Genomic DNA, 72,089 nt, shown 5'->3' on the forward strand with positions numbered 1-72,089 from the left:
CAATTGTCTCGCTTGTTTGATAGAACTCCCCTTGTACCAATCTACTACTACTGTCACTACTTGCACATTCCAGTTATGAAATTATCCTGGTTACAATTTATCTACAATTTAATTCAAAGCAAATAAATTTTATTTCTCTCTTGTCTCGATTTAGCCTTGCCATATTCGTCAAACTTGCCGCCAACGCTGCTATTACGTTCTCTGTGTTGATGGTAAAAAAATACCTATGAAATAATAGAAATCTGAAATTTTCAGTTCATTTAGACTTTCTTTCAAAGTTTTATTTTTCACTATCAACCCTTGTGGCCTTATTATTAATTTAAACTTGTTCGCTTAATCTACGAGTTTTGTGCGAAAAATGTCATTTGTTTCAACATAGTATGTGATCCCAATGCATTATTACGAATATTACAGCGAATGTTTCTGACCGTTATGACCAGTTCCCTAGAGTTAGAAAAACCTCTTTTATATTTCTCGAGCTGTGAAACCATTTTCCTGGTTATCTCTTAAGTAAACTTTGTTTCAACTAATACATGCGCCACCCTTTTAGCATTTCACAACACTGATGATGTAGCATCTGAATTAAATCAGGGACATGGTGGTGAAATATGCATTTAGTGATACTATACCCTGTCACTCCAAAAGACTTAATTAACGAAAAAAGAAGAAAAGTGAATAGCGCAGTTTTAATGCTTCAAGTGTTAAAACTTTCGCCACTTCAGTACAACGCACAGAACGTTCATACAAACGTATTAAGCTGCAAGCAAGGTCTTTTGGGATTTTGTTCAACTCTTGCGTCACATAGGAATGAATGTTGATTTAATGCATCGATGCACTGACATTACAGGTGGAGTTCTACACTTTGTCGTTTCTGCTAGGTTGATATCAGTAACACCATGCCTGATCGCCTGTGATCATTTTTTCCATAAACGGAATGTCCTCGCTTTTCTTTTCAATCAAGTCGCTGCTGGCGCCCACGTTTTGTTGTTTGTTTATTCGGAAACAAGGTATGAGGGACAAACTTTGTACACTATTTTCTCTCCATCAAAACATTCTGGAGAATGTTTCCAGAATGAAATTTCCACACTGCAATGGAGTTTGCGCCGATATGAAATTTTCTCGCAGATTAAAAACTTGTGTTGGACCGAGACTCGAACTCGGTATGTTTATCTAATAAGTTCATAGACCTTCTTTTGCGATTTTCCGGAATCCTGAATTTTTATCATTCAGTTACACTTTTCTCCTAAATGACTGAAGTTAAATTCTCCAAAATTGCCTCTTATAATTACAATGATATTCTCTGCCGCTCTTGCCTGCTATTTTCGGAGAATTTTAAAATATAATCACTATTTCTGTAGTGTATTATCTAAATTTTCAAATGTATTTCTTATAGCACGAACTGTATGACTTTATTGCCAATGTAAATGTATGGGATATTCGAGGATATTTGGAGTTAATGTTATTTGCTTTTATTCGATTTTCATGAAATACTCGTAATGTGTGCGCAACAGATGGCCTGAACGTCAATAAATAGATGTAGGCAGCTGTAGTATGGTAGTTCCCAGCAGCTTAGTTAACAAAGTTTTTTTTTTTACAATGTCTCTCGGCTGATACTGAGTACGTCGTCAGGCTCCCGGGATTTCCGACAGTCTCCCTCGGATTGCCAGCGACTGCAGAGTTGCACTAGAGGAATCTTATGACGTTGCTTCCAAAGATGAAAATGGAGCTGCAAGAACAGTAGGTAATATTAAGAAAGCGACTTCGAAGGGGGGGGGGGGGGCGGGGGGGGGGCAATAAATTTTAAGGAGAAGCCCATTTCCTGTGCTGTTGTAGCATGGTTGTTGTGCTTATATCGTAGAAATGAAAACACGGTACTTTGTAGGAGTATATTAATGTTCTTTACTTAAGTTGTGTGATTAGCTAACTTTCACTTTGCATAGGTTTTAACCACACGCTTTACGTCAACTTGTGTACATCACTTTAACGTGTTTGTAGTATCGGATTCATCTTATACATATGTGGCCACACGACATTATCCATAAATACTTGTGGACAGAATCCACATGACAATGGTACACCATCTCATGTCATATAATAATAACTGCAACAACTAGTACTGCAGCCTGAGAACTCGAATGGCGTCACGCACGTGCCTGAAAATGGCGCAACGTCGGAATTAGCTAATCGCACAAATTAAATAAAGAACATTAATGTACAGCCTACAAGGGGCTATGTTTTCGTTAGTAAAATATTTAGAGGCTGTGGACCTCCACAGAAACGAAATGTATGTTGTAGAGTTTGTAGGTTCCTTGGAATACTCTTTTGGTCTCAATACCTTCTACACCAATTTGCAAAAGGCGGCTATTAACTATAGTCTTGTTGATGCAAAGACTCAAGGTACCCTCCTGCTAGATTCTCTCGTTAGAAAGGTCCCACAGATTCCAGAACAAGAAAGTATGTATGACTATATAGTGAGTGTTGCACTGCCAGCATCAGTTTGTAAGATGACATTCCCTGCGGAAACCAGTTCCCGTAAGAACCTGTGTGTCTGCGTGGGAGTGGAGGAGGATTGCTGATCTCGAGATACAGTATGTGTGATGCGCCTTTTGATCTACATTAAAATATCAAACATTTTTTCTCACAAATACTTTTAAACAAGGACTCTTCCCTATTTAAATCCTTTCTCTGTGTTTATTTACATAACAATTTAACAAACTACTACCTACCTGTATTGAACTTCAGTACCTTAGGAAGAAAAGTTTCCGAGTTTTCTTTTACCCCGCTGTTACGCAAGAAAATAAATAAAACTTGTAGCAACATGTAAGGGCAAAGGAGAGGTGTTGCAGCATATACCACTGAAGATATTGGTTATGTCATTGTTAAATTAAGTGTTAGAAGCTGTTGTTATTTATATCGTCTTATTCACCAGATAGCACTTTTAAAAGCAGATGAACTGAAAAACGTAAAGGTAGGAAACTCAATACAATTTTATTTGATTTTTTCTTCGAAGCCTATGTACAACGACCATATGGGACATAATATATCGTTTTCTATTCTAATAGTGACACAACAATAAGTTCATTTTTCGTTGCAGGTACATTACACGATCCGTATTTCGCGAATTGTATAAAAATAACTTATTTTAATTTTTTCTTATATGATGTGGAGTTTATTGATCCCTTCTCAGTCTTCATGTGATCAGAGTTGTTGTTTATAACGTAATATAACAATCATCAGAAGAACTTCGCAGAAGTTGATATGTTTTAAGCTCTTTATGTGAAGACGATTTTCCTATTAAATGAGACTTTCAGCATATACACTCGTCCCAAAACATAATGAATTAATTTAAGTAGTTCATGTGATACCAAGTGAAACTTATACACGACAGTATCCTCAAATTCGAGTATCAAGAACGTGTGACAAAGCAATGAGACAAATAATTCTGCTTGATAACCGTACACTTTCAAATAAGCAAGGAACTGTTACTGTGGCTATAACACCAACAAAGAATGGTACGATTTCCACTGTGGCCAACTTTATAGATATTGTTTCACAGACCCAGATGAAGATACTGGGAATTGCGAAAGTTTACGCTGTTTCATTGACATTACAAATATCGATGAAAAAGAAAATACGCGAGTACAGGAATATGAAACATACGATAATATAGCAATGTCTTATATATAAAGAAGAATGTTACGTAGTGGTGAAGTGAGGAATATGTCCTGAACTGTTCGGTTACAATACTTGCTGCTGAATCCAGTGCGTTCTTTAGTCGGTGTGTGCTGATTGGTGTCCATACATCATGTGTTGATAATTCCTTTTGTTTTTCTTCCCCCTCTTTCTAGTTATTTTATAAGTTTCACTCCTCTGAGGGTTTGTGAATTTATATCTGATTTTCGCCGTCCCTATCGTTTCGTTAAATGACACGTAAGTTTTACCTCTTAACCAGTGGATGTACTGCTCGCATTTCAGTACTAGACGGTAATTGGTTCAAATGGCTCTGAGCACTATGGGACTCAACTGCTTAGGTCATTAGTCCCCCAGAACTTAGAACTAGTTAAACCTAACTAACCTAAGGACATCACACACATCCATGCCCGAGGCAGGATTCGAGCCTGCGACCGTAGCGGTCTCGCGGTTCCAGACTGCAGCGCCAGAACCGCGCGGCCACTTCGGCCGGCCGGTAATTGGTCACGTACTGCGACAAGGGGCAGTTGATCGGAGCTCCTAATTAGCTTTCGTTTTTTTCTAACGTCATAGGACGGTGTTGGTTGTCGTAGACGTTAAAGCTATTTATTGAGGCATGCGAAGAAGAGTCTATGTTATTTCTTTAGAGTTCAACACCTTGCTACCTAATATTTCCATATGTACCTGTAAATCTCCAAATCACTCCGCACTAACACAGTTTACAATCATTCACAATATACTTTTGCTGTTGTTCTCAGGAGAAGAAGATGGCAATGGTGAACTTTCTTTTCTAGCAGATTACCATGACACCAGTTGTTGGCTAAGTACGCTCCTGAGTACACTAATATTTTTGGTTTTATATCTTAATGCTCAACGTTTTTTGGTCTTCAAGTCGGTTTTGTCGATTTTCGCTACCAGCGTAGTCGTAGCATTGCGAGGTGAACGATTGATCCAGCGCCGTATTACGCATTAGTGAATGTGTGCCTGAGAGGGCAGTGAACAGAGTTCTCGACGAAATTTCTCTCGAGGTATAGGTGACATCCGCCGTCACATACAGAAGTACGGTCGCTCGGGCACGATTATGTGACGGCGAACTGTGATGCGCCGATGTTTTGTGGTGGTAGCGAGATCGGCAGAGGCGGTGGTGGCGCCAGCGGCGGCGGCGGCGGTGGGGGCTGCAGGGGTGGCGGTTGGAGTGGCGGTAGGGAGGTGACGGTGGTGGCAGGGACGACGGAGGGCGCCGTGCTGATGATAACGCTGGTGATGCGCGGCGGGCCGAGGGCGCCGGGCGGCGGCGACGACTCGTCCGACAGGGCGAGCTGGCCTTCGTCGGCGGCGACGGCGCCCACGTGGCAGGCGACGTGCGCGCGCAGGTGGTCCTTCTTGGAGAAACTGCAGCCGCAGTGCGCGCAGAGGTACGGCCGCAGGCCCGAGTGCGACCTCGCGTGCAGCGCCATGTTGCTGCGGTCCGAGAACCGCTTGCCGCACACCTGCGAAACACACAGCATTCAAGGGCAGGGCGCGTAGCGCGTGTATCGCGTCACGGCATGTCCGACACCGGACCAAACGGCACTGCTATCCCCTCCCCGCCCATACGTTCCGTGCAGGGGCCTTGGCCTCCAGAACCTCCCGTGACCGAGGCCTGCTGAAAGCATAGTGCTTCTGACTTTTTTCTGTAACGTATACCAATAAGGGGGACATACCTACAACCAGCCACACTTTTGTTGAATTATCATAACCAGCTTAAGGCCTAAGCCTTAAGACTGCAGCACACGTTTCTATTTCCAATAAGTGTTTCTGACGAAATACAAGCTTAAAAGCAAGCCAATCCTAACGGGTCAGCGACGTTGTTCAACTTTCGCAGTTTTGCAGAACATATTGAGATGTAGTGAAAGATGTTGTAATACGATGCACCTGTGAAATGGTTTCAAGAAATGGTGGTTCTATCTCATTAGCCCGTTAACGCAGTGGGCTACGGCGACAGTCTGGAAATTGATAAGCACTTCGTTTGAGTCACATGATCGGATCTTTTTTTCTCTATCTAATCTTCTGTCAAGCACTAGTATAGATACAACGATTCATGTTTCTTCGGAAATGAATAATAATATATTAATGGTGAGGAACAATGGAGACATGGAAAGGAATTGTGATGAAATGACCACTTCAGTTACTACTGATTTGTCTGTCTTAAGGCTCTTCAATTTTCTGCCATCTACGCAGCTTTTTTCCGATATCTTCAAAAGTCTATTTTCGATGTACATTTTCGTCTCGATTTCTTGGACTAGCAAAATGACCTTTTTCCAAAACGTCACCATTTTCTTGGAGCTTAATGTTTTTTAGGTATCCTATGTACGCTGATAGAAAATACGTTAAAATTACTTGTACTAAATTATTTTGTCAAGTGGGGAATAGGGGAACTTCATGAATCTCCGTAGATCACCAATGTTCCGGCAACTAGGGATCCATACACGTAGTGCAGTGGTGGCAGGGAGCGTCCGACGAGAACGAAAAAGTGGTGTAAACAATAAAAGTATATCAGATAAAACCGTATCATGAGGTTTAACATTACTTTCTACTTTACTAGAAAAAAATTAAGAAAATAATCTATTTTTCATGCTTTGAAAGAGGACTACGCCCTTAAACTTAATGCACTTTAAGGGTGTTTTCACCAGACTTTCATTAGAGTAATCCTAAGACATAAAAACTCCATTGTCTGTCGTTATGGCCTATTTACTGTTGTTGAGTCGGCCATAGTGCCGCTTGTCCATCAGACTTACAATAGGGACGGTACGAAAATGCGTGCAGTTGTCGTAACTTGCCACAATCAAGAATTAAAAAAGAAGATACTAATGCAATTTATGACGAGATACAACCATTTTATAACTCAAATAATTCTCGATCGTTGTTCGTGGGTGCAGATTAGCGACATGTTGATTTATAACATGAGTACACAAAAATCCTGCTTCAAGATCGCACATTTTCTTTGCTGATTGCCAGTTTCTGCTTTAAAGACCTCTCTTGCAGTCTAATGTTTTAGTTCTAACATTATAACATATTTGTGATTAGTGATTAACGTTATTTTATATAACCAACTACGATTTTTACTTTAGGTATGGTACTTCATATTACTCACCATATATATGTATTTTTGCATTTTAATTGTGACACGTTTAATATTTTGTAGTAAAACCCGTATCTGTGGTTATAACAATATGTAACTTTCAACTAGTCACTGCTTTTGTATGAGGCATAAATTCTAGAAGTAACTAACAGAGTATCGAATTTATGAAACACCTAGACCATAAGCTACATTTGTGTTATGTGCGTATTTTATGAATTTTAGATTTCTGTTTCCGAATGTGGTTAACCTCACCAAAATTTTACACAATAAACTGGAATACTACGCAACAGTCATTGGCTTATCGTCTTTTGACATATATTGTACATGTCAGAAATTCGTATTGTGTAACAAATAGCTAAGCATGAGATCACGTTGAAAAATTCTTGTCTTTCGAGATTATATTCTCTCTTCTGTAACACTTAATAGTTCCATTCTACTATTGTTGGTTAGCCACATATATACTAGTTGGCTGTCATAGCCATTGATCGAGCTTGTTGCATTTATCACCTACACCTCGGGTTACGATATTGTTTCGTCGTAATATTCAATATAAAGTATTTATGTATCCTGGTTAGTAATATTGTTTACTTTCTTGTATTTAAAAAAACTTTCTGTCTCCAGTAGTAATTTCCTCGCATTCAGTACTTCTTATTGTTTATTAATTAAAGCTCAGATAACACTTAGTGTTTATTCACTATAAATGTACTGATCTGAATATAATTTATCATGTTTGTATGACACAAATTTATTAAAAAAACTTAAATTGTATTTATATTCTTTATCTTATTAGAGCCACGGCTGTATTAAATTAATGGATGGTAGCGCTGCCTATCCAGCAAAGTTATCGTGTAGCCATGAGGCCATCACACCTCAGCCAGCTGGCTGACGGCTGTCTCACAGACAATCCACTGTTTCTGGTATGAGTTTTAGAAATGATATCTTGCTTTCATCCACACTTGGGCGATGCATCTCTCATTGCTGTCGATCGTTTGTATACATGAGTGGCAAAATGGGCCCTATAATATCATTTGATTAGTGATTAATGTTATTTTATATAACCAACTAAGATTTTTACTTTAGGTATGGTACTTCATATTACTCACCATATATTTTTGCTTTTTTATTGTGTCACGTTTTAATATTTTCCAGTTATGCCTACAAGATTTTAATTTTACCTTGGCGACATAGCTCTAACAAACACAAAGATGCGAAATGAATGTCACAAACTCAACAACATTTTAGATTGTTATGTACTGCATAATGGGAATTCAACTATTGGATCTATTTTTATTGTTCACTTTCTACATGCAGTATTCTGAATTTTTAGATCTAAAAAATGGCTCGGTAATGAGCCGAAACCGGTAATGAGTAAAGAAAATTTGCGATCTTGACCTAGGATTTTTCTCGAATCACTTTTAAAATTCTCAATCATTTGAGTGTGGCCCAATCAGCTCTGATATAAATTTTTATTCTTTGCCCCTATAGCTGTTATTTATTCAGATTTCACTGTGTCTGCTATCATTTATCGTTATGTGATAAGCTGTTGGTTCATGTTGGGTCATAGGTACATAGTGATAGTTTTGCTATTCTGTTCCTGTTTCCTATTACACTTATGCCAATGTTTCCTTTTAACTTTATACATGACGCTTGTGTTTTGGACACCATTGGCCTTCCCCTCTTGCCTGTATAGACTACAATTTGGTAGTCGCCTATCATTATTTGTGGAAATGATTGTGCGAACAGATCTCAAAAGATTTATCACAGATGCAACTTTGCAGGAATCCTTTGGTTAACAGCACGTCATTATTCCACTCTGCTCCCATAGGCGTCTAGAAGAACATGAAACATTGTAGGGAGAACCTATAGTTTTCTGGTGCTTGTAAATGTTGCTGGTGCTATATGTTACAGAGGGCGCAGTAGACGTTTACAGGAACTGCTACTTCTTATTCACTACCTCATTGGCCTTGTAACTGATAGATTTTATGGTACTGGATCCAGCTTAAAACGGGTTAGGGCTGTGGAGTCGCCGACGAGATTATCGTTGTGTGTCTTATGAGGGTTATATGTACCATAGTGCGATCTGCTGTGATACAGGATATCCAACAGCGAGCGACACTGGCGGGGAGAATATTTCCCCTCCGGTGCGAGGCCTTTGTTTGCGTAGAAATATTGTGCAAATCCTTGTTAGGCGACGCAATTCAGTGTGTGTGAAGTGAAATGGCGAGATACAATTATTCTAAAACTATACTGATTTTCTGATGTTCAAGTTAGTAAACAGAGTACGATTCATTGATCGATAGATAAATTTCGTGAAACGAGAAGTGTTCTTGAAAGGAAACTCTGGATAGGGTCGAGCATGCTCTGGGAAGGTCTCCTAGAAAATCAGTTCGACGACTTGGGCAGCAAATAGGAATTTTCTACAGGTTTGTTCAAACGACTAGAATGTTACTGAAATAAAAAAAAAAAAAAACTGCACTGTAGAATTGGGTGCGTTAAGGAGAAATTGACCCTCGTCTAAATTTCTTTTCGGACGAATTATGGTTCCACCTAAGTGGAGACGTTTATTAAGAAAATAACCTTCATTGCTGGTCTGAAAACCTTTACATAATACACGACGCACCTCAGTATGGTCAAAAAAGTAGGTGTATGATGAGCTATTAGCTGTGAGAGAATAATGAGCTCCATATTTTACCCGGGGACACTTGACAGTGGGCGATTTGTGTAAAGTATTTGGCGACCTCTTCTTTTTCTTCAACCATCTTTTTTTTACGAGTTACCTGAGACAGAATGTGCCTTCGCGACTAGGAATCTGCGAGAGCACAAACAGCTAAATTCTCATTACAGGAAATTAATAGTGTGTTCCAGGATAGAATTACTACTAACAAGATACGGCTTCCTCATTAACCCGATTTAATTCCCTGCAATATTTATCCTTTGGTGGGGGGAGGGGGGGGAGACTCAGAATAAACATTCATCAAGAAATTGCTGCCATTCCACAGAGACAACTGTGGCGGGTAATGAGCAATTTCCTAAATTCGTGCCAGACATACGTGAACAACGAAGGGAGACAGTTTTAGCAGCTCCTTGCTTAATATAGGTAATTTATTTTTACTTTTTAAGTGTCAGAAATATGCGACAAACCGTAATATATTTACTGCCGACTTCCTGTCACCCGCGGCGCGGGCACAGTAGCCGGCCTCGCCAGCCGGCCGCGCTAAGCCAAAGCGGTTGCGTTAACGATTCATCACTCTGCGTAAGCAGCGATCAAAAGACTCCGCTCCAAGACTGCTCAGTCCAGAATCGGTAAGCCAATCAGGCAAAATAGCCGTGAGCAAGCATTCCAACGAAAGACCACCTTGAAGACATCCGTTTGCTAAAATACCGCATCTTGGTGCGTGAAGAATCAACAACAATTTGGTGCACATCCTCGCCCGAGAGGAATCTTCGGCACTTCAAGACTTTTTTTTAAGGGTACGAAGGCGTGATAATCGCCTGGGGAGAGATCATGACTATAGGGCGGGGTATCGAGTGTCTCTCACATGAGTTGCCGTAACTTCTGCATTCCGACATTTGCGATATGGTGACGTGCACTATTAATAAAAAACATGGCCCGTCATTACCGTCTCTGGTGGTTTGTGACAAAAGTGCTGCCCAATACACATTCTTCGTTCTCCGATGCGTGTCTACTGCTGTTTGGCCGTCGGCAACCATGGAAACAATGACCGAACGATGGTCGTGTTTGTACGCGTTTGGTAATAACGTCGTTGTAGTTCACGTTTGCATTTACCACACGCACGTCGGAAAGGCGCGAATACAACACTAATCACATGCCTTCATGTCGGTGCTCATAAACCCGCATCGGAGTCGCACTATGTTCCGTATAAGCTGCAGCAACGTCTTGAACTGGAAACTTTTTGATCGTCCGTTATATTTCTGAGTGGAAACCAGGACGCAGTCTTGGACTTTACTGTTTCGAGCTCAGACCCGTCCGCCTCTCGTGCAGTGACAGTACTGCCAGCATAGTCTCTCGCTGATTCTTGCCGTGTTTCTGTGTGAATGTGTCAGGTGATATGCTGGTAAGCACATATAAAGCTGAAGTTCACCTGTAGAATTTTGTCAATATTACTCCTTCCTTTGCGTCATGATACCGTTGACTTGAATTAACTCACGCGGTTAGTAGGCCAATTCTACTTTCCCAAGGACTTGCATTGCTTCGTGCCTTATCCTAATGTTTTAGTCTATTTCTATTTCTGTCTACTGAACGCACTCTTAGTCACTTTGCACAGAGCGTCTCTCATAGAACTATTTTGTACACAGGACGGTAGATTTCATATCACTTTTGGATGGAATGACATTAACTTGATTTTCTTTTTCTATGCAGTCTCTTATCTTCTGGTTTACATAGTTTACATTTTATACACCTTAGACACGTGACAATATGCAATGTTTTGTATGTCTATGGCTATGTGTGTGTGTGTGTGTGTGTGTGTGTGTGTGTGTGTGTGTGTGTGTGTGAATGAGAGAGAGAGAGAGAGACACACACAGAAAGAAACAGATGGATAGAGAGATAGATAGATAGGCAGAGAGAGCGAAAGAGAGATGGATAGAAAGAGAGAGAGAGAGAGAGAGGAAGTCTACCTTACTGAATTAAAGGAAGGTGGCAGAGCAGGTACCTGACAGACGAAGGGCTTCTCTCCCGTGTGGGTGCGCACGTGCTGGCTGAGCAGCACCTTGCGGGAGAAGGCCTTATCGCAGACGTTGCAACGGTGCGGCCGCTCGCCAGAGTGTGTGCGCATGTGCATATTGTAGGCGACGCGCTGGTTGAATCGTCTTCCGCACTCGGTGCAGGCGTACTCGCGCTGGTCGCGGTGGATCTTCATGTGCGAGCTCAGGTAGCCCCGGTCGCTGAACACCTTGCCGCACTCCGGACACGATGCCTCGAATTCTCTCGAGCCAGAGTGCAGCGACAGGTGGTAGCGGTAATTTCGACGCTGGCTGAAACGCTTCCCGCACTGGGTACACAAATGCGGCTTTTCTCCCGTATGTGTACGTTCGTGTACCTGTTGGCAGACAAGAGTTCCAGTTCAGGGTACTAAAAAGTCACGCAGCAACAAGTAAAGAAATCATATACTTCATTTAAAGAAAGTGGTATTTTAAGATCGCCAAGAACTGCTGATGAAATTAGCCCTTATTCATTATCATCTTTAGGACGCACTTATCATCACCAGCCTGTATGGCATCGTTCGTACTGTGGAGTCAAAAATGAAATTCAGCACATTCACGTTCCATCTTCCTGTCTGGATTTCACTTTGCGTAATAACAATTAATTTCAAAGAAGGTTCTTAAATTACTTTCTTCACATACTTAAGGGCTGTAGGGCAGCACTGGCACAACACATATTCATATTGTTATAAATCTGCGTATCTTACGACAAGATACTGCACCTAAGAACTTGAAAGTTGATTGGATATCAACCGTGAAAATGAGAATACTGATATCAAAAAATGTTATTTATTGTTGAAGTGTGATGTTTACCTGAAGGAATCTTCGTCGGATGAATTTTGGAAATTGAAGGACTTCTCTAGTATCTTTATTCGCTATGCTGAATGAGAGGTCTCTTTAAATACGTAAATGGAATATTAAATCCATGACAAAGAAAATGAATCCCTCAGAATACGATTGCAAACCTAATGGTAAACATCTTCAGTCTCTCATACCGTTTAAATACTTAGGGGTAAAAGAACGGAAAATTGTAAAAGGTGGTTAACATCGAAAATCAGTAACGTGGACGCTGAATAGGAGGCAAGTATGGAAAAAATCTATGAAAATGTGTTATATCTGTAAAGGAGACAGCACAAAAAACGCTACAGTAACAAGTACCGTACCTAATTTGCCATAAAGTGTTTGCAGCCATCATCAGGCAGATGTTAGAGTAGACATCCAATGCGATCGAAACAGGTCAGTCAGTACATATCACACGAAAGTGTAACGGAAGCGTTCTGCTAAGCGCAAATCATCGAAAAAACGCAATGCTCCCGTTTATTAAACGCAGAGAACCGATGCTGTAGCAAGGCTGTCCAGGAATTCTGCTGCCTCCATCATATATCCAGCACACAAGTTAAACAGGTTAATGTACGATACGAGGGATGAATATTTATTAATTTCCTCTCTTCACAGGAAAAGAAAATATCACAGTTACTCTTTGCCACGCGTAGTTGTAGATTTTGAGTTCACCTTCAACACGACATTAATCGTAAGAATATTCTCTTATTACTGTTATCCCAACTACAAAGGAAAACACTGCAAATAATTTCATCCTGATTCCACTCAGATTGAATCAAGTGTGAGGAACTTAAATTCTTTGACAAGGATATGCGTTTAATGGTGTGCGTCTCATTTTTATCAGAAACAGTACATAAAGAAAATTTCGTTAGATATACAGACATTTTACTTTCTTTCTTGGTCAAAAATTTCTTCAATAGTTCGCAGATCATGTCCGTTCATTAGATATGTGCTATTCGGGGTGTATCATAATTAACACTGAAAACCTAAAAGCGTCAAACTATAAGATAATGGTGAGAAACTGTTCTTGCTAGCATGAGTTTCCAAACGATCAGTTTACGAGATAAGTGCGAATGTGTGATCAGGACGAAATAATGTCCGAGTTAGTACAAATGTACTCGAACGTGAACTTTTACAGTACGTCTCTGTTTGATTGGGTTCGAATCTGACGTAAACTTACAAGCTGCTCATGGGACTACATCAGCAACGTTTCTCTTTTAATGTGAACTTAGTACTCCTAGCTCATCGTCTCATTCGGTCACATACTGCTCCAATGAAACTTCATTGTCGAGTGTACGCTCAATTCTTGCGGTGAGATCTTCAATGATTATTTAAGGTTGTTCCACTAGTAAGATGGCATACGTGGTGCCATTACAGAGCAGAAGTATACGTCGAACATGGAACGTACATTGATCCCCAACGTCACTTGACCCCAATCCTCCAGAATTTTTTGTCTGGCGTCATCTGATCCTGAAGCGTACAGCACTCACTTTGATACGATTAACAAACTGGAGCAGCGAACTGTATGGCTCGGTCAAGCTTTACAATATGATCTGGGGGTATTTGTAATAATTGTGCCTTCACACCTCAGACGACTGCAGCAAAGCAACCCAACGGTAAGGCCACACGTAGAATACCCCATTTGACAGATATGATAATAGAGTACATCTCAAAAGATAAAGCGCTAGAGTACCAACGTATTTCTTATAAAGTAAGTATGCGTGAAGTTTGAGGCCAATGAGATGGACACTTCATGGAAAAGCTAATATTTGAAATATATGTGAAATAAATGGGACAATATTTGATGCTGAAGTCAGTGACGTCTCTTATCGAAGGAATCAGAAATATCTCGCAAAGAACTGGACTGAGGACCCACGCTTATTGGAATGATTTTCCTCCTCTTGTCTTGTACTTTTACCAAGGTCTGTTTCCACTGTTATTTGAGATACATTTTGTATATTTGTGTAATATGGTATAGATGAACATACCGGGTGTTTCTCATTAAAGTGCTCCTACTCACGGAGGACCATTGCGGACTGTAATTGGAGCATCGCAGCGAAACTTCGTGAATATGCTAAAGCGTTAATGCGGAACAGATTTAAACTTAAAAGTCTTCCAATTGTGGCCACCAGTTGCAAATCCGGTGCTGTAACGAGTGAACAGCATGGCTACTGACAAAAGGGACCATGCCTGTTAGTGAAACTCTTTTTACGTAAAAGGTAGAAATTACAGTACCGCAGAGAGAGATTATCGCCGACTGGAAGGTCTGTGTAGAGGGCCAACGTCATCAAATGGTTTAAAAAGATGATAAGTAAATTCTAAAACACGCGTGAGATTGGTGTGGTATCTGGAAGAGAAAAGCGTTCTGTCCCAGTGGACGACACTCACGAGGTTCCTGTGAGTGCTCTGGGTTGTGCTAGTGCTCGTGCAGTGTCACGATATTTGTTAATCACATGGTCAACAGTACTGAAGGTTTTTCGGTTTATTTTACACTGGTACCATTACAGACGGTGCAGCAACTGAGACCTCATTGTCTGCAGAAATCTTCTGAAGTTGCTCTTCTGTTTCTGGCATGGTTTAAAGTTGATGATATTTGGCCGAGCAGTGTTTTATGAAGTGACGAGGCACACTGTGCACTATAGAGTGCACTGAACACACGAAAGTGCCGAAATTCGGGTACTGTTAAACCTCGTGTTGTGCACTAAGAGGAAATGCAGTTGCCCTGTGTGGCTGTTCGGCGTGGATGCACAAGCACTTTTATATTCTCGATCCTTTCTTCTTTGAAGAGAATACTCCCAGAGGACGTGTCAGGTGTACCGTCACGTGTACGCGTTATAGAGACCTCCATGTACAGCATGTAAATCCTGCTTTGGGAGAGCGCAGCTGTGTGGAAACCACTGTTTTCGTGCAAGATGAGGCAACACCTTATGTCGGTCGCTCAGTGGAATATCTGCTTAATGCGACCTGCCATGAACCTATTATTAAAGAAGTTTTTCAGATACATGGCTGCAAGGTCAGCTGATCTGAATCAATGCGACTTTTGGGCCGGTGGGTATCTAAATGAACGTTCGGAGTCTACCTGATCTGGTGACCAGTATACAGGAATAAGTTGCTAACAGGAACTGCTGCGAGCAACTACTGACCAGATCGTTTAACGGATGTAGCATCTCATCCACGTCTCTAGTGCTCATACTGAACAATTTGTGCGATCTAAGCCATTATCACTTTTTTTACCTTTTCTGCGCAAATCCCGTTGCTAATCCATTACACGTGGAAACTTTTCTCTACGCCTTCGTTGCATTCATAGCGCCAGATTTGCACCTCGTGGCCAAAATTGGAACTAATTATTTTTCACCTCAAATCGATTCCGCATCAAAACGTTACATCTACCAGATTTTGCTTCAATACTACGATGATACAGCCCACTCTGGACCTCTGTATCTGCGCTTTAATTTTAACCACCCAGTATTAGATCTGTATTTTCCCTCATCCTATCCTGACTGAAAGAGATTGAAAATGGTTTTGTATTTGTAAGATAGAATTTGCGACCTACCTTGAGCGAATAACGTGTCGCGAACTTCTTGCAGCATGTCTCGCAAATATTTTCCTTTCCGTCCTTTGATTTCAATTTTGGGGGATCATCTGGAGCGTTTCCCTCAAAGAATTGTCGCTGCTGATCTTGGGGAAGCAGCGGCGACTGCGTCTGAAGTGGTGGTTCGTCGCTTGCCCCGTAGGCAGGCTTCGTGCTGCGCTCGTGTTTGAGTTCGGGACGCTGGCTGTCCTGCCGCTCGTCTGTGGAAGACACGGCGAACGAGGCGCCGTCGCTGGGCTGGGAGCCTGTCTCCGGCGGCAGCAGCTCGGTGAAGACGCGCGGCGGGCTGCTGGCCTGGGCGGCAGGTCGTTGCGTCAGGGAGACCTCCTCCAGCTGCTTCACCAGCGCTGCCGACGTGGGGCTCCAGGGCGGCTGCGCCCTGCCAGCGGCGGAGGCGGGCCCGGGGGAGGGGGCGGGGGGTGGTGCATGCGCAGCGTAGCGGAGGCGGCCGTCCGGGGGGCTGAAGCGGGCGCGCTGCTGCTGCTCGTGGTCGGGGGCATCCGACGATGGGAATCCCCCACTGGACGGCTCTTTGAGTGGAGTGCTCCCATCTTTGGGATCAACCTGCACAACGAAACGTTTTCAGTTTACACCACTATATACTGAGAAACCATTTACTAAACATTGTATTCAGTCTCTACATACAGAAGTGACTCAGTTGGTCTCTGATAATAATTGTCATAGCTCAGTCGTAGTTAAGGCAGACAGCAGATTTCCTTTAATCGGTAGCATATTGGGAAATTCAGTTGGTCTACAAACGGTATTGCTTGTAAAACACTTATGCGAGCCCTCACTGAATATTTTTCAAGTGTGTGAATCTCTTATCAAAAACGGTTATTTGTCGATACTGAGCGCAACTAATGTGGGTCACCACAAATAGTCACATGTCTGTTTGATCCATGGGAAGCGTTACAAATATTCAGAACAACATCAGCTGGCAGAAGCCTGATGATAGATGACAACTATCCCACGCAACCCAACTTACATGCTTTCAAGAAGCAGTGTTAAATGAGGAATCAAGGAACGTGGTACAACTTCCTCTGCAATTCTGTATATGCTGTATGTTAAAATATTTGTTTCCTGCTGCAGCGTTTAATGTTTACTCATCCCCAGCTTGCTAAATTAGTCGTTGGTGATCGTTTTAATTGATGTAATAACAATCTCTTCCTTTTCCGAACTTGGATTTACAGAAGCAATTGTTGTGTAGACGTTCGAGCTAAAATACATTATTCTGGTTCTTTGCATGAAGTTCATTGGCGAGTATCATGTATTTTTAGAGTATGAAGATCATATATTTTTTGATATTTTGTTTCGCTTTTTACTTTTATATAATCGAATTCAGCTACTTCAAAATGAACTTGCTGTTGTCGGAAAGCGAAATACCACAAAACGATGCCAAGGATCAGCAAAGATTGTCCCACTTCACCCCATAATCGAGCCAACAACCCATCTAACACGCAATTCCTCAATCTTCTAAAGATATGTTTTCCACAGCACGTAAAATAGTACAAGCAATGAGTTATTGACAAACATTTCACTCAGTACATTATTTCAGCTAGTGACATATAGGTAAGTAAGAAATAGTTGCAAAAGAGGAGCGTTGTAGGTTAAATGGTGAAGCAAGAGCAGGTTGATAATAGATGGTGAGAGAACATTATGAAATAAAATAGGCGAAGTTTGTTAGTGAGTTAGCGGTTATTTACTATCAAATAAGGTAACTGGTTCACCGTAGGACAGTACAGGGGTCGCTAAATTGTACCACAAGCAACTGTAGTTGAATATTAGCTCTAACCTGATGTTGCAAGGGCAACGAATACGATTGCGTATCCCAGGGAGGGACTCTTGGCTGAGGCGAATGGTGAATTGAACCATCTTGGTCATCCGACTTAACCCACAATCCAGTAAACTTTTCTGCTTGGGAGGCGGACGTATTAGCGTCGTAGCGGCAATCCGTGCCGTGGGGCTTGCTGCCAGGCGCTGCGTGACCCTGGAGAGAAGTGTCGGCGTGGGCGGTGGCCATCGGAGCCGGCGCGTCGTGTTTGGCGACGCCGGCCGGTGTCGAGTAGCCCGAGTCGCAGCCTGTGTTCGAGTCGCCCCGCCTCTGGACGGGTGGGCCCAGCTCCGTAGAGGTCGGCTCCGCGCGCTCCCGCAGGCGAGGGAAGCTCACTCCCGGGAGATGCATCTGCGGAGGCGGCGGCACGTGGGACCAGTCCACCGTGGAGGGCTGTTGTGGAAGGGGAGCGGGAAGTACTGGTGGCGAAAGGCGCAGGCCGTCAGCAGTCGGTGGCAGAGAGGATACGGGCAGAGGTGGTGGCGGCGGTGGCAGCGGTGCGGGCGGCAGTGGTGGCGGCGCCGGGGGCGGCATGGCGCTGGCGCCCGGACCGTCGGCTGCTACGTCATCAGCCTGGTGACCGTCGATGGACGACTCTTGCGACTGGCTAACGGGTGAGACACTCGAGCAAATCGGTGTGCCTCCCACTGTCAGAAGTTCGGCAGTCTCGTTGATGACTTTCTCAGACGGGTAATTTGTCTCCTGCGATCGTGAAGTACAGAAGATCAGTTGAATACTAGTAAATCTAGTTTAGCAACAACAATAGTAATGAGAATCTTACAGGTTTTTATGTTTCATTTCGCTCTAATTTTACAGTTATCATTACCCATTCGAAGCAGTAGAGCGAGCAGATGAAGTACCAGGTGTGCTGGTGCTGGGACAGAGAGGGTTTCCAGTTCCGAATAAATGCGACCGGCTTGCCACATCCGGTACCTATCTTACAACCGAGGAAAACCGCATGAAAAACTTGTTCGCCTCTAGGGACTGTAACTATCTTAATTTATTTCTGGGACAGTATCATTCATCCTCCCAGAAAAGAAATTAATTTTTTGTTTATAAGTTTTTGTATGTACTGTATCTTGTGCATATGAACGTGAATGTGTTACTGTACAGGGTGTGATACCTTGCTTCATAGAACCCATTAAATTCAAATGTGACCTAAGGCATTAAAACCCCTAAATAATTACGGTACGTGGTTACAAAACGAGATCAGTGGAAAAGATACAGCGTAACAAGAAAATAAATAACCTCGCTGTACCTTCTGGCACTGAAATATAAAAGTCAGCCGCGCAGGATTAGCCGAACGGTCTCAGGCGCTGCAGTCATGGACTGTGCGGCTGGTCCCGGCGGAGGTTAGAGTCCTCCGCTGGGCATGGATGTGTGTGTTTGTCCTTAGGTTAATTTAGGTTAAGTAGTGTGTAAGCTTAGGGACTGAGGACCTTAGCAGTTAAGTCCCATAAGAATTCACACACACACATTACAAAAGTCAGAAATTGCTCAAGAACCTGATTCGTATGATGAGGTCAACGAATAGATTACTGAGAGAGGTAACAAAGTTTACGCTATATTTCAGCTTAGATCTGAGGACATTATCTTTTACCTAGGAAATCTTTGGAGAAGCTGCCTATGTTGAAAAATAACTGCACATATCGTAAATAACATGGTAGTACTCTGCCAGGCCGAGAAAATTCCTTTTTACTCTAATGTGTTTTGATGGCAGTTCAGAGTAATTAAAATGTCTGCTTTCGAAGTTGTGGTTATTCCTCTACCCAGTAAGGAAAGCTGAATCTCTTAAGGCTTTGGAAACACAACACGGTAGAGACTACGCTGCTCAAGAAGGACACACCAAAACCTGAACACTTTGCCCAATTAAAAAAAAAAAAAAAAAAAAAAAAAAAAAAAAAAAAAAATGTTATTTCAAATATTTTGTTTTCCGTTAAGATAGTTTAGTTAAGTTCACAGAAATGTAACATTACTAATAGATATAATTTAACTTCATAAAGAGACCGGGTAATAAAGTTGCATAATAAAAACATCTTGTCCATTCAGTGACTGTAGCATTAGATTGGTGATAAGTTCGTAGCGTTTTCCAGAAGCTTAACAATGAACACAACAGAGAGAAGTCTTCCGAAGTAAGCGTGATTTAGAGTGTGCCGCAGGGGACTGTCGTAGGACCGTTGCTATTCGCTTCATATATAAATCACTTTGGGGATATAATCGGAAGTTCATTGACGCTTTTTGCGGATAATGCTGTGGTATATCGAGTAGTTGTAACAGTGGAAAATTGTACTGAAATGCAGGAGGATCTGCAACGAATTGACGCCTGGTGCTGGGAATGGCAATTGAATCTCAATGTAGACAAGTGTAATGTTCTGCGACTACATAGAAAGAAAGATCCTTTATCATTTAGCTACAATATAGCAGGTCAGCAACTGGAAGCAGTTAATTCCATAAATTATCTGGGAGTACGCATTAGGAGTGATTTAAAATGGAATGATCATATAAAGTTGATCGTCGGTAAAGCAGATGCCAGACTGATATTCATTGGAAGAGTAATAAGCAAATGCAATACGCAAACAAAGGAAGTAGGTTACAGTACACATGATCGCCCACTGCTTGAATATTGCTCACCAGTGTGGGATCCGTACCAGATAAGGTTGATTGAGGAGATAGAGAAGATCCAACGGAGAGCAGCGCGCTTCGTTACAGGATCATTTAGCAATCGCGAAAGCGTTACGCAGATGATAGATAAACTCCAGTGGAAGACGTTGCAGGAGAGACTCTCAGTAGCTCGGTACGGGCTTTTGTTGAAGTTTCGAGAACATGACTTCATCGAGGAGTCAAGCAGCATATTGCTCCTTCCCGCTTATATCTCGCGAAGAGACCATGAGGATAAAACCAGAGAGAATGGAGCCCACACAGAGGCATACCGACAATCTTTCTTTCCACGAACAATACGAGACTGGAATAGAAGGGAGAACCGATAGAGGTACTCAAAGTACCCTCGGCCACACACCGCCAGGTGGCTTGCGGAGTATGGATGTAGATGTAGGTAGATGTAGATACGCATAACAGAGACTTTAGTCATCTGTGATACACTCTCCTCCATTATTAACAACAGTCTGCCGACGCTTGGGATTCCGCAGCAGTCCGGAAAGCAAGTTTCAACGTTGATGCTTACACCTTGGGCAAGTAATTCGAAGTACACCAAACCGTAGCTCTCCCACCAGACCCATCACATTATCTGTTGCGAATCCACGCAGGTCGTGTGCGGGTAGTTGCTACTTTGCGTGGACCCAACCATTGCTTTCTTTTCCTCATGTTAGCATAAAAATACCACACGATACAGTAGAGGAATGATGGGTATTGTTCCCGAGCCAACTGATGCCGACGAAGCAGAGATGCACATGTAGGCACCAACTGATTTTAGTTTTTTTGTCTTATTGCACGCGGCACCCATGCACACGATTTTTGAATCTTCACCATTTCATGCAAATATTGCACAACGGTGGGATGATCACTGTTAATCACATGTACCAGTTCTTCATACACTGACGTGTGCCATTGTAGATTAATGCGTTTAAACGATTTTCATCACTACCCTGAAAGTCTATCTGAATATGGAGAGTCATTAATGTAAAAACGACCCTCCTTAAAACGAGGAACCGTTTTCTTGTCGTGCCCTGTCCAGTGCCGTTATCGATATACAAGTCGGCAATGTTTATGGCTCCTTCCGCTGCTGTGATTCCTCTGTTGAGATCAAACAGAGGAATATTCCGGAAATGTTCCTATTTTTCCACTAGGCGCTCAGTTTCCCAACGCAACGTCCTCAGCTCCTCTCAGTGTCTCCAAATGACGACAAAATGTAGGCTTGAATATCAACAGTGAATTACAGACAAATGAACAGACAGCCACCAGAATACCAACATCCAAACAAAAACGCTCTCTAATAATTTGGCACCCCACTGCAGGAGAGGGAGTACACAATGGCACTTGCAATGACTGGCAGCGGCCAGTAAAGCATACCATGCGCAGGTCGTCGCTGTGAGGCGCGGACTGCGTAGCCTCGCCGATAGGGGGTGTCTGCGGGGCGGCGGGGCTGGAGTCGGCCGGTGGCTTTGGCGTCGCCTCGGCGTCGGCGTCGGCGGCGGCGCCGCCGCCGCCGTCAGCGGCAGCGCACACGCGCAGCGCGGCCGACTGCAAGAGGCGCACGCCCAGCGCCGCCGCCGTGTCGAGGAAGCGCGGCAGCTCGCCGGCCGGCACGTGCGTGCGGCCGCGGTACATGAGCTCCAGCAGCCGGCTCATGTCCTCAGCCTCGACGCCGTGCAGCACCACCGTCACCGTCTCGCCGCCGCAGCTCGGCTGCTCCAGCAGCACGCGCTGTAACACACGGCCGGCCCTCACCTCACCTCATCTCACCTCACCTCAGTACACCTTACCTCACAGTCTCACAGCCACGCACCGCCCCGAGCTACCGCTTGTCTGGCCGCGGCAGTCGTTCAGCATCATTCGAAACGGGTCGAACCGTTATATATTTCGGCTGGACCACAAGGTCAAGGAGTGTCCCGAATCACCGCCTCTCCTTTCTGTGGACCGTGTTACGTAATAGTGTACGTGATTTAGAACCTACACTCGCCTTCCGCTCAGCCAACTGATCTGCAGTGAGACGCTGTCCCTGTAAATAAGCAGCAAAATCTGATACTTTGATATAATGGAATTATATTTTCATGGGGACATACGACTCTCAACTTTATTTTCGTTCAGGATAGAAGCAGAAATAATGAATTACATTTTATGCCAATATAGAGATTTGAACCATGTCCCCTGCTTACTAGGCAGCTGGGATAACCACTACACCACAGTGGCACTGCAGTTCAGACATATATCGTTGTCCAGTGCTCTCCCTATCAACTCACATCCTGGCCTTGGCACAAATTTTGATTCATTACTTCAGCTTCTATCCTCATCGAGGATAAAGCGAGACTCAAATGTATCCAAAAAAATATAATTCCATCATGTCAATAGCTCACTTACGCTTGAGCTACGGACAGGATTTCCCCATTACGTACAGAGCTGTTGTACTATTCCAGTAGCGGAGAGCCTCGGCAGTGCTGACAATTAAAAAAAGGGAAAATGGGCTACAGGGGTGAACTGAAGTTAGTGTTATGGAAGGCACTCGACTAGGCAAGTCCGTGCAGCTATCTGAGTCATAATGCCACGGTGGTGTAGCGCTTATCCCGCCTCCAAGCAAACGGGAGACCTGCATTCCAGGCACGGCGTTTTCACGAGTTTTAATACAATACTTGTGCTTCCATCCTTATCGAAAATCTGATACTTTCGTATTTGCGTTCACGGTGGTTACAATTAAACCTTCTGTACTTGAGAGAGCCCTCACGAGAAACAAGTGATCTTAGGACAACGAAAGTTCAGGAAACAATCTGTAACGACATGCGTAAGGGAAATAAAAGGTAAACCATTCGAACACTTTAATTTCCGCATAAGAGGGTAACATTTATTAATTGCGTACCAAATTTACGTTCCAGGTTACAAACGCCTCTCAATCTGACGACCATGCACATCCACGACAGCCTGGAACAATACTGGAGATTAGTATGCTGGTGCGCGAAACAACGCGGACCATGGAATTTTCGGGTATCATGACACAGCTCTTTCACTGCTTGAAAATCGCGCTTTACGTCCTTCATTGTCAGCCATGGCAACAGTAACATATAAATCAATATGTAGTGGAGCTCGCCTACGGCCTATCCTAGGAACAATTTTCAAATCGCCCGTTAACCCGAACTTCCGCATCATGTTCCTCAACCCCTGTGCGGAAAGAGGACCCCTTAGTATTCCATAACTCGGGAACGCAACAGCAATATTGCTGTTCATGCAACGTGAGCTTTCACGGTCAGTACTAACTTCGCTTGAAACTTCCGTCTTAATAAGCCTAGGTCGATGAATATAACTTTCTCCTAACATTTCCTATCCGACTGCAGGAGACATCTTCAGAAGTCAAGCGGCAACTGTAACCAGGACTCGAGGAAGCGCCCAGTATATGGCCAGTGTAGAGAGCACAACGAGCCATCAAATGTCGTCGGCTATGGGATTATTTCTGTTAATGCCATCATCGAGTACTGAATGCAATCAATCGTCATTCTTACTTTCAATCGACAATATTGGCATTACCAGAGGTAATATTATAGCCGACGCATGTAATTTCCTTTGGTGTCCTCTACACTGCCCATAAATTCGGCGTTCCTTTGAGTCCTAGTTGCAGTCTCTGCTCTAGCTCTGAAGATATCTCCTTCACTCGGAGACGAAACGTTAGGAGAAATTCTATACATCAACCACGATCTTTTTTGGCCGGAAGTATCAAGTGAAATATTGCTGTTGTTTTGATAAAACAGCTTTTCGAGTAAAGCCCTGCTGACTTTGTCCAGACCCAATTTCACTGTCTGCAACTGTAATGCACACTGATCCTCTCATTTCAGCCCTAAGTCGCCTTACCAGTATTGGCATCCAACGGCAGGTACTGCAACGCACAGACCTATCCTGTTGATTACCAAAACGGCAAATAGTTTTCTGTCTATATTGGGTCAAACAGTGAAAGTTTAATTACGGCCACCCTATAGCTTGGCTAACCTGGCGGCGATACTTTGACTTGAGTCCATGGGCACGTCACGAGAGAGCAGTGTTTCTAGATGGGCATTCTCGAGACACCACGCAAGTGCAAAAGATAGCGAAGAGAAGGGACATTTGGATCAGGTGGCCTGTAGCCACGAGTACATGAGGGTTGTCCAGGACAGAGACGAGTGCTACCGTATAAGAGCGACAAGCTTTCTTGTCTGGAAGTGTCTATGTGATGGGTTACTCACATCAACATGTCGGTTGCTCACTGTCATTTATTTGTTCGTCTAGAGCATTTCCATTAAGAGAGCTGCTTCTAGTACCACTATGAAAGTACCTCACCCAGACGGACCATTGTTGCGATTATCAGCGTTGATATTAGTGGGGGACGGGGGTAACGTGGGGGGTGGGCGCGGGGTGGGGGGGGTTGGGGGGGGGGGGGAAATCAGTAGACAGAGGAGTAATCTTGGTGCGATTCAGTGTTGGCTCTAGTAGAAGTTAAAATTTGCAAAATGGGTGCTAGTGGTAACTCGAGAGTGTATTGAGTATTTCTAGTAACTAGTAACTGTAACTACTCCACTCACGTTTGGAGGGTGTATTAGTCCTCAATGTGCACTTCTCCTATTCAAAATGAAGCGTACTGTGATTTAGTAAAGTTATTGTGGCGAAGCAGCAGAAACGCAAGTCCACGAATTTGAAATTCTGCGTTCATGGTATCTGGCGATTCCACGACATATGTTACAGACGGGGACGGGGATCTTGATCTTTATATCTCAAGAACAGCGACAGAGTAAATGATGCTATCGATCCGTTCTCTGACGAGCTGCTGTGTATCGCAGAGCACCATAATTACGTAATTACGGTTTTACTAATTTTCTCTGTCTGACAAGCAGTCGTAGGGGACTTGAGAACGATTGATTCCAACCTGTCTGTATGGTACAACTGTATGAGTGTGACGTCCTAACAGACAATTTTATAAAACAAAATTATATGCATCTAGTAAGGCAAAATGAAACAAATGTGGACATAACCAAAGTTATTTGAAGAAATATTATGTGCCCCACAGCCAGTAATCATTTAATTCGGTCTTGAAGAAATTGGAATACCTGTTGATGATTTGTGTGATCGAGATATGCTATCAATTTAAAAAAGCTTACCTTCGTGATAACGACGTTCATTAAGGAGTTATTTGAGCGGTACATTACGTGTGTCAAACAATTTGTCAGTGATGAGCAGAGTGTAAAAGCTATTAAAGTTCAAAAACGTGGGAACAATTTCCTATTCAACAAAATCTGAATTTTGTAACTTCCCTGAGTGATTTGACGCTCCAAGAATCACTGCCGCTTCCTGTTAGATTCTAGATTTTACCGAATAAAACGTTGTGGCGACGCCATCAACTGTACAGTACGGAATATGGCCTTCATGTTCTCTGGAAACAATTATGAGCTGACAAGTATAATACGAAGTGACGTTTTACAGTCCTCAGGTGTCACCCCAATACGGAGACGAATGTTTTAAGGGCTGTCTGTGACTGTACGCACGTCCACGTAATAGAGCCTCTTCGAGTTTGTTACGGTGGCTCACCTCTAGGTAGGCACTGCAGGCAGACAGTATGACTCGATGTGCCTTGAAGCGGCGTCCGGGACACCACACCGTCACGTCCACGAAGGCCTCTCCAGAGAAGTAGCGGAACAGGTGCGACAGCACCACGGTCTCGTGTTTATCCCAGCTTACCAACAGCATCTTGCCATAGGACATCTGAAACAAGTATATTTGCTCTCCATGAGACAATATATGGACAGTTATACGGTGATAGGTAGATTCAAGCTGTTTACACTTCTTAGAACTGCAAGAGACAGGCATGAGTTTGGGTCATCACAGTAGACAACATTGTACGAATATCTGTCCGTATCCAGAGCACCAATTAATTTTTCGCAAACTTGTAACAGCATAATCACCACTCTAGGCAATATTAATGGTTTTACCTTCACCATACACACAGCGATAATATCTAATAGGCTGACAGTTACCAACGCACTTATAGCACAGCTGAGTTTCATTTGCTGAAAGGTTCCAGTTTAGTACACAGGCAGTCCGAAATCATGACTACTTTCACGTTAATTGGGCAACAACTCATAGTAATAAATTGGTTTCATCCGGATGTCAGTGGCAGTTTCTACGTAGGAAACTGACAAGACAACGTTTTCCTGGTAATTTATGTGCCGTTTTCGTCAAATGACAATTTCGGAGCGGTCAAACAAGAGAAAATATTTGACAAAGAAATCACAAATGATGCTAACGATGTTTTAATATTGAAGTTGAAGTATAAAACAATGTCTAAACATATAATGATGTACCAATGAGACGAAAAATTTCTGCAACAATCTAACCACGAATATTCATATTAGAACACACGTAAACCATCTTCAGAGCAAAATAAGCCATTCAGATACTTGGTACCCAACATAATAAAATCAGCCTTAAAAACTGTTCTACTATCGATATTATAATAATCAATACAAATTTCCGGCATAAAAGTGTTATTCATTAGCGTATAGAGCTGCTGAGAACCCATCTACATATTTTATTGATACTCGTTTCGTTAAGAGTATGTGAAAAAGAATTACAAAAAGTTTTGAATGCACGGAACAGAATTCAGTTTTTATGGGTTAGTCCCCAAGTGATTTTCATTTATGATCTTTAATGTTAGAAGGCAGAGTCGAACCTGATGTTCACCAGAAGGAAAAATATATTACTGAAAACGAGCATTCTTTAATGTCTTCGAAAGACTTTCCTTGTTTACTGCATCATTTCATAGATTTCATATTATGAAGGATATTTGTAATGCTTGTTCTGTAATACAAGTCTCATAATATGATGTATTAATGTCAATTTTACCTAATACTTTTACCTACGATTTTACGCGTGTACTATCAATGTACAAATAAGCCTTTGGCTTTGACTGCGGCCTTCGAACCATGGATTGTGTTTGTGCCCGGTGGTGGTCAATGTAATGTTGTGTATTGTTTATTCCTTGCATAACTGGAATTGGTTACCGAAGGTTACATATATAATGTAAATAGAAAAGACAAAACTTTTTATATCATTCACCTTATTTTATTCAATTTATTAGCACAGTATGTGAATAATGTATAAGAAGAAAAGGAATTTTAAAGTTTGGCATTGGCTTACTGCGTGTCATGTCATAACCTTTGATATTGTATTATTATTCCAAGGGATAGGTTGACAATGTTTTACCTTGCAATGACAACACAGGGTTTATTACGAGACGGCGCGGCAATCGTCCACTCCTGGATTTGCATGTTTAATTCAGATGTTAGGTAACGTTTTTATAAAAATGCTAACATTTCTTGTAATGTAAAACAGGAATTTTCTATGACATATAAACATTATCAATAAATGACAGTCGGTGCAGCAGCGCCATAGCAAACTAACAGGCACCCACATGCGTATTCACATATGTATGTGAGAGACACCTACCGAGGTGTCTGGTGACTTCTAAACATCATATTTGTCATTTAGCTTGTGTCGTTGAAGTGAAACAGTAGACACAGCCTGTCATATCAACGAGCGTATTTGTTGCTCACAGTCTGACTTCCTTGTGTGATAAGCAGTTCGTACGTATTGGTACCATATTGAGCAACTAGTTGCGGTTAATAACAAGGTATGTCTGTAATCATGAAGCATCTGCAAAACAGTCATGCATACTGTCTGTAAATATTTTCTGTAAGATATTTAATTTTTTATTTGAGGTGTGTGGTTTTAGAATGGGCGAATCAGCTCGAAACCGTTAACCCGTATAGCAATAAATTATATGTTCATGCAAATGAGACGAACAAAATACAAATTTACCAAATTTTTCTCAGTGCCAAGGAAGGACTTTCCCAGCTGTTTCACATGGTTCTATTAACGTACTGCGTGTTCCACTCGAGTGAGGGAGAGACTATATAGAACGAAAAACCCATTAAAGCAACCATCTTAACTTCTCTCTATTTTTATTAACCCAATCTCGAAACTTTTTGTACTAACGGGCAGTTGTAGCTAGCTAACTTCAAAAACATGAAGCAGTATTACACGACAATTACCAGCAAGGATATATAATGATCATTAGCTAAAGAATCAAAACAAACATTTTCAAGACTCTTAAGAGAATGTGGGAGGTAGTTCAAAGCTTATGGAATGAAAGGACCTAAACAAATAATGAACTCAGCGGATTGGCACCTAACATAAAGTAACGTACTGATAAAACTGCTAAATAAAACAGGGATATGTGAACAATTAAAGCTGAGTTCGGATTAATTTTGTAACTGAGGGTCGGTTACACTGGCAAATTTTTTAACAGATTAGTTGTTAGCCTTTGCGAGTCAGATTTAATGTCTGCTAGTATGTACAACGCCAAGCTATTGCGCTTTTTCATAATGGATTAACACAAGCAAAACGACTTGAACAAATTGACGTAGGCACGATTTTAGAACTTTCTCCTTCCAAAAGATATAATGGTTTTACGTTGTTGACGATAAAACAGAAACAAAAGAGTAATTCAATGGTTATCGTATTATAATCTCAAATAATTTCCGTTATGAAGAAGAGTGGTCTCTCAGATTTTTTCGGTGTGACTGATTAATGGTACGTTTCTGGCATACGAAGGAACTGTTTATTACAAAAGCAATGGTGAACCAAATATACCTCCAGTGTTCACGACTGTAGCAATAGTGAGGGAATGATAACAAAAACACCCTCTAACGTTGAAGAGTGTGACTGAAAGTATAATAACAGAGCGCCTCGGTATGCATAACCCAGTTAGCGTCTGTAAAAGTTTGAATTCAGAACAGATCAGCGTATTTATTCGGATGTAGGACTGGAGATATACTTGAGGGCTGTAACTCGTCCTATTGGTGTGCAGAAGGGTAGGGAGTGGAGTCAGTGAGGAATTCGGTGGTAGTGAAGAGAGTGATTCCACAACATGAAATAAAGCAACACAGTCCATTTCCTTACTTGCCGAATTAATAAACTAACTTACGTTAAGGACAACACACCCATACCCGAAGGAGGAGCCGTGCGAACCATGGCAATGCGGCTAGACCTCGCGGCTACTCCACGCGGCTGACAAAATTAATGACAGACTTCGTCAACAGTTAATGTACGTAATACAGCCTAAGTGACACTCATTCTTACTACATACCATTCGCGAATGGGGCTGGGGAAGGAGAAACAGGAAGAGGACCTTGAAGTTCCGTCTGCGGTACACCGCAAAGTAGCTTGCGTGGTATAGGTATTGGTGCAGATGCACGAGTGTGCGGGACACTGTGGATGCTGGACAACAGTAATACTGTTTTGATACTAGCTCTGTTAGTTTATGTTTTTGTCACGTATTACTGCTCTTCTTGTGTCGCGAAATAGTTTGCCCATTACCTTCGGAAAGCTTTCGCATCAAAATAACGCTATGTGGAGTATACGTTTATACAAACATACAACTATATTTCGTACAGTACCAACTCAAACAACAATATCTCATAAACGTTGCATTAAGTAATTAAATTAACACTCAGCTTTATATAATGCATGTTTCGCTTTTGTGTAACATGACCAATAGGAAAACGACGTACCAGAGCGACAATTACAACGTCTCACCTATAGTTGAGAGAACTGAAATGTTGAATTAATATTTCACAAATAAGAGTCCGAAATATTAATATTAATTTTAGACTGTCGAGTTTCCATGTTCGAGGTACCCAAGAAACACTACCGTGTAATCGTTAAGAGACAAAATTTCTCCTACAGGGCACTAGGCAATACGCTGCTCCTCTCCACTCCCCCTCCCCGACTCAACTAACATGCTATTCCCAACAGTGCTGTCTCTCTCTCTCTCTCTCTCTCTCTCTCTCTCTTTCTCTCTGGCTGGCTGACAGCTTTTCCTGTCTTCCCACACCCTGTAGCAGAGCTCTTACAGTCACTAGAAAAGTAAAGTACAAACTATAGCAGGCAGTATGTGAGTTACTGGATGTAAGTTCCAGTTTCAAGTACTTTTAACTCTGGATATTAACTCATTTGGTCTCCAGCTGTTATCTTCCAACGGTTTCTCCGATATCTTTTACTCCGTGCCCTGACAGAGTATATTTCGATGTATCAGGGCACTGATCTGTATCACGTCATCGTGATGTGCAATACATACGTTTTGATCCTTATTGGCAAGCCGGTGGTTGAACTCGTTAATATGTTGAATTTTCGAAATCAGCAATGCTTCTAAATTGCCAGATATGGATGGAAGTTTGTTGTAAGTGTTAATCTCCTTCTCCTCCCCCCCCCCCCCCCACCCTTATCCGCCCTGTACTAACCCTTCTCCTGTTTCCTCTCTTTGTCCATGTCTTCCTCCTCTTCTCTCACCATACATAACCTGCTCTCCTCTCTCTCTCAGTCGGCTCCTCCACCTATCCAGTCATCTCCTCCTGCTCCTGCCTCCTGCATCTGTTCGTCTCCTTCTTCCCCCTGCTTACGTCCATTTCTCCCCTCCCTCTCTCCATCTCCACCCCTCTCCTTTACCTTGAGATTTGTTTACCTTTGCTGCAAATTCGGAATCCGTAATAGTATTCCAATTATAAATCGATAAACCATAAATACAAGCCAGCCGGTGTGGCCTAGAGGTTCTAGACGCTACAGTCTGGAACCGAGTGACCGCTACGGTCCCAGGTACGAATCCTGCCTCGGGCATGGATGTTTGTGATGTCCTTAGGTTAGATAGGTTTAAGTAGTTCTAAGTTCTAGGGGACTGATGACCTCAGTAGTTAAGTCCGATAGTGCTCAGAGCCATTTGAACCATAAATACAATTTTCCTGTTTTCTGTGAAACCCGACTGCCAGGAAGAACACTATACAGCTCATTATTGTGTATACAACTTTTGTTTAACAATATGCGTAATGAGAAATCGTATTTATAGAAAAAACATTTTTTCCAAGTATTTGAATGCCCTGCTGACGTGATTAAAGTGTTTGTATAGCATATCATATAAAAATTTGAAGAAAATCGGTCAAGAATTTTTTGAGATTTTTGGCAAAACGGTTCCCCTTTACATAATATGTATGTATTTACGCAGTTGTCTCACATAAAAACCTGTACGTCTCACTGACCGATACTTTGAACATCTTTTGTAAACAGGCTATTACTTGTTGTTTAAGGTTTTTAGTTAGTTGTATCTAAAGTGTGAAGTGTACCTGTTTTATGTGGGACGTCCCGTATATTGCCAATATCAAAATATATAAAGATGCCCATTAATGCTGATTTGAGTATCACATAAAAATATGAAGTAAATGAGCTCAAGAACTTTTCGAGATCTTTTGGTAAACTGTTACCTGTTTAAACATCACATATATATTCCGCTTACTTATGTCCGAATGTTCACTGCAGTTTAAAAGTCTGAAGCAAATCGATCAAATATCTTTCGAGATTTTAGTCAACAACATTAAACGACGACTTATGTTTAAGGGGTAGTATATATATGGCCATATATAGCGGTGCGAATCGCACTACAGGTTTTTCTTTTCCAGAACGAAACACAGGAGTATGCTGAAACTGCAGTCCCTGGAGGATGGAGAATGGAATAAGGAACTTCTTGCAAATTGAGTACTTAGAACTGGTGTAGAAACAAGTGAAGAACGGAAAGTAAATAACTCTGAGCATATTAAGTAGATTATATTGGCACTGATGTTGGCATAGAACTGGGATACCTTCAGACTCAGTTGTGAAATGAATTACTTGATGTGGTAGCTATTATAGACGACAACAGTTTTCATTACATTGTGTATGATAATAGACATTCGTGTGCACAAGGCTTGAAAAGCGCACAGGCATCCACAGAGACGGTAGCATGTCAAAACCATGGATATGATAACTCACTACTTTTAAGCCTCACTCAGCTGTGAGGTGCAAGGAACATTAAACAAATAAACTGAAACATGAACCAAATAAACTGGTTGGCTTTTGGGAAAAAATATACTGTAAAACCAAAGTTTCATGTTTCCGTGATCAGTACCTACCACCACGCGCTCATCTCAGCCAACGTTTGATAATATCGATTATGACCCTGGTTTGTATTTGCACCTGTATGAGTCTACAAAGCGACCTGGTTCCTAGATTTCAGACAAAAGTACGTGGAATTCATTAATTCTTTGGGTGTTGCAAATACAGGTTTGAAGAGTAAGTCTTCCTGGGCTATATCAATATACGCCCACCATGAGGGTGATGGCATACCAGTTTTCATTTACGTAGTTACACTTCCGATCGTCTCTCCAGATATATACTCAGCTCGGTTAGCTCCTTTTATCATAAACTTATTTAACAGTGTTTTCGACAGCTCGAGCTGCAAAGAGGATCTTGTTGACCAACCGAGGATACTTCTGCAATCACATCCAATGGATAAATTTCTATTGACGGATGACCTTGGTTCAAAGACAGTCTTATTACGAGGATTACGCTTTCCAGTTATGTGAATGTTGCCAGGGAATGTTAAATTTCACTGAGAGACTCACATATTGGATTTATTGTTAAATGCAACAACACTTATTACTTGAGAAAAAAGACTATCGTCAGTACACTGTAAATGAGATGTACAAAATGATGGCTGTACTAAACCTAAATTATTTGGGTGAGAATCAAAGAATAACTGAATAGAATATAACCAAACGTGAACAATATATATATGGCGATTTTTGCATTGGGACAAGAGATATCAATTCTATCAGCACCAACTTTATAACAGATACAGGGAAACTGATTATGATCAATATGTGTGTATCAGAAGAGACGGCATTATAATAAATATATATATGTATGTATATAACAATGGCTTCACAATATTCTGAGTAGTTGTTCTTACTAAGTATATGTGTAAAGGGAAAAAAATATAATGGTAAGGAAACCTTTCCAAGAATAACCAAGAAAGGACATGACATCAGTGAATATTATGCCAGCAGTAAAAGTATTTACCATAAACAATTGAGAACAGAAAAAATACAAAACAGCGAATCAAACATATGCTTCAGATATATATGCTTTAAGTGAAGACAAATATACACAAAAGTACAGAAATATGAGGAGACAGAAAAGAATTTGCTGGCAAGACAACAGGAAGATAAACCTTAATAAAGGGAAGAAAACTTTTTATTCAACAGGAATAAACGAACTAACTGGTAACAGATACGAGAAACCAAAATCTGAGGAATTTTGTGGGTGTTTTGCAGAAGTAATAAATTACGTTAGTGGCAAATAGAATTATAGATTTTTATAGCTTCCATAGTAAATGTAAAGTCAGGCAGAAATGGAGACTTGACCTGTTGCACTTATATTTAATGTAATAAAATGAAAAGATTACATCTAACAGAAAATGGAAATAAGTCTCATTTTGGAGCATAATGTAAGACATTTCTAAAATAATAACCATAAGATGTTGCATAAAGGCATAGACTATCACGTTAGGAGAATACATTTGTTCTAGAATAAGAACACTCTATATAATTCACATACTTCTCTTTAGCACTGTGAATACTAGAGAGAAATATGTATGTGTGTCAGTTTCAATAATGTGAATAACGAAGTTTGATTAAGGGAAAAGGTAAATATATTCTGGAAATCATGAGATTGAAACATGTTTACAAACCTCAAAAGTTAATAAATAAATTTGATTTATAAATTATAGAGCGCAGCAATCAGTCGTCTATTATTTGCAGGTTTTATTTGGCAAATCCAGATTTCGGCTAGTGCCTAGCCGTTATCAATGCACTATTTCCTACTCTCAATACATGTCAGTTCCCTGTTGTTCGGGCATCAGTCACAGAGAGAGCATTGGAATATATATGTATATATATTTCAAAATGGCTTCGCAATTTTCTGAGTAGTTGTTTTCACTGAGTGTATTTGTAAATGGAAAAAATGTAATGATAAGGAAACCTTTCCAAGAATAAACAAGAAAGGACAAAACATCAGTGAATATTATGACGTTAGTAAAAGTATTTGCCATAAATACTTGAGAATACAATAAATACAAAACAGGCATCCAAACATATGCTCTAGAATAAGAACACTTCACAGTTACTGACGCCAGAACAACAGAGATCTGACATCCATTGAGACTAGAAAATAGTGCACTGATAATGCCTAGGCACTAGCCGAAATCTAGATTTTGCCAAATAAAACCTGAAAAAAAATAGGTCGCCTGATTGCTGAGCTCTATAATTTATAAATCACATCACAGTCACTGATTGCACCCAAGTTCTTAATGGGAGGTAACCTCATCAAATAAATTTGAGTTTAGAATGTAAATTATGTTCATCACTTTAAGTCTTGATTTGGAAGTTGCTGTAAAAGTTAAATAAAAGCTACAATTTGACACTCTATCAGGGCCAATTGGACAAGATTTCTGACAACATGGGACTCATCATTGGCGTCTGTCCTCTCACCTTTCCCCCATGCACTTTCAACCGTGTCTGTCTTCGCCACTAACTGTGATACGCACTGTACACAAATCATACACTAATTGCGGATTGTCCTGTAGAGAAATCTTACAGTTGTTGCGCTTCTGGTGCTCCTTGAGAGGTGCGCTAGAAGCGCCACACCTGTTAGAGCGGCGGTTTGTGTCTTTAAACCGGTCTTGCACAGTACTTAAGTACTGCTGATCTGATCCTGATTCCCATCATAACAGTGTAGTTTTTTAGTATTCATGTAATAATTTCTAACATTGTAATGCACATAAAGAGTTTTTTAATAACTGTTTCAAAGTTGAAGTCCATTCACGTAAGTAATATCATTTTGCCAAAAACGTAGAATGGAATAAACCTACAATATTAATTCAGCATAAACAACTAAAAATCCTTCTAGTATGGAACACTATTCAAGAAATAAGCGGATACTGTAAATATACTTGTCTGATCCATGTACATTAACAGGCAATGGATATCAATTTTAAAAGATTATGTAGAAAAAATATTCTATCATGAAATGGGCAAAACTAAAAAGTTTCACTTCGTCGTGTGGATCAGGCGGTAACTGCAATAGACGAGAGAATATCTTGCGAATAAAACCATACAGGTATTGAGAAAATAGTGGAAAAGTAATGTAGACACAAAGAAATAACCGGAAAAGATTAAGGCAAATGAATACCTAAAGTAAAGGTAGTAGAGAAGAAATAGGTAAATCGCGTGAAACGGATTCCTTATTTACATTACATTTAACACACAAGAATGTTAATTTCTTTCTCACACTGGACTTACTAACTCACCGATAACTGAAGTAGATAAACAATATTTTTCAAACAAGGCACACTGATAAGTTATTAGCGTGTAGAACAATGTAATGTGCTATGTAACATACCAACACTGCTACCGTCGTGAAACAGTAGAGATACTTCTTGTAACTACTCCTTACAGATCTTGAAAGTATAATTCAGAGGTGGACTTGATCTAACTTTTCCATAAACTGGCTTAAAGCAAGTTAAGTAAAAGTAAAATCATGGCTAAATGATTAAAAATGAGTGCAAAACTCGTAAGTTTCATATCAACAGAAAATCTTGGAGGAAACATCATCTGTTTTTCTTAATGCTCAATCTTTCTCCAGTGCTGCTGGAAGAGATGCAAGTTAACTGTACAACTAATAGCGGATAGCGGACACGTGATTTCCGTACTGATGTTAGATACTTATACAGTACCTGTGACCAAGACGTATTTGTAACTAGCTTCACATCCTAGGTACGAATAGCACCAACAGAAAACAAAGTAACCTATGACTGTATTGCAAACAATTAAAGAACAAGCCAGACTTCACATTATTGTAATCTGAATGAAGAATCTCACATTACATTAGCATATCTGTATCGAAACATGAATAGCTTGTTTTCTATGATAGTATAATGACTCTTGTTTAGCCCACATACAGTTTCCATTTCAGTCTTTTCTATATATAAACACTGATAAATGTCACGAAGATCTCGCAACCATTGCCTAAGACTATTTGACATATTCATATCAATTAATCAAAACTAACATTTTTCTAAGATGACCTCACTGGTGAGATAATGTAACAATTATGTCATTAAAGTTGTCTATTCAAATTACATAGGCTGTAAGTACACTTCCAGCTAATTTGTGCTCCGTTTCATCTCATAAAGTAACACTGACGAGTGTTATAGGAGAAATGAATTTTACTTGCTATGTAACTGATTTACAGTTTCAAAGCCGAGGGACAGTCTCTCACGCAAACTTACAAAATGACAATTTGTCCGTTGTGCCTATATGTCTTGTTTAGCGTTTGCCATGTCCCAGTTGAAAAGTAGCTACGTTGCTCTTTAATGAATTTAGCGATTCTTTGTTCCATTCTTCGGCTATTACTGCTGAGTATAGATTCAATGTGAACGAAATCCAAGGCATTGCTTCATGTTTAGCATAGCACAACTGAGAATGTCAGGAGTATCTTGAAAGCAATTTGCAGTAACACTACACTTACTACTTAATGAAGGGCTGCGCTAATGGAGACACAAAGGAGCTAATATCATACATGGTTGTAAGGAGGAAAGCTAGGGTAGGAAGGATGAAAAATTGCTGCACATTTAGCTAGGAGCAACGGTAAGTTACCAGAGTAGTAGAGTGAAAGCATGCTAGATATGGTGACAGACTGAATGTTAAGGGAAAGGATAACTAGGATCTTAGATGTACAGGATTGTTCTGTGGTGATGTTACAGACTTTCATCGATGGTAAATGTACAAATGTGAGGTAAGGAACTGTGGTCCGGAAACGACCAAATCGAAAGTTATAAGTGAAAATCTTTCTGATACCTGTGATAGTGGACCTCCTCTACTGCAAGTTGTTTGGTATCCGTATTTTGACGTGGTAGTATAGATCAAAACAACAAAAACGTTTCCAACAAATATGAGCTCTAAAGTGCATATCTTAAGAACTATGAGCACCTGATCACTATTGTTAACTGCGAAACATCCAGTGTGCAAGTGCTCAGAGTTCTTAACGTGTGCATTTTAGAGGCCATGTTCGATAGTCAATTTTTTTCTTGTGTGGATCCGTACTACACCCTTCAAAAATATGGAAGAAAAGCGATAGCGGTAGAAGAAGTCCTTTGTCAGAGGTATCAGAATGATTCCCGCTTATAATTTCCGAATCGGTCGCTTCAGGGCCTTGGCCCTTCACTCAAATAGGTGCATCTAGCCTTAGCATTCAACAAACCTTGTAACATCATCACGGAATCATCCTCTGTAGTAAATTACGTGTAGGAGGGGTACCAAGGACAAATGTCACAAGGCTACACCGCTACAGGAGAGGCGTTGTGCATCTCGGAGAGGTTTACTTTTGACATGATGAGAGACAATGTTTTCAGGAAGACTCAGGAAACATATTACTTCGTCCGTGATACGTATCTCTAAATGATCACTAGAAATTATGACTCATAGGAATTTTTGCCGACAATCATGTTTCCCATGCACCTGGTTCTAATGAAACAGGAAATAGACGAAGAGGTCGTGGTAGTAGACATCCCATTTGCTAAATGTGTGGAGTATGGATGTGGATACAAACGTTCATTAGAAGGAACTGAATTTGTTTTCGAGTTAACAAAGAGCTAATTTCCAACGAGCTGTTCAGAATGTAACAAATCAGTTAAAAAAATAAAATCTTGTTTGTAGTTGCGTTCGTGGATCGCGAAATCCTTCTGCAAACACTGTTCTCCAAAAATAGTTCTGGGACGTTACGAAATTGTAGGATGTTAACGTATAGAACTTCATTGTTTCATATCTCCATTTCCACAGCCGCAAACGCACCTTTGAAAGAAGGCGGCAGCTGAACAGCAGGTGTTGGGGCCTCATCCACGAGGTTACCCGCTATCACGCCAGAGAGCACTGGTACGAGCGAAGAAGGTCCGGTGGCAGTAGTTTGTCTTACCGGCTGGAGGTGTTGCGGGCCGCCACGGCATCTGCGGGCGCTGTGTGTCGAGGTCGGCGCGGCGGTCGCGGCGGCTACTAGCCGGCAGAACGCCGCTGCCTCCGGAAGCGTGCGCGCCTTCCCCCACCCCGCGCCGCTCTAGCGGAGGCGCCCGAGTCCGACACGAGCGGCTTTCGGGTGCGACGCCCAATCCTGGCGGCACCGACGGCGGGGTCGTCCGGTGGCGCACAGAAGCGCAGCAGTGACATTCTACGAGGAAAAACCTCGACACATAGGGTGAGACCTAGTAGTTATGCAATCAACGAAGTTCTACTGCTCGTAATACATGTCGAACATGCCCCCTCTGGAATAACTTAACAAAACCCTGACAAGCGAACATATTCAACTACGACTCGTGTTTTAAGAATAAAAAAAGGGCACTTGTAAAACATCAGCACCCTCAACCGATCCCATACGAAAATTAGGGACAAAATTCTGATAGTAAGCAGCCATGGCCTTCTGAAAGAGCAGCTTTTGAACGTTAGAGTTTTTGTCGTTCGCTCTGGACCCCATGCAGTCACCCAGTGCTCGGGCCCGGAGTACTGAACAGCGTACTCACTAAGAGGTTGCTGGAATACGTTATTGTTTTGACAATGTTAACAAGCTTTGTCCAGGGTGCCAAATTGCGCGGTTTCTAACGTGCAACTGGAGCCAGAAATGCCATTACTTCGAACGTTTTAATGTGATGATTCACAAACGCCATGTGAATGAATGAAACAAATTATTATGACTTTAAAGAAATAGCTTACTGCTGTTTGATTGTTAACAACCCTGTTCTAGGTTATTTTCTTTGAATTTTTTAAAACTGACTCTTTTAACTGGGAACACACCTGCACGAGTAGCACTCTTCTTCTACGTCACTGCCACCATTAAACCGTAAATCGAAAATCATAACCTGATATCTTAACAATTATTCAGTTACTTAGATGTCTTCATTTTCATTTTATAGTTTACGTAGAGCTACAGAATACCAGTACGAGAGTATTGTTGAATAAATGTTTAAAGTATATCCAAGTGCGGTTAACATAAAATGTACTCATAATACTAACGTTCGCATCACGTGTCACTACCAAGTAACACACCTCGATGAAACTAGGATCATACATAGAAAGAACTTCTACTGTACATTACAGAAGACAATCGAAAGAAATACGCAATGAGACGAATAAAAATGACACTCATTCAAAGACACCACGATTCATGATGGTCCACTGGACGTTACAGAAGGCAGAACATGGTTCTCAGTATTATGTGTGATCATCAAGGTTGGTGTGCATGCTTTGTACGTGCTGCCATGCTGGCCACGACATTGGTAAGGCTTTCTTGTGGTAGGGCGTTCCACTCCTCCAATAGCACGGTTGACAACTGCTGGACGAACGGTGGTGCATGTGGACGTGCTACAGCATCACACACATGCTAGGTGGGACTTAAGTTGGGGCAATGGGCAGGCCGCCCATTCACGAAAAGTCTTCTGGTTCCAAGAGCTCCTCCACCTGTACTGTTCGATGATGATGCGCATTTTCATCCATAAAAACGCAGTCAGGGTCCAATGGGACCTTGAAAAGACGTAAAAATGAAGTGAAGGGCAAATGGACTCCTGAGAAGATGTACTTGGGAAGGAGTACAGAGTCACAATAATGTTGACTTGTGAGTGTGTCGTATTCAGAGATCTGAACGTCAGTACGACCACCCACGTAACATTATGCCTCTCCACTACTTAACATCTGGATCACCAAAACAATCATGTCTGACAATGTTCCACGGGACGTTCCGTGTTCCCACTTCTCACTGTATGAGAATACTTCTTCCATTATCGAGCATGACCGTCTTGGTTGTCCAGGTGTTAAGGTGTGGGGACTCGTGATGTTACATAGGCGTACCGACTTCCAAGTCTTTGAACACGGGACACCCTCTGGTCATCGTTATTGTATCAATCTACTCTTTCTCAAACTGCGTCTTTTCTGAGGTGCATTCAGTCCTGACTTCATTTGTATGGATAACAATCGCATCTAATGGTACAGGTTAATCTCCCGGAAATGAGAGGAGATTTGGCGAATGCACTGGCCTGCCCGTGCGATAGACTAAAATCCTATCGAAGAGGTGTGAGATGGGTTGGGGAGAAGTACTGCAACATGTCCGGATGCACCAACGACCATCTAGCATTAGCCAACCACGCTGATTGTCCTACCACAAGAATTTGGTTTCCTTGCTAGTAGATTCTCCGAAAATAAACTGAGCAATTAGAAAAAGTCATACATGTAAAAACAAAAACGCTTTTACTAAAAAAAGAATTTCGGGCGTGGCACTCATAGCCGAATACAACCTTGGATCTGCACCCAGACCAATACTGACAAGGAAATCTCTATGAAATAAAATAATACTGTCACATTATACGTAGGTCCCAAATGATAATTGTATGGATTACGTCAAAAAAATTATCTAAGAATGAATATTGATTGTTAATTGAAAGCCATACAAATACAAATTCTCTACCTCTTAGTACTCATCCCATACTTATAGTATTACCTTTCAGAGAACAAGTGCACAAAATATTACCACATCGATACAGTTATAGGAAAAGGTCATAATAAAAATAACAGTAATAATAACAGAAATAACAAAAATTGGGGATAGCCTTCGTGGTCCATAATACCATACTCGAATCTATCAGAGAAGTCACACCAGTAAACAACCGACTGATGATCATGCGCGTTCAATGCGCCAACAAAAAATACACACTGACCAATGCACACTTCCCTAATAGCCAGAACACCAAGAGAGACACACAGTCCGCAGATAAATTCTGGTCAACCCTTGGGAAAATATTATCCAAAGTCGCCAAGGACGACGTAGGCGATTTCCATGCACAGATCGGCAGAGAAAAAATGCACAGGAAAACAGTTGGAAATTATCCCGCACATAAATTCACCAACGAAAATGGCACACGGCTCATTGAACTTTGCCAGCAGCACAACCTCAAGCTCATGTTGACATCCCTCAGAAAATACCCCAGAAAACAGAAAACCTGGCGTTCACCACTCCAGCAGTTAGGCGAGTTCCAAATTGACTATGCGGCAATCTCGTAGCCAGTACAGAAAGAGATCTATGACATACCCCCAGTACGCAGAGGAGCTAACATCGATTCTGACTGTTACATAACACGCATCTAACTGAAGTCTTTCAGCATCCCTAGGGGCCGGCCAGAGTGGTCGAGCGGTTCTTGGTGCTACAGTCCGGAACCGCGCGACCGCTACGTCGCAGTTTCGAATACTGCCTCGGACATGAATGTGTGTGATGTCGTTAGTTTAGTTAGGTTTAAGTAGTTCTAAGTTCTAGGGGACTGATGACCCCAGAAGTTAAGTCCCACAGTCCTCAGAGCCATTTGAACCAATTTTGAACCATTCCAAGAGATGTCGGTCGATCACGGTACACTTGCGACTTCAGGTAACCCCAAAGCCAATAATCGCACGGACTGAGGTCTGGGGACCTTGGAGGCCAAGCATGACGAAAGTGGCGGATGAGCACACGATCATCACCAAACGACGCGCGCAAAAGATCTTTCACGCGTCTAGCAATATGGGGTGGAGCACCATGCTGCATAAACATCGTACGTTCCAGCAGGTGTTTATCAGCCAGGCTGGGGATCATGAGATTCTGTAACATATCGGCGTACCTCTCACCCGTCACAGTAACAGTACTGACGTTTTGCTGTTCAGCGCCATCTGTCGAACATTTTGTGAACTTTGTTTTTATTTTCGGTTCTAATAAAACCCCATGTCATTCTAAGCATGTGTGTCAATTTTTACCTTTCTATTTACATTATTCCGTGGTTTATTAAGTTTTCAAATTTATACTGACTTTTTGATCACCCGGTAGAAATAACTGGCAAAACCTCCGAAAAGAATCACAGATAAAGAACAAGCCCTCATTCCTCTGAAGAAGAATACCAAGCACCCTTTGTGGGACACCGATTGTGAGAATGCACTCGTTACCAGGAAATTGGGATACCAGAAATACAACACTAACAAGCACCCAGAAAATTTACAGGTGTTCAACGATACACGAAAGACAACAGCAAAAATTATTAGACCATCCAAGAGGAAATACCTGAAGGACCAGGTAGACTCTATAGAGTTGTCAGCAGGGCGACCTTTGTTATGGCTTTCTTTCAGGACCGATTCGAGAACGTTTTTCCACGCAAGCAACTTTTCATTTGGCGTACTCCTGCCCCCCCCCCCCCTCCCCCCGGTCCATCGTCTCGTGCACTTACATCCGTGTCAGTTTTCGCTACCGATTGACATACGTACTGTATACAGATTTGGAACTAGAGCGCGCGTGTCACTTTGGCGTCAGAAGCGGCAGCTACCCATTGTGAGGCGTCCTGTTAGATATATTAGTCATGATGCCTCTGGCGCCCCTCTTGCCTTGGAGCCCCAAAGGCTTGACACCCCAAATGACTGCATGCGTCGCTTGGACCTTAAACCGGCATTGCTTCCATCGATACAATAAATATAGAAGCATGCCGACAGTATTTCGCTCAATATCACTGGATACAGCGGTAACACCACATCCTGTTTCGGACGAGTCCAGATTCTACATACATCATCAAGGCGGAGGTACACGTGTGCGGAGGCACCGAGGACAGTGAACGTTTCCAGAGAGCATTCATCAATCGCTTACTGTCACAACACCTTTCATAACGGTGTGGGGTGAAATGGGACGGTACATGAGTACCCCCCATGAACCATGGACCTTGCAGTTGGTGGGGAGGCTTGCGTGCCTCAGCGATACAGATAGCCGTACCGTAGGTGCAACCACAACGGAGGGGTATCTATTGAGAGGCCAGACAAACGTATGGTTCCTGAAGAGGGGCAGCAGCCTTTTCCGTAGTTGCAGGGGTAACAGTCTGGATGATTGACTGATCTGGCCTTGTAACACTAACCAAAACGGCCTTGCTGTGCTGGTACTGCGAACGGCTGAAAGCAAGGGGAAATTACGGCCGTAATTTTTCCCGAGGGCATGCAGCTTTACTGTGTGGTTAAATGATGATGGCGTCCTCTTGGGTAAAACATTCCGGAGGTAAAATAGTCCCCCATTCGGATCTCCGGGCGGGGACTACTCAAGAGCACGTCGTTATCAGGAGAAAGAAAACTGGCGTGCCACAGATCGGTGCGTGGAATGTCACATCCCTTAATCTGGCAGGTAGGTTAGAAACTTTAAAAAGGGAAATGGATAGGTTAAAGTTAGATATACTGGGAATTAGTGAAGTTCGGTGGCAGGAGGAACAAGACTTCTGGTCAGGTGACTACAGGGTTATAAACACAAAATCAAATAGGGATAATGCAGGTGTAGGTTTAATAATGAATAGGAAAATAGTAATGCGGGTAAGCTACTACAAACAGCATAGTGAACGCATTATTGTGGTCAAGATAGATACGAAGCCCACGCCTACTACAGTAGTACAAGTTTATATGCCTACTAGCTGTGCAGGTGACGAAGAAATTGAAGAAATGTATGATGAAATAAAAGAAAATATTCAGATAGTGAAGGGAGACGAAAATTTAATAGTCATGGGTGACTGGAATTTGAGAGTAGGAAAAGGGAGAGAAAAAAACATAGTAGGTGAATATAAATTGGGGCTAAGAAATGAAAGAGAAAGCCGCCTGGTAGAATTTTGCACAGAGCACAACTTAATCATAGCTAACACTTGGTTCAAGAATCATAAAAGAAGATTGTATACATGGAAGAAGCCCGGAGATACTGACAGGTTTCAGATAGATTGTATAATGGTAAGACAGAGATTTAGGAACCAGGTTTTAAATTGTAAGACATTTCCAGGGGCAGATGTGGACTCTGACCACAATCTATTGGATATGAACTGTAGATTAAGACTGAAGAAACTGCAAAAAGCTGGGAATTTACGGAGATGGTACTTGGATAAACTGACTAATCCATAGATTGTACAGAGTTTCAGGGAGAGCATAAGGGAACAATTGACAAGAACGGGGGAAAGAAATACAATAGAAGAAGAATGGGTAGCTTTGAGGGAGGAAGTAGTGAAGGCAGCAGAGGATCAAGTAGGTAGAAAGACGAGGGCTAGTAGAAATCCTTGGGTAACAGAAGAAATATTGAATTTAATTGATGAAAGGAGAAAATATAAAAATGCAGTAAATGAAGCAGGCAAAAAGGAATACAAATGTCTCAAAAATGAGATCGACAGGAAGTGCAAAATGGCTAAGCAGGGATGGCTAGAGGACAAATGTAAGGATGTAGTGGCTTATCTTACTAGGGGTAAGATAGGTACTGCCTACAGGAAAATTAAAGAGACCTTTGGAGAAAAGAGAGCCACTTGTACGAATATCAAGAGCTCAGATGGAAACCCAGTTCTAAGCAAAGAAGGGAAAGCAGAAAGGTGGAAGGAGTATATACAGGGTCTATACGAGGGCGATGTACTTGAGGACAATATTATGGAAATGGAAGAGCTTGTAGATGAAAATGAAATGGGAGATATGATACTGCGTGAAGACTCTGACAGAGCACTAAAAGACCTGAATCGAAACAAAGCTCCGGGAGTAGACAACATTCCATTAGAACTACTGACAGCCTTGGGAGAGCCAGTCCTGGCTAAACTCTACCATCCGGTGAGCAAGATGTATGAGACAGGCGAAATACCCTCAGACTTCATAAAGAGTATAATAATTCCAATCCCAAAGAAAGCAGGTGTTGACAGATGTGAAAATTACCGAACTATCAGTTTAGCAAGTCACGGCTGCAAAATACTAACGCGCATTCTTTGCAGACGAATGGAAAAACTAGTAGAAGCCGACCTCAGGGAAGAGGTAGAAATATCAGAACACGTGAGGCAATACTGAGCCTACGACTTATCTTAGAAGCCAGATTAAGGAAAGGCAAACCCACTTTTCTAGCATTTGTAGACTTAGAGAAAGCTTTTGACAATGTTGACTGGAATACTCTCTTTCAAATTCTGAAGGTGGCAGGGGTAAAATACAGCGAGCGAAAAGATATTTACATTTTGTACAGAAAGCAGATGGCAGTTATATGAGTCGAGGGACATCAAAGGGAAGCAGTGGTTGGGAAGGGAGTGAGACAGGGTTGTAGCCTCTCCCCGATGTTATTCAATCTCTATATTGAGCAAGCATTGAAGGAAACTAAAGAAAAATTCGGAGTAGGTACTAAAATCCATGGAGAAGAAATAAAAACTTTGAGGTTCGCAGATGACATTGTAATTCTGTCAGAGACAGCAAAGGACTTGGAAGAGCAGTTGAACGGAATGGATAGTGTCTTGAAGGTTGGATACAAGATGAACATCAACAAAAGCAAAACATGGATAACGGAGTGTAGTCGAATTAAGTCGGGTGATGCTGAGGGAATTAGATTAGGAAATGAGACACTTAAAGTAGTAAAGGAGTTTTGCTATTTGGGGAGCAAAATAACTGATGATGGTCGAAGTAGAGAGGATATAAAATGCAGACTGGCAATGGCAAGGAAAGCGTTTCTGAAGAAGAGAAATTTGTTAACATCGAGTATAGATTTAAGTGTCAGGAAGCCGTTTCTGAAAGTATTTGTATGGAGTGGAACATGGACGATAAATAGTTTGGACAAGAAGAGAAAAGAAGCTTTCGAAATGTGGTGTTACAGAAGAATGCTGAAGATTAGATGGGTAGATCACATAACTAATGAGGAAGTATTGAATAGGATTGGGGAGAAGAGAAGTTCTTGGCACAACTTGACTAGAAGGAGGGATCAATTGGTAGGACATGTTCTGAGGCATCAAGGGATCACCAGTTTAGTACTGGAGGGCAGCGTGGAGGGTAAAAATCGTAGAGGGAGACCAAGAGATGAATACACTAAGCAGATTCAGAAGGATGTAGGTTGCAGTAGGTACTGGGAGATGAAGAAGCTTGCACAGGATACAGTAGCGTGGAGAGCTGCATCAAACCAGTGTCAGGACTGAGGACCACAACAACAACAACATGAGTACCTCTGGTTAGAACAGCTGCGTTATACCTCTTTCGTGTTAACCTTGTGGCACACAGCGTCCACTGTAGTAAACAGACGTTAATGACCACTTGTCTGGCGTTTTCAGTCACTTCTGAGGCTGAAAATGCGCACAGTCCACTGCAGTGGCACGCCATATTGGTGTTGTGCCCTGCATGAATTTGAAACCTCATGACTGAAAACACCAGCGAACAGGCTACTAGAAATGAAACCTTCGCTCACGGCAAATGAAGGTAACACCTTTCCAACCGAAATTACCCGCTACTTTTACAAAATACAGGTATCTACAAATTGTCGTGCCTGAATAATAACGTCAGATTGCAAAATCTAGAAGCACTGCGTAACCGATTTCCTTGTTGAGATCAACACATTTATGGCGGTCTATTTCCAATAGTAATTCCATGAGTGAGAACACGGCATAAATGTCACATCATCAGTCTTTCAAGATTCTGTAAAGAAAACGATGGCAATATTTTAATTGTCATTCAAGTTAATCAAGCAGGACGAGAGAGTCCATTTACAACAACAATTAATGAAATCCCTTCACGTAATATCCTCTGAAACAAAAAGTTTTGTACTGTATCTTGCCAACGATCCGAATTTCACAAGATCAGAAGCTGTCACTGCGAATTCGTAACTTGAAGCTGGTGGGAATGTGTCTGTTTGTAACAGGTGCCTGCAACGTTTTATCTTTAAGAGGCATATTTCGTATTGTTTGTGCTAATGCCATGTGTCCGCGCACCTTGAACTTTATAATATTCCTTTGTGTCACAAAATTTAATGGTCGTTTCACCTAAATAGCTGGATGATATTCAAGCCATTTAAGGGGGAGAGGTAGCGCTGCACACCCATAAAATTATTATATTGTTCCTAAGGAAAACATCATTGAGATTGGAGAAGTTACTAGAAAAATAAGCAGAGATACTGGTTTTCAAAATCGGTCGGTGCGCGACAGTGCACGGTACCCATGCGTTACAAAAAATCGGCTCTCGGAAATGTGGTCTTCAGGGGTCATATCAAGGTATGACAGAGGTAAGGCGTCAACTGTTTATGGTAGCCCCTGGCCTAGTGGCAATTAGTATACCTATCAGATGAACGGGCAAACTGCAGCTATCCTGCAGTACAGGGCCAATTTTATATATTGCACACGTCCTCCAGCCCCGGAAAATACACTCCTGGAAATGGAAAAAAGAACACATTGACACCGGTGTGTCAGACCCACCATACTTGCTCCGGACACTGCGAGAGGGCTGTACAAGCAATGATCACACGCACGGCACAGCGGACACACCAGGAACCGCGGTGTTGGCCGTCGAATGGCGCTAGCTGCGCGGCATTTGTGCACCGCCGCCGTCAGTGTCAGCCTGTTTGCCGTGGCATACGGAGCTCCATCGCAGTCTTTAACACTGGTAGCATGCCGCGACAGCGTGGACGTGAACCGTATGTGCAGTTGACGGACTTTGAGCGAGGGCGTATAGTGGGCATGCGGGAGGCCGGGTGGACGTACCGCCGAATTGCTCAACACGTGGGACGTGAGGTCTCCACAGTACATCGATGTTGTCGCCAGTGGTCGGCGGAAGGTGCACGTGCCCGTCGACCTGGGACCGGACCGCAGCGACGCACGGATGCACGCCAAGACCGTAGGATCCTACGCAGTGCCGTAGGGGACCGCACCGCCACTTCCCAGCAAATTAAGGACACTGTTGCTCCTGGGGTATCGGCGAGGACCATTCGCAACCGTCTCCATGAAGCTGGGCTACGGTCCCGCACACCGTTAGGCCGTCTTCCGCTCACGCCCCAACATCGTGCAGCCCGCCTCCAGTGGTGTCGCGACAGGCGTGAATGGAGGGACGAATGGAGACGTGTCGTCTTCAGCGATGAGAGTCGCTTCTGCCTTGGTGCCAATGATGGTCGTATGCGTGTTTGGCGCCGTGCAGGTGAGCGCCACAATCAGGACTGCATACGACCGAGGCACACAGGGCCAACACCCGGCATCATGGTGTAGGGAGCGATCTCCTACACTGGCCGTACACCACTGGTGATCGTCGAGGGGACACTGAATAGTGCACGGTACATCCAAACCGTCATCGAACCCATCGTTCTACCATTCCTAGACCGGCAAGGGAACTTGCTGTTCCAACAGGACAATGCACGTCCGCATGTATCCCGTGCCACCCAACGTGCTCCAGAAGGTGTAAGTCAACTACCCTGGCCAGCAAGATCTCCGGATCTGTCCCCCATTGAGCATGTTTGGGACTGGATGAAGCGTCGTCTCACGCGGTCTGCACGTCCAGCACGAACGCTGGTCCAACTGAGGCGCCAGGTGGAAATGGCATGGCAAGCCGTTCCACAGGACTACATCCAGCATCTCTACGATCGTTTCCATGGGAGAATAGCAGCCTGCATTGCTGCGAAAGGTGGATATACACTGTACTAGTGCCGACATTGTGCATGCTCTGTTGCCTGTGCCTATGTGCCTGTGGTTCTGTCAGTGTGATCATGTGATGTATCTGACCCCAGGAATGTGTCAATAAAGTTTCCCCTTCCTGGAACAATGAATTCACGGTGTTCTTATTTCAATTTCCAGGAGTGTAGAACATACCGGTTGGTTCTTCGCATTAGGTGTGCCTTAGTGTGGTTCTTAGGTAACTTATAAAAGCCCCAGTTGTTAATGAGAGGTTCCTGAGAAAAACCAGATAAATCCCGATTTTTGAGGGCGAAAAGTACTAATTAGGGCGATGACCTCTTCTATAATTTCTGTTCGTGGAGACCGTTTAAATTTTCTTCAGATTTTCTGAAGATTTTGTTCTTTTAGAACTTCGAAACTTTTATCGTTATCATTATCCGGTACCGAAATCCAGATGCTCAAATTTACCTTACTTATGCAGGTAAAATATGCATCTGAGTTGGAAATGTCTTTTTAACTGATAAGGCGAGGTTATGGCAATAGTTCTACGGCCATCGCAAAGGCTCTGAGATCACCAAGCTATGTTTTAATCAGGATTTCACTCGCTTTCTCTGTATATTGGTCACTTAATGCCAATAGAAATATGCCCAAATTAGTACCACAGTGACAGAAATGGGGTTAAAATCGTCTTAACGTTCCTAACAAAATCACAGTAAAAAAACACGTAAAACTGGAAAGACTGCAATTCAGTAAAATATTTCTGATAACATTTTCAATTTTTTAGATACAAATCGTAAGCCGAGAGTTTTCGATGAATTGCGATCGATGAGCAAAGGTTCCGGAGAAAATCTGAAGGAAACATTTTATGTTAACCTTATACATTACTGGAAACTGAAAAAAGAACACCATGAATTTGTCTACCCAGAAAAGGGAAATTTTATTGACACACTCTTGGGGACGTATACAACACACGATCACAAAGACAGAGCCATACCCACGTGAGTGAAGTTAACAGATCGTGCGCAGTGTCGGCGCTAGTACTGTGTATACCCTCCTTTTTCAGCAATGCTGGCTGCAATTCTCAAATGAAGACGATCGTAGAGGTGCCGAATGTAGTCTAGAGGAATGGCCTGCCATGCAGTGTCCACCTGATGCCTAAGCTGGACAAGATTCCCTGCCGGTCGTGCAGACCACGCAAGATGACGTTTCATCCGGTTCCAAACATGCTCAATGTGGGACAGATCTGGGCATCGTGCTGGCCAAGGTAGTTGGCGTACACCTTGAAGAGCACGTTGGGTGGCACAGGAGACATGTACTCGAGCAGCGTTCTGTTGGAAAAGCATGTCGCCGTTGGGTGCATGAACGGTAGCAAGACCAGTTGAATAAAGGTTTCAGTGTACCGTTCACTGTTCAACGTTCCCTCTACTACCACCAGTGGAGAACGGCCAGTGTAGCATACGGCTCCCCACACCATGATTCCGGGTGTTGGTCCTGTGTGCCTCTGTCGCACACGCTCCAGACTTTGGCGCTCACTAGCACGACTCCACTCTCGCGTTTGACCGTCATTGGTACCAAGGCAGAAGCGACTCTCATCACTGAGGACGACACTTCTCCATTCGTCCTTCGATAAACGCGTATCGTGACACCACTGCAGGTGGACTGAGCGATGTTGGGGCGTGAGCGGAAGACGCCCTAATGGCACGCGGGATCGTGGCCCTGCTTCACGGAGGCGGTTACGAATGGTTCTCGGTGATACCCCGGAGCAACAGTGTCCCTAATTTGTTGTGAAATCCCGGTGCGGTTCTGTACGGCACTTCGTAAGATGCGACGGTGTTGGCGTGCATCTGTGCGTCGCCGCTGCCCGGACCCAAGTCGACAGGCATGTGCACCTTCTGCCGACCGCTGGCGACAACGCCGATGCACTGTGGAGACCTCTCGCCCCACGTGTTGCGCAATTTTGCGGTATGTTCATACGGCCTCCCGCAGGCCCTTATACGAACTCGCTCAAACTCCGTCAGTTGCACAAACGCTTTACGTACACGCTGTAGCGGCATGCTGACAATGTCGAAGACACACAAGGAGCTCCGTATACCACGGCAAACTGGCTGCCACTGGCTCTGGCGGTGAACAACCGCTGAGAAGCTTGCAACATTTCACAGCTGATAACGCAATCCCTCGTATGTCCGCAGTGTGACGCGTTTGATCATCACATTCACTGCCCTCTCATAGTGTCCCGTGCAAGTACAATAGGTCTTATTCACTTGCGTCAATGTGTAATTTTTTCATTTTCCGGGAGTGTATAAGCGTACTTGTTTTTTTTTTTTTTTTGTATTTGTCAAAGTGTGTAAGAGTGTCGAAGTATGTAAATACACTGTCAAAACTTTACTGCCCTCTAGAATTTGTTTCATATAAGCAGCACACACTGCTGTAGCAGAAAAAAGTAGTGAAACAGAAGAAAAGTGGGTAACCAGGCTTCATTGCACCTTCCTATACAAAAAGTTTGGAATTCCAACATATTGTCGCTTCTTTGTGCTAAGAGAGAGGAGGAGAGAGACAGGGACGGTGGAAGGGAGAGGAGACAGTGCTAGTGGAAAAGAAGTAGGAGGCAGTGATGGTGTCGTAGAGAAAGTGGCAATGAAGGAGAAAGGGAGAGAACGATAGCACTGGAAGGCAAAGAAAGATGAGCTACTTATGGTCAGTGAGAGACAGTGGAAGTAAGAGAGAACGAGTTCTGGATGGAGATAGGAGCAGTGGGATTAAAACAGAGAGGAGACTATGGAAAATACAGATGAAAGAAGACTGTACAAAAGCTGATGGAGCGTTCAGGGGGGAGGTGGTGACAAGCTTCTGGGTCCTCTCAGTCCGGCGATCTGTTAACACGTAGATGTAGGTGAGGGCGCATTTTGGATGGAAATTTTAAACACGTTGGTATATGGAAAGAAAAAGTAAACTGGAAGCGCCAGAATTTTTGAGCTGCCCAGATACGGGGACACAACTGCAGTGGAAAATAAAAAAGGAGACAGTGGCAAGGGAGTATACTATAAATCAGTGGAAGAATATGGAGACAGTAGGATAGACTGTGGCAGTGAGAGGGACATGTCGAGTATGAAGGCCTAGCTTCAGAGAGCGGCTGGGTAAAAGGATTTATAATATTCTGTGTCAAAATAGCGCGAATAAGTTCACCTGCCAAATTTTTTGATAAGGAAGAAAAATTGCTAATTTTAAAAAGAAATTTTTAAATCAAAGTTATAAGGGATTATAACTCTTGTACCTGATTTTAAACCTATAAGTAAATTTGGGACCTAGCTCACACATTTATACAAAAAAGTTATAATTTATTTGTCTTCGTGTTGAATAGGGACATGTCAAAATCTGTTTTGGATCCAGGTGGATAGGAAACAAGATTTATATAGTTACAGAAAAAGTACTTTAGAATACAAAAACTAAATCTGTTTCATGAGTTGCAGTTTTTTATTCTGTTTTATAAGTAAAAATAATTATATCTGTAATACGTTATTGTGAGATGATAAACTTGCTTTGTTTCTTAACACATTAATTCAGTGACGTTTGGTTTAAAAATGATGTCTTTGAATCTACACGTCGTTCCCCAGAAGCAGCCAGTATGTTTCGAACAACATGGCCTTGACTAAAAAAGGACTCTTCGTCTCTTAAAATAAACTTTTTGGATCGCCTTGTTTTTTCAAAGAAAAATAACCGTAACTACTATCTTCCAAATAAACAAATTTTAGGTGCATACAGTCTAAATTACTACTTACTTCTCCCACATATTTTAATCACTGCATAATCTTCTGGGTTGAAAGTAATGTGGTTCTTCATTCCCATCAAGTTCTTGGCCTTCTTCTAAGGAAACGCTGATGGCTACTGTCTCTCTTCAGCCTACGAGTTTCGAAAATACGACCCAGCATTTTCAGTTAGGCGAATCTCGTCAGAATAAGGCGTACTTTAAAACTGAACTGTTGGTTAATGAAACGCGATATAAAATGTTCTTTCCATGAGGTTGAATTTAGATTAATAGCTACAAACGAAGGTCGAAGCGAGGAAATGTAGCATAAAATTCGACGCCTGTCAGAGAAAGAGCAAAACATCAACTGACAGTCTCACTAACTTCGAAATTCCTAATTTTCTTCTTATATTGATTCGCTACCAACTTATAGAAACAAATCGTTGAATTATATTCCCATTTGTTTTCAGACATGATGGCGTGAACGTTTCTGAAGATTTCGTTCCTGTTAACCTTACTGTTTCTGTTTACTATATTTTACGGCATCCAAGGAACTGTCCATTCTCTTTGATAAATGTAATTCATGTTAATCACTTTGCCTTTATATAGCGCAATGATATTGTTCTTCTTATCTAAAACCAGCAGAATGTATGGACTGCACATTTCAATACCTTAAAGTAGTGCTTTGCCGGACTCCAGCTATTCGTCTTTCAGCACTGCACTAGTATGTCGTTGCACAGGCAGCCGACGCGGCAACGGAAAATTTTCAGCCAAGGTTGTCCGTCCACCTCCCGCTGTCCAATGCATAATGTTCTTGATGCGTGCAGCTGTGTTTTGTATTGTAGTTCTCTTTCGATAGCTCTGACATAATCATGTTTAAGAGAAAACAGACATCAGTTGTTTCATATTTTCTCAGTTTCTTAGAAATTTCTTAATGAAAGAAGTTCATCGATAGAGCAACAGCTTAATGTCGTACACACAAAATATAATCCTGTTTGCATACTTCAAGACGTTATCAAAATGTACATTCAACTATCCTTATCACTTTTCAAATGAACGCGAAAATTTTTAGTAGCTTGAAATCCTTACGTATTACTTCTCAACAGTTTTGTGCTTCATATCTTGATTTAGACGGTACCGGTCCGTAGTGCATCATGTAGACTGTTTCACCTACTAAAAGCTGCCTCAAATGAAACAGAATCAGTTTGTAGCCAGCACCTATGAACAAATTTTTATAAAACTTTTGAAAAACTCTTGCTTCGCCTGCTTTGTTGATATAATGATGTACAGAACACGTTTAAGTTATCCTTAGATTTTATCTTAACGTTGTGTTTCTTATTTTACCGGACTCATCTCGGGCTTGGCTCAGTATCGTGCGGGAATCATAACAGCAGTTCTCGTTATACCCTATGAGCATGAGTACACTTCCTTTCAACGATGGGACCCAGTCTGAATGAAATATGAGATGTGAGGAAAAAGCAACGATAACTTTTTTTTAAATTTTGCTGGCTTTATAAATCTTATTTTCCAAAATTTTTATCTTGTTGGCACACTTGTTCCTGCTGTATATCTGCACTTTCAGCTGCTCTGATTATTTAATTTATTGTTGAGATTCGAAAAGGTTATATGCGTTTTAGAATGTTTGCCTAATTTTTACTTTCGAAACGGTTGGAGCAAAGAATTTGCGTTAAGTTTAGCTTGAAAAATAGAATAAAGTGCGCCATCGCATTCGAAATGTTGACTGTAGCTTCTGGCCAATCAACTATGAGTAAGACAAGAGTCTACGAATTTTATAAACGTTTCTAAGTAGGTAAAGAAGACGTTGTAGACGACGACAGCCCCGGTTCCCATAGACATCAATTCCTGACGACAATGTGGAACAACTCAAGAAAATGGCTATGAAAAATAGCCGACTCACCCACCGTCAGAGAGGTTTCTGTTGATGTCGGCGTATCCTTTGTGTCATGGCAAGCAATTTTTTCGGAAATATTTGGCATGCAGCGTGTAGCAGCAAAGTTTGTTCCGAAATTGTTGAACTTCCACCGAAAACGACGTCGCGTATACATAACTCAGAAATTGCTGAATGAAGTCGACAACTATCCTAAACTTCTACAGAAGGTTATAACAGGTAACGAAACATGGGTATACTGGTATGACGTCGAAACCAAGACCCAATCGTTCCAATGGAAACTATCTGAAGAGCCAAGACCGAAAAAAATTGACAAATTCGATCACATGTGCAGGTTCCTTCCTTCTTTCCTTCGGTTACAGTGAGCTAGTGCATCATGAATTCCAGTCATATAATCATACGGTTGATACGGAGTAGTACCTGAATGTTATGCACCCTTTGAGTGAAGCAATCCGAAGAACCCGACCAGAATTTTAACAAAATCACTCGTGGAAATTTCATCACGATAATGCTAACGCTGACACCTCAAAGCCCCTTTCTTGAATTTTGGCAGAAAACAAAATCGTTATGCTTCCTCAGCCACCATATTCCCTGGAAATGGTTCCCTCTGGCTACTTTCTATTCCTGTGGCTGAGGAGAACCATGAATGTATGTCGTTTTGCTACTATTGATGAGATAAAAACAGAACTGCTGAAGGAGCTGAACACCATAACGAAATGTACGGTCCAGAAGCCTCCCAAGATTCGACAAAGCGCTGGCTCCAGTGTATTATATCAGACAGGGACAACTTTGAGGAGGAAAAAATTGATTTTGATAAATACATGAAGATTCTTTAACCCAAAAATAGAAATCCTCGTTACTGTTTGATTACACCTCGAGCGTATATCAACGAAAATGTGAAATATAACACCCTGAAAAGCTTGGCTACATGATGCCAAACTGATACTATATCATCTCCATGACTGAATCAGAGGGTAGTTACAAACTTCATATTTAGTCGAGCTTACTTTCAATAGCTTCAGTGAAGATAAAGACCATTTCTTCAGATGTGACATGGAGTGTATTTACATTAGCTATTGTGTGTGTCTAATGTTTCTGGAACATTCTACGATATCGCAGCACACCACGATAGGGGCATGTGCATTTGCAGTTTATCGTCAGCTTTGAGAGTGATGTGATCCATTATAAATGGTACTGAAGGCCTGCGACTATCAAAATAATAGGTTTGTTTATAAATAATTCTTCTGCTAACATTCACAATTTTCTTTATTTTATTTTTCACACGACGCGTTTCGGGAAATGATTTGCAAGTGTGTTTTTTTTGTGTTTGTTATGTCATATCTATGTGATGTTGTTGATGTGTGAGACTGCTTCATTTCGTGGACTTTACAGCAATATATAAGAAACACGTGATTTTTAGTTAGTTGTTGATCTTTTTGTAAATTTAGTGGTGAAATTTTGAAGTATTTGTACTTACAGTTTCATTATGGTCCATTTGTGGAGAGTCTCGCACACAGTAAACATCGCACACAGCTCGTTGTACGCTTTTAAACATAGAAAATATTTTACATAAACAAAACAAATACAAGGATGTTCCTACAAGTAGTTAACAGAGATGACATTATAGGTCTTCCACAGAGTATGATATGCTTTTGTACAGAGACTATTTACCTTAACAATACGGATTATAATTTACTCGTATCGATTTTACAGTTGTGCTTATTTCTGTGTGTTCCTATTTTTATTTCAGTAAAAATTCAGAACATCTCAAGAAATTCACTGATTCTTTTCAAATTTTTCTTTTAATATTTCATCTTCATTTTTTCTGTAATGTGAATATATCTCCAGTTTTTCTAGCAAATCCATTTTATGTCCTGTATTTAGCTGGTGGAGTACTTCGACACTTTGCTCTATTTTTCCAAATAGGTGTCCTGTATTATGTGTATGTGTTGCTATAGCTGATGTTGTGTGTCTGTTGTATGTGTTGGCTTTTATGTGCTCTGTGTACCTAATATTCAAATTTAGGCCTGTTTGTACTAGGAAGAAAATGGATTATTCCTGGCATGTTACCATGTATATTCCAGATTCTGAATATGGAGTACATTTACACTTCATATTATGAATTAGTTTTTGTTGTACTTAGTAGATGTAGAAAACCCAATTTTGACTATGTGATTTTTGAAAATATTTGGATCTTCTGTGATGCATTGCCAACAAACGGGATACGAGATAAACATTTGTTTTCCTCTTTTTCTTCTGAGGTGCAGTTTGTACCTGGGTATTTCTTCATTTCGTCTATGACTGTGTCAACCTTAGAAACACTGTAAAACTTGGCAACTGTAATATTTTTCACTGTGTTTCTTTCTTGTTGCATGTTTTCATGGTTAAGTGGTATTCTAGTTGCCCTTTGTAGCATTGACCTGTATGCTGACTTGTGTTGTTGTGTCATGTAATATTTATGTCCAGAAAGTTGATGCTTTTATTTTGCTCACGTTCTACCGTAAATTGGATTGTCTCGTGTAGATTATTCAAGTAATTTACAATGTCTGTGATGTCTTTGGTATCCCCTTTCTCTAACAATAGTGTGTCATCTACATATCTCCCATAAAATTCAATTTTCTTTATGTGAGGTTGTTAAATAATTTTTGTTCTAAATTATATACGTATATGTCAGCTGTGGTACCAGATATACATGATTCCATTGCTAGGCCATCTGGTTGTTTAAAAATTTTGCCATTAAAAGTGAAGTAGTTGTAACTTAATGTTAGCTGAAGGAGTTCCATAAACTCTAAAATTTCTGTGTATGAAAGTTTTTTGTGTCTCATAAGGTTCTTTTGTATTACTGTTACAGCTGCTTGTAGGAGTATGTTTGAGTAAAGGTTGCTAAAGTAAAGTGATACAAACCTAGCATCTTGAGAGAGCTTTCTGGCTCTTAGTGCTTTAGCTGTTTTTTAGGGAACATGTTACTTCACATGTATAATTTCTCACCAGTATGTTATTGAGTTATGTGATAGTTTGTACGCTGGGCTATCTATTGAGCTGACCACGGAACGTATCGGATTTCCATCCTTGTGTATTTTTGGCTGTGCTCTTGGGCGTGGTGCTTTTGGATTCATCCATGTAAGGTATTTCTGTTCAGTTTCTGTCAATAGGAAATGTGTGTTCTGCAGTTGTTCCTCAATTTTATTTTGAAATTGTTTGGTTGGGTTTTTTTCATTGTACTGAATATTATTAGCATCAAAAAATTCATGTGTTATGTCTACGCAGCATCAAAAAATTCATGTGTTATGTATATGTATTCCTTTTCTTTCACCACAACTAATGTATTGCTTTTGTGTGACCTTACTATTATGGATAGGTTGTTTTCCAATTTATTATTTATGGATTTTAGAGTATTTACATCATTTATTGTATATTTAAACCTAAATTTCTCTTTATTCGCCAAACTAAAAATCGCGTGTTTCTTATATATTGCAGTAAAGTCGACGAAATGTAGCAGATCCTCACACATCGACAACATCGCATAGAAAAGGCATAACAAAAACAAAAACAAAACAAAAAAAGCGCTAGGAAATGGAATTCATTTCGTGAAACGCGTCGTGTGAAAAAGCAAAGAGAAAATGGTGATTGGTAGCAGAAGAATTACTTATAAACAAACCTATTGTCAGCTTTGAGCTTTATGGAATTTGAGTCATTGGCATGATAGACATGGTAGCATTGTATCGACAACGAAGGAAGTCGGCTGTGGTGCACTATTTGCTAAGCGAGAGGTTACTAGATGTGGCTAGATGCATTCAAGACAACAGTGTGGTGTGAAAAGTAGGTACGTGTTCATCGTCAATAACTACACAGCGAGATGACAGTGCCGTCTCTGAGAAACAGACGGATACCAACAGCTGAAACCCTCGCAGAGCTTGCAGGGAGAATGTCACAACGAACAGTGGGGAACTAATTACTGAAGGATGAGCTGACCCTTGCGTCCTATACCGAAAACAATGGAGTTTTGCATGGTCCAGCACTATAATAAACCGCGGCGTTAAGTGGAGGTTTGTGGTGATCCAAGATGAGTTTTGCTTCTGTCTATGGCGATCGGACGGTTGGATTGACGTCTACATGTGAGAGAGCATGGCAAGTATACATATCCGACTCTTGTAATCATGGAGAGCTATTGGAAGTGACAATACAATGATTTAGTAATTATTGAGGGAAGACTGAACGATCGTCAGCGTGTGGGAAAAATACTAAACCCAGTGTCGTATCCCTTGATGACCAAGGAACGAAATGGCATATTCCAGAAGGATAGTGCCGAGCTACACATCGCAGTTCCCGCCACAAACGCTGTGGGCAACGTACGGGCGCTTGGGATGCGGTGGGGGGATATATGCTACCATACCAGCCTCTAGCCTGCAGACTCCATTAACTGACGCAGCATGAGTTCAGGCCCGCAAGAAATACCTCTAGTTGACATACGGAGGCTCTTTGCTCCTATTCCACAGTATTCGGGTCTGTGAGGGTCCCAACTCGTAATGGTGTTGATGATGAACATCAGCTGCAAATGAAATGAGTGTTTAGACTTTTAATACCCATGGTGTGACGAACACGTACACATAGTGTGATGAACATGAATTTGGTGCTTGATGGTGTAACAGTTTGTATTTCCGCCTCTGTAGATACCGTATCGCATTCAAATTTTGGAAATTTATGGTAAGTTCCTATGGGACCAAACTGCTGAGGTCATCGGTCCCTGGGCTTACACACTACTTAATCTAACTTAAACTAACTTACGCTAAGGACAGCACACACACCCATGTCCGAGGGAGGACTCGAACCTCCGACGGGAGAGAGTACCACATTTAACGACGTATTGGCTATAACAGCGAAATCTGACGGGGCTATCTAAATCTTATGCAAGCGCTAAGTCTAAAATATCGCTTATTAACATATTGGTTATTGGGATTTTCGTATAAAACAACGTATTTCTATTAGATTACAGACATATAGGCTACGAAGTCCAATATTAATTTTTGTTTCCTACATGTTTGGGGATTACTAACAACAATGTAACGCTTATTTTCAAACTCTTGTTTTCTGCAGATGCTGGTTTCAAATCATGCTTTCCAACTAATGCATCGTCAAATGAAAAAGCTAATGCTCATCTTAAATGCAAAAAGTAAACAGAGGTAACTGATTCACTTAAGCAGACAAGTATATCGTGGTAGGCATTACTGCATTCCGTTTCAAAGTTAAGGTAACTTGTTAGGTAACTAAACAACACTCTCTTTGCTGTAATTGTAGAGAACTAGAAAACAACATTCCATGTCCGTTATTTTTAAAAAGTATTAAAATGAAATAATTGTGCATTCGTTATTGATGTTTTGTGGTTATGTGTGTTAGATATTTTCAATGTGTTAGTACAGCACGTCACATTTGTACAGCATTTTAAAGAGAAACAGGGGGGGAAATTGTAGGTCCCCATATAATTTATGTACAGAATATTGTATCTTCAATTTACAACTGCTGATGAATTTTTCTGATGCAGTAATCCGAACAAAGTTGTGTCACTCATGGGTATAATACTATACAGCAAGTTTTAACAGACTCAACGTTTTATCTCATTCATTGTGCAACACCATGTTCGACATTATTGAATGTTTAAATTTTTTTTCATTTTCGTGTCATTTTATTGCTGAACGTACTGCTTAAACACAAGGAAGATTCTACTTTAATCCCCATCCACAAATACTGTATTGTAAATACTGTAGATGTACCGTATCTCTGCTACTTTTGAACCTGTTCACTCTATGGAAGCATAAAAAACAAAGCAAAAACCCTATTTGGCCGCCTATCGGCTATAACGACCATGAACCGTCCGTCCCTATGTCATCGTTATAAACAGTTTTGAGTGTATTTAAAATGCTGCTCTGTGTTTTATTCTGAAATGTAAGGGATCCAAACTTGAAGTAACAATGGAAACGGTGTGGCCGTGCGGTTCTAAGCGCGCCAGTTTGGAACCGCGTGACCGCTGCGGTCGCAGGTTCGAATCCTGCCTCGGGCATGGATGTGTGTGATGTCCTTAGGTTAGTTAGGTTTAAGTAGTTCTAAGTTCTAGGGGACTGATGACCTAAGTAGTTAAGTCCCATAGTGCTCAGAGCCATTTGAACCATTTTTGAATAATGGAAAATAGCTGTTACTTTGACAGCTTGCTTGGTCTCAGCGTAGTCAGTGGCAAGTAGAGAAGATTTTGTTGACGTTGATTCAATCACAGAGTATGAAGCACTGGAGTGCAACGTTTGCATAAACACGCTTGTCCAATTTGATCTCAACCAGAATCGGGCTGTTTCTGTGAAACACAAAGTGCAGCCTGAGACCTGCACACGAGCTTCCCTGATTTCACTGTCCCCATCGTCATCTCCTTTGTAGGACAGATGCAAGTGTTACAGCCACATGTTCCGGTCTCTGTCATCAGTCCACCTCTTACGAAGTCTGCCTAATACTCCTTTTCCATTCTGCCAATTACTGGGTGTTTTTCTTGTTTATTTTGTTCTTTTTTTTTCTTTGGAATTACATTTGCTACCATTCTACCAACACCATCGTTTCACTTCATTCTGTTATCTTCTATTATGTCCTGAACTGAAAATATTTTTCGGTCTGATCTGATTGTGTCATTCCTTACTTTATCCATTTTATTACATATCTCACGATCTTCATCTCTACTGCCTGCACACGTCATTTTCCTTTTTTTCTAATATTACTGCCCATGAATCGGAACCATATACAGCAATAGTGACAGCCACGCACGGGGACAGCTGTGCGTCTTAAAACGCTGCTTCTTGTCATCAGCATATAACAGCAATGCTACATCCCATTTTAATTTCTGTGTAATGTCTTTCACATCATAAGTAGATTGATAATATATAAAAGTGTGCGAGAGACTACATCCTTGTCAAACATCTTGCTTGACAAGGACTGCTTCAGGCCTGTCCTCACATACGCTATGTGATCAAAAGTATCCGGACACTCCAAAAACATACGTTTTTCACATTAGGTACATTGTTCTGCCATCTACTGCCATATACTCCATATCATCGACCTCGGTAGTCATTAGACATCGTGAGAGAGTAGAATGGGGCGCTCCGTGGAACTCACGGAATTGGAACGTGGTCAGATGATTGGGTGTCGCTTGTGTCATATGTCTGTTCACGATATTTCGACACTCCTAAACATCCCTATGTTCATTGTTTCCTATGTGATAGTGAAGTGGAAACGTGAAGGGACGCGTACAGCACAAAAGCGCACAGGCCGAATTCGTCTGTTGACTGACAGAGACCGCCGGCAGTTGAAGAGGGTCGTAATGTGTAATAGGCAGACGTCTATCCAGACCATCACACAGGAATTCCTAACTGCCTCAGCATCCGGTGTGCTGGCATTTGCCACGCCGGACATTTGCCACGCCGGACATTTGCCACGAATTTACCTGCTCCGAAGGGTTGGGTCCCTTGTGTCCCCCACCTCCTCCTCCACATCGTTTACTGAGCCTTTCGGCTGATTTACTTAACATAGAAACAGAATCTCTTTGAATTTTCCGCCACATTTCTAGAGTAAGTTTCGTTGTGGAAACTATTAAATGCATTTCGCATTGAAATCCGCACCAAATTTCGAGCCTCAGAAATACTTCGCCAATCTTGGAGATTTTGCGTTCGTCTAAATTATACTTGCCTTTTTCGGTGTTCCTGCAGCAGCTTTCTGTCGTGTTTGGTGTACCATGGGGGATCAGTTCCGTCTCTTATGAATTTACTTCGTATGAATCTCTCGAGTGCTGTTGATACTATTTCTTTGAACTTAAGCCACATATGGTCTTCACTTACATAGTTTGGAAAGATTGGAGATTGTCTTTTAGAAAGACGTCAACCGAATTTTTAGTTGCTTTTATAAATAGAAATATTTCGCGTTTACTTTTGGTGAATCTCTTTGTTACGGAACTGAGCCTCTATACGACTGTGTGTTCACTAATCACTGTATCCGTCGTGATGATCAGGATTATTTGTGGCTAAGAGGTCAACTGTACTTTCGTAACCATTTACAATCTGAATGGCCTCGTGAACTAATTGTTCAAAATAATTTTAAGGAAGCATTTAGAACAATTATGGAAGTTGTTTTCTATCTACAGTATGGTCTGAAAATGTATTTTTGTCATCATACGGAAGATAGATTGAAGTCACTGCCAACTGTATGAGTAGAGTACTTATTTGTGATGAGACTCAAGTTTTCTTTGAACTGTTCAGCAACTGTTTCATCTGAGACCGGGGGTCGATAAAAGGAGCCAGTTATTAATTTATTCCGGTTGTCGAATATAGCCTCTGCCCATACTAAGTCACAGGAACTATCTGCTTCAATGTCAATTCTGAGCTGGAACACACATTACATTATTTGTCCTTAAATTGTGATTCTTGTTTCTGTTGTAGTGCAGATCATTACAATTATGGGTTTTCCCTCCAAAACCTAGGATGCTTTCTCTGTGATCCTGTAAATACCAGAGCTAAACAATGAAGAACAACAACGTACGTTACAAGCATAGCATTCTGTATTATTTCATTTCCTTATTTATAACGTTTTAAAATTGTACGTCGACTTTAGATGACATGTCAGTCATAGATGTTCGTACAGCTATTCAGTAAACGTATTTTGTCATGTTTTGAACATTGTCCCGCTACACTTTATTAACTAATGTTTCGCCGCAAGAGATATCTCATTTTAGAGAGTAAATTAATATGGAGTATGTCGTTTTTCTTTTTTCATATTCACATACCGATTTCTTCTTTCCTTATTGTCTTTTGGATATGCAGTCGTAGTAATTAAAGTAGGCACAAATGCAGTGATCAAAAAGAAGTGATTAGTGTACATTCGCATTCTCTTTGCATCGTTTCTTTCTTGTTGCTCCCATGGAGATGGACTGTTTCTATCGCAATCAGTAGGCGTGAAAGGAAGATACCGTACAAGTAGAGGGATCTACAGGGTGTTACAAAAAGGTACCCCCAAACTTTCAGCAAAACATTCATCACACACAAATAAAGAAATGTGGATATGTGTCCGGAAATGCTTAATTTCCATGTTAGAGCTCATTTTAGTTTCGTCAGTATGTACTGTACTTCCCCGATTCACCGCTAGTTGGCCCGATTGAAGGAAAGTAATGTTGACTTCGGTGCTTGTGTTGACATGCGACTCATTGCTTTACAGTACTAGCATCAAGCACATCAGTACGTAGCATCAACAGGTTAGTGTTCATCACGAACGTGGTTTTGCAGTCAGTGCAATGTTCACAAATGCGGAGTTGGCAGATGCCCATTTGATGTATGGATTAACACGGGGCAATAGCCGTGGCGCGGTACGTTTGTATCGAGACAGATTTCCAGAACGAAGGTGTCCCCACAGGAAGACGTTCGAAGCAATTGATCGGCGTCTTAGGGACCACGGAACATTCCAGCCTATGACTCGAGACTGGCGAAGACATAGAACGACGAGGACACCTGCAATGGACGAGGCAATTCTTCGTGCAGTTGACGATAACCCTAATGTCAGCGTCAGAGAAGTTGCTGCTGTACAAGGTAACGTTGACCACGTCACTGTCTGGAGAGTGCTATGGGAGAACCAGTTGTTTCCGTACCATGTACAGCATGTGCAGGCGCTATCAGCAGCTGATTGGCCTCCACGGGTACACTTCCGCGAATGGTTCATCCAACAATGGGTAAATCCTCATTTCAGTGCAAATGTTCTCTTTACGGATGAGGCTTCATTCCAACGTGATCAAATTGTAAATTTTCACAATCAATATGTGTGGGCTGACGAGCATCCACACCCAATTGTGCAATCACGTCATCATCACAGATTTTCTGTGAACGTTTGGCCAGGCATTGTTGGTGATGTCTTGATTGGGCCCCATGTTCTTCCACCTACGCTCAATGGAGCACATTATCATGATTTCATACGGGATACTCTCCCTGTGCTGCTAGAACATGTGCCTTTACAAGTACGACACAACATGTGGTTCATGCACGGTGGAGCTCCTGCACATTTCGTACGCTTCTCAACAACAGATTCGGTGACCGATGGATTGGTAGAGGCGGACCAATTCCATGGCCACCACGCTCTCCTGACCTCAACCCTCTTGACTTTCATTTATGGGGCATTTGAAAGCTCTTGTCTACGCAACCCCGGTACCAAATGTAGAGACTCTTCGTGCTCGTATTGTGGACGGCTGTGATACAATACGCCAAAGTGTTTGAAGTCACGCTGGTACGTTCTGTTGCTGTGTGATTCCATTCCATGATTAATGTGATTTGAAGAGAAGTAATAAAATGAGCTCTAACATGGAAAGTAAGCGTTTCCGGACACATGTCCACATAACATATTTTCTTTCTTTGTGTGTGAGGAATGTTTCCTGAAAGTTTGGCACTACCTTTTGTAACACCATGTATATTTATACTTGGCAGAACTAATTACAACTGACATAACCGTCGCGTATTTCTCTAGTTTCCCAAAAGTCATAAATATTTCGATTTCGGAGAAGAAGCTCTGTATTCGGCCAAGATGTCGAAGAAGAGGGTCCCTTACGTACTAACCAGTAAGATGTGCAGACGGCGGTTTGAAATCGGACAGAAGAAGTATGAGGAAGGGCGTCCCATACCTGAGGGATCGCTACCTGGCGAAGGGGCAAGTGTGGCAAATGTCCGGCGTGGCAAATGTCCGACGTGGCAAATGTCCGGCATTCTCAGGATCCACTCCAAATACTATGACATTAGTTGGGAGGTGAGAAAACTTGGATTTTATGGTCGAGCGGCAGCTCATAAGCCTCACATCACGCTGGTAAAAGGAGCGTAAACATTGGACGATTGAACAGTGGGAAAACGTTGTGTCAAGTGACGAATATCGATACACAATGTGGCGATCCGATGGCTGGGTGTGGGTATGGCGAATTACCGGTGTACGTCATCTGTCAGTGTGTGTAGTGCCAACACTAAAATCCGGAGGCGGTGATGTTATGGTGTGGTCCTGTTTTTCATGGAGGGGGCTTGCATCCCTTGTTGTTTTGCGTTGCACTATCACAGCACAGGAATACACTGATGTTTCAAGCACCTCCTTGCTTCCCACTGTTGAAGAGCACCACGATCGAGCATCTGTTCATATTGCACGGCCTGTGGCGGAGAGGTTACACGACAATATCATCCCTGTAATGGCCTAGCCTGCACAAAGTCCTGACTTGAATCCTACAGAACACCTTTGAGATGTATTGGGACGCCGAATTCGTGCCAGGCCTCACCGACCGACATCGATATCTCTCCTCAGTGCAGCATTTAGCGAAGAACGGGCTGCCATTCACCAAGAAATTTTCCAGCACATGACTGAACGTATTCCTGCGATAGTGAAAACAGTCCTCAAGGCAATGGGTGGGCCAACACTATATTGAATTCCATCATTACCTATGGAGGACACCACGAACTTCGAAGTCGTTTTCAGCCAAGTGTCCAGATACTTTTGATCACATAGTGTGTATTCCTGTTTCTTTGCATATGTGATTAAGTAAATTAAACTTCGCATATTTCTGTCTTATATATCCAGTCAAGCGTTAGCATCACATCCTACCAAGTGAATTGCAAGTCAATGACGAAAATGGTTGGAGCGCAAGGGCAATGTAAGGGAGAATGTATCAGTATTTCAGTAAGCATATCTGCTATGATCTTATACATTGCTGAACGAAAGTTACTGCAAACAGGGAAATTCCTATCGGAGCGAAACTACACAATATAGAAACAGCTCAAGAAAAGGCTGTTGACCACATAGTTAGTGACATACAAGAAACTACGCGATAGACTATGACCGGTGGCCCATACACCTGGGTCTCCTTGCCAGACCCTGCACACTAACATATCTTCCATGACTGTCTATGGATGTTACCACTTAGGGGATCCGCTTTGTCCGTCTCGAGTCCTGTGTTTCTGTTCTGGATGTTTTGCTGCTTCCGGACTCTGGGCATCTCACAGCTATAGGGCATGAGGACAATGGGAGAGACCATTACGAAGATTCTTGGGAAATTTTTCCCACCTTTTGGAAGCCAGCAGAGAGAAAGGAGTGTGGATTTCTCACGGGAGTTATTAAACAGCTTTCATTGTCACTGACATGAAACTATAGGAAGTGGGGTCGAGGTAACAAATTTCCAAGCTTCCGATTGCCTGATCAATAAAACACTTCTGCTCACTTGTTGTTTTCTGTACATGTGCGATTCCGATGTGTAGAGAAAAAGACGAGGAAGTGTTCTGACATCCGAGGGAACATTTTCGGCCGTTTTCGAGGTTAGTTTTTTTGGACTTCGGCTTAGTCAAGGACAGTGTCGAATTTAGTTTTCGTGCGACCGTAACTTCTCATCCGTGCGGGTTTTCTCTTGCAGGCAGCGAGGAGATATCCATGCAGCCAACGCACTTCAGCCAACAGCGCCTTCAATCAACGACTTTATTGCCTCAGCGGTTGGAACCACTTTCTCTGACTTCAGTCACTCCAGATACGGTAGGGCGGCAATTTCATTGCATTTCTGTTCTTATCGGGCATGGGCCTGGCAAATACATGAAAGGTTCAACATGTGACAATAACTTCGGATAGTGTTTTGATTACTCTGGCAGCCGAAATGTCGCACAGTTCGTTCCTGCTAAATCAGAACTTGGTTCATACTGTTTATGCCCGTGGCTTAAACATTCACGTCTTAGCTATGACATGGCGGTATCAACTGTAAATTTGCGGCATACAGTAATGACCGTGTAGTCTTTCTACTTCAGATCCTTTCCTGTCTATGTCTTCGTTTTGTATTAATGCAGTCTATATATAACGTCACGGCTGAGATCAAGAATTACATACCCAGAAATAATTTGTTATCAGTACCTCAATCAAATTTTCCAGTAAGATACTGATGACGGCACTTTTATTGTAATTAATCATACATAAGTTTGTGTGAGGATATACACAACTGGCCATTAAAATTGCTACACCAAGAAGAAATGCAGATGATAAATGGGTATTCATTGGACAAATATATTATACTAGAACTGACATGTGATTACATTTTCACTCAATTTGGATGCATAGATCCTCAGGGGTGAAATACAGGGATCGAAAGGCTGTTTACAATTTGTACAGAAACCAAATGGCAGATATAAGGGTTGAGGGGCATGAAAGGGAAGCAGTGGTTGGGAAGGGAGTGAGACAGGGTTGTAGCCTCTCCCCAATGTTATTCAATCTCTATATTGAGCAAGCAGTGAAGGAAACAAAAGACCAATTCGGAGTAGGTATTAAAATCCATGGAGAAGAAATAAAAACCTTGAGGTTCGCCGATGACATTGTAATTCTGTGAGAGACAGCAAAGGACTTGGAAGAGCAGTTGAACGGAATGGATAGTGTCTTGAAAGGAGGATATAAGATGAACATCAACAAAAGCAAAACGACGATAAAGGAATGTAGTCAAATTAGGTCGGGTGATGCTGAGGGTATTAGATTAGGAAATGAGACACTTAAAGCAGTAACGGAGTTTTCCTATTTGGGGCGCAAAATAACTGATGATGGTCGAAGTAGAGAGGATATAAAATGTAGACTGGCAATGGCAAGGAAAGCGTTTCTGAAGAAGAGAAATTTGTTAACATCGAGTATAGATTTAAGTGTCAGGAAGTCATTTCTGAAAGTATTTGTATGGAGTGTAGCCATGTATGGAAGTGAAACATGGACGATAAATAGTTTGGACAAGAAGAGAATAGAAGCTTTCGAAATGTGGTGCTACAGAAGAATGCTGAAGATTAGATGGGTAGATCACATAACTAATGAGGAGGTATTGAATAGGATTGGAGAGAAGAGAAGTTCGTGGCACAACTTGACTAGAAGAAGGGATAGACTGGTAGGACATGTTCTGAGGCATCATGGGACCATCAATTTAGCATTGGGGGGCAGCGTGGACGGTAAACATCGTAGAGGGAGACCAAGAGATGAATACACCAAGCAGATTCACAAGGATGTAGGTTGCAGTAGGTACTGGGAGATGAAAAAGCTTGCACAGGATAGAGTAGCATGGAGAGCTGCATTAAACCAGTCTCAGGACTGAAGACCACAACACAGATCCTCAGAACTCAGTATCCAGAACAACCACCCCTGGCCGTAATAATGGCGTTGATACGCATGGGCATTGAGTCAAACAGAGCTTGGATGGTGTGTACAAGTACAGCTGCGCATGCAGCTTCAACATGGTACCACAGTTCCTCAAGAGTAATGACTGGCGCATTGTGACGAGCCAGTTGCTCGGCCACCATTGACCAGACGTTTTCAATTGGTGGGTGATCTGGAGAATGTGCTGGTCAGGGCAGCAGACGAAGATTTTCTGTATCCAAAAGAGCCAGTACAGGACCTGAAACATGCGCTCGTGCATTATCCTGCTGAAATATAGGGTTTCGCAGGGATCGAATGAAGGGTAGAGCCACGGGTCGTAACACATCTGAATTGTAACTTCCACTGTTCAAAGTGCCGTCAATGCGAACAAGAGGTGACCGAGACGTGTAACCAATGGCCCCCATACCATCACGCCGTGTGATACGCAAGTATGGCGATGACGAATACACGCTTCCAATGTGAGTTCACCGCGATGTCGCCAAACACGGATGCGGTCATAATGATGCTGTAAACGGAACTTGGATTCATTCGAAAAAATGACGTTTTGCCACTCGTGCACCCAGGTTTGTCGCTGAGTACACCATCGCAGGGGCTCCTGTCTGTGATGGAGCGTCAAGGGTAACCGCAGCCATGGTCTCCGAGCTGATAGTCCATGCTGCTGCAAACGTCGTCGAACTGTTCGTGCAGTGCAGATGGTTGTTGTCTTGCAAACGTCCCCATCTGTTGACTCATTGATCGAGACGTAGCTGCACGATCCGTTACAGCAATGTGGATAAGATGCGTATTACCTCAACTGCTAGTTATACGAGGCTGTTGGTTTCCAACAAGGCGTTCCGTATTACCCTCCTGAACCCATCGGTTCCATATCCTGCTAACAGTCATTGGATCTCTACCAACGCGAGCAGCAATGTCGCGATACGTTAAACCGCAATCGTGATAGGCTACAATCCGACCTTTATCAAAGTCGGAAACGTGATGGTACGTATTTCTGCTCCTTACACGAGGCATCACAACAACGTTTCACAAGGCAACGCCGGCCAACTGCTGTTTGTGTATGAGAAATCGGTTGGAAACTTTCCTCATGTCAGCACGTTGTAGGTGTCGCAACCGACGCCAACGTTATCTGAATGCTCTGAAAAGCTAATCATTTGCATATCACAGCATCTTCTTCCTGTGGGTTAAATTTCGCTTCTGCAGCACGTCATCTTCGTGGTGTGGCAATTTTAATGGCCAGTAGTGTACTATTTGTAACAATTTGCATTCACCGTGATTCATGAGTTTTATTTCTGTTTGAAATTCGTGGGTGACATTCAAATGTCTATAAGATCAAACACCTTTTACTTAGTAATAAATGAGATATCCGATAGCTCAATGCCGAATTCTCGAGCCATAAATTGGTGGATAAGGTCTTTTAATTGCACAATACTTGTGAGACCTGAGTCTCTCCAGGGGTACACAACGTTCAAATAACTTACGGTAATGCAACCTGGTGACGCCGTTAGCAACGGACGTTATTTCGACAGTAGCACACCCTCCATTTTCATGGCAAAACAGCAGCAAGTTACTGATGTGCAAGGGAATTTAAAACTTCGATTTTCTGAGAAACTACGGAAGGAAAACTCTCCCACACACTGTAAACATTAGCGTCATCAAAGACGAAAGACGAACGGTATCAGAATTTATCGTTAGTCATATTTTTAATCAATGGTGGAGGTGGCACAGACTCAGTCCCGCTGTTTTTAGACAGTCGAGGGAGCAGGATTCCATGCAGAATTCGAACAAAAACGACCATATCTGGTTATTAGGGCACTTGCTAATGTAATTTCAACAGCTTCCTCGGTATTACTATTCCAATAATTGCGTTGGTATATTCCGTAACCCCAATGGGGAGGAAATGTATCGTCGCTCGCAGAGGTTGGATAAACTTCGAAGCAGTAGAGTAAGATTGCAATGTGCGTTGTCGTTTCCGCTGAGATGTCGTTATCAAAATACTGTTCGAAATTTTGCCGAAGCTTTGCATCATGCTAATTCTCCTGCCGCCAGTGGCATCAGGCTACGCACTGTTCCAACTATTGCCAATGTTTTGCATCACGCTAATTCTCCTGCCGCCAGTGTATTGCAGCTACGCACTGTTCCTACTTTTGCCAATGTTTTGCATCACGCTAATTCTCCTGCCGCCAGAGGCATTAAGCTACGTGCTGTTCCATCTTTCGTCAATTTTTGGCACCACGCTAATTCTCCTGCCGCCAGTGGCATCACGCTAAGCGCTGTTCCAACTTTTGCCAATGTTTTGCATCACGCTAATTCTCATGCCACCAGTGGCATCAAACTACGCTCTGTTCCAACTATTGCCTAAGTTTTGCGTCACTCTAATTCTCATGCCGCCAGTGGCATCACGCTAAGCGCTGTTCCAACTTTTGTCAATGTTTTGCATCACGCTAATTCTCCTGCCGCCAGCGGCATCAAGCTTCGCAGTGTTCCAACTTTTGCCAAAGTTATGTATCACGCTAACTCTCCTGCCGCCAGTGGCATCAAGCCACGCGCTCTTCCAACTTTTGCCAATGTTTTGCATCACGCTAATTCTCCTGCCACCAGTGGCATCAAGCTACGTGCTGTTCCATCTTTTTCCAATGTTTTGCATCACACTAATTCTCCTGCCGCCAGTGGCATCTAGCTTTGCAGTGTTCCAACTTTTGCCAATGTTTTGCATCATGCTAATTCTCCTGAAGCCAGTGGCATCAAGCTACGTGCTGTTCCAACTTTTGCCAATGTTTTGCATCACGCTAATTGTCCTGCCGCCAGTGGCATCTAGCTTTGCAGTGTTCCAACTTTTGCCAATGTTTTGCATCATGCTAATTCTCCTGCCGCCAGTGGCATCAAGCTACGTGCTGTTCCAACTTTTGCCAATGTTTCGCATCACGCTAATTCTTCTGCCGCCAGTGGCATCAAGCTACGCACTGGCTTAGCTCATTTTCGTGAAAGGATTCATAACGTTGTCGTCATCTAGATATTGTTTCCAAGATACTGTTTCAGCTTCATTTAATGATCGATCCAAAAAATTCAGCTTCTTCTTGGGATTTTCTGGACAGCACTTCTTGATCGCAATGTTACTGGAAATTTCATTCTTTTACGAAGTTTGACTGTTCCCGTGACTTTCTGCGATAATCTGATGGAGGAACCTTTTGACGATGCAATTTTACCCGTGCCAGGGAAAGGTATTAAATTTTTGACCGACTTCCAAGCGTACGCCAGGGGTTAATTTTATTAATTCTGCTGAGCAGGCTGTTTTTTACTATCCACGTTGCAGAGGAGGCTAGGAAGGAGGCATGTCATATGTTTACTTACGCACGTCCACCCAGGAGTACCGAGCGAGTGGCGCAGTGATTAGCACACTGGACTCGCAT

General features: G+C 42.0%; 1 protein-coding gene across 1 annotated transcript; it reads right to left on the reverse strand.

The window, feature by feature from the left end:
- Positions 1 to 2,969: 2,969 nt before the first annotated feature.
- Positions 2,970 to 38,348, reverse strand: LOC124616371 (zinc finger protein 628-like). The gene is made up of 8 exons (XM_047144682.1): positions 38,256 to 38,348; positions 26,011 to 26,184; positions 21,977 to 22,176; positions 17,857 to 18,403; positions 16,396 to 16,529; positions 15,927 to 16,344; positions 11,485 to 11,871; positions 2,970 to 5,180 (listed from the first exon to the last, which is right to left on the reverse strand). Exons 1-8 carry the CDS (start codon positions 38,298 to 38,300, stop codon positions 4,770 to 4,772), a joined length of 2,316 nt encoding a protein of 771 aa, XP_047000638.1. The 5' UTR covers positions 38,301 to 38,348; the 3' UTR covers positions 2,970 to 4,769.
- Positions 38,349 to 72,089: the final 33,741 nt, after the last annotated feature.

Source organism: Schistocerca americana, chromosome 5 (assembly GCF_021461395.2).
Source record: "Schistocerca americana isolate TAMUIC-IGC-003095 chromosome 5, iqSchAmer2.1, whole genome shotgun sequence".
NCBI classification, from domain to species: Eukaryota; Metazoa; Arthropoda; class Insecta; order Orthoptera; family Acrididae; genus Schistocerca; species Schistocerca americana.

Excerpts from the sequence above, each read along its gene's own strand:
- LOC124616371 (XM_047144682.1), bottom strand. The coding sequence starts at position 38,300 with ATGAGGCCCCAACACCTGCTGTTCAGCTGCCGCCTTCTTTCAAAG. Across the intron at positions 16,530-17,856 it reads AAAAGTTTACTGGATTGTGG|GTTGATCCCAAAGATGGGAG; the intron begins GTTAAGTCGGAT and ends TTCGTTGTGCAG. Across the intron at positions 16,345-16,395 it reads GGCCGCCTCCGCTACGCTGC|GGCGCAGCCGCCCTGGAGCC; the intron begins GCATGCACCACC and ends CGCCGCTGGCAG.